The sequence below is a fragment of the Temnothorax nylanderi genome, unplaced genomic scaffold, assembly GCF_030848795.1.
Source record: "Temnothorax nylanderi isolate EJ_2023f unplaced genomic scaffold, tnyl_v1.0 TNYL_tig0103_pilon, whole genome shotgun sequence".
Taxonomy (NCBI): Eukaryota; Metazoa; Arthropoda; class Insecta; order Hymenoptera; family Formicidae; genus Temnothorax; species Temnothorax nylanderi.
The window spans coordinates 441,701-513,789 of record NW_027249165.1 but is presented as its reverse complement, the minus strand read 5'-3'; the positions used below and the strand labels follow the sequence as shown (position 1 = coordinate 513,789).

Genomic DNA, 72,089 nt, shown 5'->3' with positions numbered 1-72,089 from the left:
GCTAACAAACCTCGCGCGAATAAAACGGACGTACTGAAATCGTGCGCCTTAAAGTCGATAACTGCCTATGTCTCACGTAAGCGCGATAATACCGCATTACTCGCAATAACAATCAGTATACATTTTTTAAAGAAAGCCCTTATTTCCTTTCAAAAAAATTACGCGTTATAAATGTTTTATTAAAGAAAGAAGTAAAGGTTATATAGAAAAGTAATTAACGATATACTTGGAATCTAAAAAAAGAAGAGAGAATATACCAAAGTGTTAATTATATTTAATTGTATTGTAATTGCTCATACACTATAGTTGCAATCATAATGCGAACTTTATACCATCCGAATTATTACTCTCGGAATTATCATATTTTAACGCACTTCTTCAGCAATTGGTTTTACAATATTTTCTCTGCCTGCGTATATGTAACGTATTATTTTATCTTGCGACGCGGCGAACAAATCACGGACTCTCCCCGCGTCGAGCAGATGAAGGCAGAGTCTCCGAGAAGCGCGCGGAAGTTCCACGAAGCCGAAGACAAAAGGAGCGCTCGCGTTACGTCGGAGCAAACCGCACGCATGTCAATGCTCCGGCAATTAAACCTTGTTTGGCGCGAACGCCGTGCCGTTTTGTTGCGCTCGTACTTTCCGCTTGCCCTGTCTGTCCGCCAACGTGAAAGTACTCGCAGAAGCGCCGCGCTGATTTATTTCTGCGGCTTCTAAACAACCGCTCGGTTTTTTCGTGAGGATCCGTCGCACGTACCTGCGTACCTATCTGTGATGAGCCGCCAACCCCGTTCGTCGTCGTCGTGTTCTTCGTGATAGTCGCGCCGACCGAGGTCACTCGCGAGCAAACTGGAGCAGCTTTTTTATATACTTCCAGACGAAAGTCCGGAAGACGAGGTCTTTTATGTATACGTCTGACGTGACCGTCGATGATGTAAAGAGTGATGATTTTTTTTTGGCCATGTGTCAACCCGTTGTTGGATTCTGTCGCGATTAAATGGCGATTTATCAGCGACGTATTGCCGACAGTGATCGATGCGCGACGCTCTAAATCAGGTCGTGTCCCGAAATGGTCCGACGCCGAACCTCGACGTCGCGTCGGCCTTTTGATCGACGGCATAGTCGACCAAACAGGATATCAATAAATTTCGTTGATTACGCGTAATTACAGCAAATACGCATTCATTTGCATGGAAAGGTTATATTGGACCGCTGCCGCTGCAGGAATGAGCGACGTGTGCTATATTCCGTCGCGGCGTAATTACCGTGCGATGCCTAATTAGTAATTAGCCGGTATTTCGCTCCTTGAATAATTAATAACAATTTATTAATAACCGTGCAGAGCATTAAACTTGTCATCTTGCGGCGGAGACCGGGAGAGGATCCACGAGGGGATCCCGACACGGTCGCTTATCGATATTGTGAGAGTAAGTATCTGGAAGGCAGACGCGCACGAAATTTCTCGCTGCTGACGGCAGCTGGTAGGTGAGCGACTTTCAGATGCTCGAGAGTACCATTAAATTCCTTCCCGCGGAGACGTGTGGCGTATCGAGCTATGTTGACGATCAGGCCGCAGCGGATCGGGTCCCCGGAACGACAAAAAAACTCGATGAGAAGACGACGGTTTCACGCAGCACACGAATGAAAAATTGACATAGCGCGAGCGCGCGTCGCGCGCGCGTCGCTAAGCGGAGCGGATACCGTGCGTAACGTCGTTGTCGTTCGAGAGCATTGCGTACGGTCTCGGCTATTAGCTGCAATTAACCGTGACGGCCCCGGCATTCCCCGCGGATTTATGTACTAATTACGCTAATTAATTTATCCCGCTGTGCTGATGCCGCTGCGTTCGCATGGGTCCGATTCTTGCACTCTTCGGCATATCGGTCGCGACGCACTAAAGATGCGCGTTCGACGCGGCTCGTGCTTCGCGTTCTTCACATTACATAAGCGCGACGTAGCTTTAATTTCGGCCCATAATTAGAGAAATCTAGTCAATATTCGAGTGTTTTCAATTGTGTGATGAAGAATTAGTATTTCATTTAATACATATACATATAACTCTAATCAATGTACAGCCTGACTTACGTAGCTTTATCATACTCACGAAAGTTTTACAAAAAATAAAAAAATTGTGAATTAAAACTGAGAAAGTATTCCTTGCTTCGTTACTTTCACCAATTTTATAAAGTAAGTATTCATGTATATAATTATATATATATAATTATGGAAATAATTACAAAAAATCATGACATAAATTAATTCGTTATATGACATAAAATTCATAATAATGACATAAAATAATCAACAACTAATTTTATGGGAATAAATTTATACGTATATAGAAATAAATTTATATAAAAAATTGAAAGAAAAGGAGCTTTACGTAGATCAGGGTATGTGCGAAATCATTGACTAATATTATTAGTCCGCGGAACTCTTCTCGTCTCTCATCTTTCCCAGTCTCTGACTAGTCGCGGCTTCGCCCTTGGGCTTTCTCACAATCCTTGAGATCCATGCTGATTCGTTCTAGTCGGCGAACCGGCGCCGAAAGGCGTCCCCTACACGTTGCGTGGCTTATAGGATCATGCTGGCATTATTAGCAATATAGCTCGCGCGAGCAATGTACACGCATGTCACGTGCGTGATTAAAATTTACTCGTTAATTCAGGTTTTTACGTCCGTCGCTGGGTTCAGATCGCGGAAAATCCAATTATACCGCAACACGTGGGCGAAAATGTCCAAAGGTGAAAGCGATCGTCGCTACCATCGTGCTCCGAATTACTTCAGTAATTGAAGATGCTTGTCGGTGTTCGTGGCACAGGAAGACTTACGGATCGTTAAAATTATGCCCCTCTCCCCAATTTTCGATGACCCGAATCGTCCGAATGAAGCAACCTGAGCATCAATAATTCACTGCCATCAGAAAGTGCCGTCTTTCTCATTCCCGATAAGTCTGACTAAAATTCAAGAGAAAGAAATTTATTGAAATTTATTTTTCATCCGTAGTCCAATTTGAAAGCTAATGATTCAACAATTCATTACAAAACTGATATTTCTGCACGTGACATGAAATTGTTTTTAGTAGTCTTCTAAATCATGAAACAACATTGCTAAAATTATTATTTTTATTTATTTCGAGAAATGCCTGGCACTAATAAATTTGATTATAAATGGAAATATTAAATTCAATAACTAAATTATTATCTGATATATTAGATCTTTCTAATTAACATCTTTGAAATTTGAATATCCTTTCTTATTAAACACTATTAGTTTGGCGCAAGATCATGTCGTTTTTATTGTATATGCAAAGTGTTCATTTTAATATAATTCGCATGTTATTTGCAAATCGCTGAAAGAGTTACGAGAAACACCTCATTATCCACTCGGTATAAAGGCCTGCCGCAAAGTAGCGTCTATAGAAGGCGTTGCTGATAGATAGGATGACGTGAGTCATGGTCTCTAATTAATGAATTTGTTACGAGCGTAGCAATTTGTGCGGTATTCGTTGTACGTTACTTTCGTTTAGCATGGTAAGCAATCGACATGCCTATGCGCAAGTGTATATGAAATAAATTCAATGAACGACGTGAGACGATTCAATCGTTCTATAGGTTCTCCAAGATTGAAAAAATTTAAGATCAAGATACGACGACGGTTATGCAAATTTTCCAGAATCGAGGAAAACATTTTTCGAGACATTCGCGTGTCATCCCGACGATGTAGCGCCGTAAAATGTGGGTTATCTTTTCTCTGGACGAATGCGTAAAGAATCTTATTTCCTAGACGAAGTATAAATACCAAATTTACGAGCAGATCGACCGTGTGAACGCTCGATGACGTTCGCTTCTAGGGACTATTATTGTTTAACGGTTTAACGTCGTCGAGCACTCGCCATACGAGGTATCGTGATACACCGCTATTCGGGTCGAAAGCAGATAATTTTGCGGGATCCCTAATTACGTTATATCTCGTAATAAAAGTCATTCGGAGCGAGGATTAAGATTACGGAACAGAGTGTGCAAAAAGATACGACAGCCTGTGCCAAAGCAGCTTTAAACGGCTACATATATTCTCACTGCGGTTAAGCTCAATGTTCGTTTTAATAATAACATATGTTATATAATTCGAAACTTCTCGTGGACTCTCTCGTCGTAATAATGTACTAAAGTGACTTCGATGAAATACGAAAACAGATACCTGCCTCGATCCGGCGGATTAATAAAACATCTTTTAATGCGTTATTAAGTATCTTTCGCCCCGCATACATGGCGCGCATCCTTGGACCCTGGTACCCGTCGAGAGCGCATTATGGCACTTCGCGATCCAATTTTTTGCGCGGTTGAAAGTTTACGAACGATTAACAATGACTGACTAACTAGTAGCTTCCGGGTGCAAAAGTGAGAAACTACCTATGATGAAACTGCGGAGATATTTAATTCGCGATGAAACACATGTGCGTTCCTTCGAAGAGAAATTTTTCTTACCCTTATCCGCGTGATGATCGACTCTCGAGCAATTCACAGAACTGTTAACTGTTTCTCATATCTCTCCGATCACCCACTTATTTCATCTTATATTGTACATTCGATGACTCATCGACCGATCGATACCGGAACTTGGCGAAACGAGATATTCTCGACGACGACGGTTGTTCCCCGGCTTAGAGCCGCGTCCTTGAACCTCGCCTTCGCTAATGCACAATGCACGCGGTCGAGTTATTTGCTGAGTGCAGTCGATCGATCTTCCTCGACAAGATCGATCGGCCTTGCGAGGACCGGTTGCCGCCGCCGCCGTTCGTTAAACAGCCGTTCATCGTATTAAATTAGACGATCATTGATTTTCGCTCGATTTCAGCGAGAAGCGATCTAGCGCGGCGAGTGCAACACTTCTTTCGCACACCGGCCGTGAAACTAAAAGTGGCCGATGGCGATACGATAGCGGCGAAGGGAAAGAGAGAAAAGGCGAAAGAGAGACAGAAGAGGAAGAGGCATTATTGAGTGCAAGAGCCGATGGAGCGGCAGCTCGTAAGCGTCGCGTAACGACTTAAACGCGCCCGTAATCACATTGTTCGCCGGTAATTGTGCATTAATAGATGAGAACTGGGTCTCCTCCGACTGCGGGGCTACGATGATCTCCTAACCCGCCTTCACCTTGCGTAATCGCAGCGCGACCAGTCGAAAATATCGGACGCTCCGCACCGCCATCGCCATGCCATTGCCACTCGTTTGCCACACGTTTGTTCGCGGATTCCACGCTCGTAACCGCTCCGGGCGCCTCAATTCTCCTCCGCTTTATGCTCTAAGAGCCGTATATTATGCGTTTTTTTGCAACCACGTTCACGCGATCCTACGTCGATGCCCGTACAGCCATCCTTAATCCAGGCTACGCGGCACGGTCGCACGTTCGCCGCTTCCGCTTACGAGCTGTCCGACCATTCTAGCAAATTACTCCTCTTGAATTCGCTAATCCTTCTCGATCTCCACATGCCTTATCGTATTGCATCACTTCGCGAATCGCAGGAAAAAAAAGTTTTCGCGCTTACCGTCATTCCATTTAAGCGATTCCATCTGTGCAATCTTTAAAATCGCATAAAATTCAACAAATTTTATTTGTCACTTTACTTCATAATGAGGAAAAGTTTAAGATTAAACAGTTTTTCACGGCGTCAATGTTTTTACATCTATATTTCATCCATGTTATACGCGACAACTCTATGAACATGTCAATCTCCATTTGTCAGCAACATTCATCCATCAATATCGCGAGAGAGTAAAGGACTCCCGGTACAGAACATCGCACGAAGATTATCTGCCGGCGATTAGTCTTCGCGAGATACAATGACGACTGGAGTCAGTTGGCGTAATGCGCCTGCCATGCTTTTACGTATTTGTCGATAACAGAACGCATGGCTTCGGCTGTGAGCGCGATGAATATGTAAAAGCTGGTAGGTAATCATCGTCGCTGCCGTGATGAGTGCCATTCGAGAAGAGCATGATTTTTAACGCGCGTACGGACTCGGGGAACGATTACGCGCGCGGCAACTATCTCCGAGCTCTCACGACGAGTATATTGCGGTGCGCATTGGTATTGGTAATGAGCAATAAACGTCTTATGAACTAATCGATTGAGAATTAGCACAACAAAGATCGCGCATCGCCGCGAGCTACGATTCTGTCTAGTGTCTATGCATAACCGTTTTTTTCCTCTTTTATCTCCCGAAAATATCGGCAGCAAAAAAACATTGACAATGTGACGCGACTGCTGTCGACGAGGTTGTCGAGCAACGTAAATTGATGCAATCTACATATCATTCTTGCCCATCGATCTTTGCATGCCATTTCGGCTCGAGCGCCGAAATCATAAAAAAAAGAGATCGTAAAATCGCAAGAGTGAAATCGCGAGTCGGAACTTGGCGGATGATAATGAAACGATGTCGTCATCCGGCGATGCACATCTGTGTCGTGGTTAGCTAGGCCCGCGTATGTACACGGGACGGCGCAGCGTGTAACGGTCACTGGGATGCGCGCGTTCCCCTGGACCATTCTAATATCAAGGACACCGAGACACTCGGTGATGCGATGGATGCGACTCTTGCGGGGATAGTGATGGCGCGCGGTGGCGGTGGCGGCGAAGCAGGGGGCAAGTGGAGATGGGAGCAAATGCGGACGACCCCCGACCCGGCACGCTGAAATCCCCGGAGGATATCTGACTCACGACGACGCGTGAGCGCGTTCTATCCTACCGGTGCGGTGCAGTGCGACATGGCATGCATATCCGCGAATCCCGCTGTCGTCTTTCGAAATTGTAGAACGAACCTTTTCGACGTGACCTAAGACAACTCCGAGATCTGACTTGATCTTGAAATATAAACGATCAAATGTCAGTCACAAATCGTACTGTCATAATGAAATAATACGCGCAACTGAGATACTCTTGTAATATTTGCGGGGTCAATAAAATGGAGGAAATTGCGCACTTTCAAGTACGTTGAAATATATATCTGCGATAATTTTATACGTTTCGCTATTTTAATAATTTGTCCGACGATTAAGCTAGAAAAGATCATGCTATCGTGGACTCGAGAAAACTCGCGGGGGAAGGGAGCTTCTCGGTCGTGGTAAAGTCGCGACGCTGCAAAAGACGTGGACGGCGCGTACGTGACCGCCGATCGCAATCGTAGACGAATGGTTACGCTGTACGGGATATGATTATTGGCCGACCGGAATAATAATTGTAATCATCGCCAGCAGATAATGACGAGTTGACGTCGAGCCGTCGCGGTAAAGGCGCAGTGCCAGAGGTGACACACGCGAACTCGCGCGACGCACCAGCTCCCACACTACCTACCTCCCGCACAACTAATACCGTCTAACGGGTTGCACAGAAACGAGATTTACTGCGACGGATCGACTGGCGCCAACTGCGCACTATTATAATCTGTTTTTTTTTACAATCAGCATCACACAAGATCATAAAAAGTTATAAGTGATATGCTCCCGGAATATCCTTTCAAATGCACTCTACAAAGAGAAAAAAGCTCGGAAAAAAGCTATATTCCTAGGTAATAAGCTGAACTTTCTGGATTTATATTTGTAACCGATAAAATTTGTGTATTAAATCAATTATTTCTATTATTTATTTTATACCTTAAAGCTTCCCTAATTGTACCAATGATAATTGTTCGTACATGGAAATAAATCCTTCGTATGGTGTAAATGCGTTTTCTTGGATCAGTTAAAAAATTGTCGCGGATAGGCGAATAGATTCGCGCGATCTTGTGTTCGCGCAGATCGTGATGAATTCCCGAGAATACTTAAGAGAAATCGCTAGCAAGGGAGAGCAGCGAATCCGCGAGAGTGGCCCTGAGATTTTGATTCCATCTCGCTTCGATACTCGATCGAAGGCCATCTCGATTGACCGAGTTGGAAAACAATACACTAAGGAAGACGGGAGAGGATTGCAAATTATCCTAGCGGCGTAATTATACACGGCGAAATGATGATCTTTCTCATAGGCGAGTGTCGATGGACGATCGATTTCGAACGGAAAGCATCGCGCGATATATAAAAGAACAAGCTTGTTGTGTGATTAATATCTCGTCGGGATATCATAGAATAAATACACGTCTGTTTGCCTTCGACTTCTTAAGAAATTCTACCCTGTATCCCTGTATGCTTTATTTAAATAAATAGCACTTGCTGGATTCAATAAATTCTCATTGAGAATCGAATGTTCGCTTATCGACACGATGAATAAAGCGATATATAATAGAATAAATAATAAAGAGAAAGAAACTTGAAATAAATAATTTAAAAAATAATTTGTTTTATTATATCAAATGTTTCAAATTCTTTTTAAGTTCCCTTTTAACATTAATTGATATATTTTCGCTCAGTCATTGTCGAATTATAGTTACGCAAACTTGTTACTGAGAAGAAAGTAAAACTAATTATTATTAGTAGTATTTATCATATCACGACATTTCTCTGTCTCCTTTTCCTATTTTTAACCGTTACGCGTATCGCTCTCTTTCATAGTTCATGTCGATACCAAATACATTATCAATCAATGATGATTCGATTCTCATTCCGCGCGCTTCGTGCATCATGGGCATACGTACTTAATCATTTGCAGGAGAATATTCTCTTCAGCGATTGTCTTTAATGGAGGCGCGAGTATGTGAGCGGCGCGGCGGAGTCATTCGCGCACCGCATTCGGACATATACTCGATCGTGTCGGTCATTACGAAATCAATAATTACGAGAATCGCGTTACTTCGTAGCGCGCGCGTCCAGGACACGTCCAGGATTTATTAGCCTCGGCCGAACGCGCGCGCAGAATGTATCACCTGCTAGTAAAAATAAACTCTTCTCCCGGCTGTGTGTAACCTCGAGATCTCGAGCTGGTAAAAGTAACGCAAATCGCATGCACCTTCATTCTCGTCCGCACTACGTACGTTCATGCCGGTTATCTCCGATCGTTCGATAAAGCGACAAGCATTTTTGCTCACCTCTCAAACGTTCATTTTCTATCGTGCTGATGCACACGAAGCGACTTTACCTGTGTTACGAAACCGAAGCGATAAAGAGATGACGCGATAGGAGAGAGGGGGGGGGAGAGAGAGAGAGAGAGAGAGAGAGAGAGAGAGAGAGAGAGAGAGAGAGAGAGAGAGAGAGAGAGAGAGAGAGAGAGAGAGAGAGAGAGAGAGAGAGAGAGAGAGAGAGAGAGAGAGAGAGAGAGAGAGAGAGAGAGAGAGAGAGAGAGAGAGAGTTTATGATACTGGCAGCTGAAGTTCGGAAGCTTTGTTAAATTATTGCAGGTTCTGTCCCGATGATTTAGCTTTTTAATTAAATCTCAGAGCTCCTTCCAGGAAGACCGGCCTCCGCGTGGCCGAAGTTCTGGAACATCATTAAATTATGCCGCGATGGTTTATCTTGCTTTAATTAAGGCTCAACTGCTCCATTCCACCAGGAGGACCAGTATCAAATCTCATTTTCCTACGTATTCAGTAGACCTGTGTGAGTGTACGTCGGTAGCAGGTTTGGGATCGCATCGTTATCGCCGATCTTGATACAAGGGAACAGGAAGCAGACGGAGAGTCGTATAGCGGAAAACCTAGCTGAGAAGCGCTGACAAAGTCAAGGACACGAGTCCTTGGGCAGTTTTAACCGCGCGGAATAGATGCATTAGCCCGTTAATCGATATAATTAGTAACTTGGTTATGCTCGCGCGCTGGCGTATCCTTGAAACACTCCGCATCTTTCACTTTCCCTTCTGCGCGGCATTCTTTCGCTCGAACCGTCCGTGCGTATCGTATAAACATTTTAGTAGAATATTGTATCCTTCGTGCGCTCGATCTCTCACAATCATCACGATGAAGAGAGTCGCGTCATCATCATTACCTTATACACGATCTCTCTTAATTTACACGATTCTCTCGATTTACTTATCGCACGATATCGCGTTTTTGTTCGCATGCTTCTCCGCCGCGGATCACCACAAATCACTATGATTATATCTTTTTTCTCATTCGTTCCTTCATCAACCTCAAAAATTTGCGGTTTACATCAGTCGCGAACGATCGCGATCGCCGACACGCGGCGATGGTCTCTTTGCGCGTCCATCTCCATGCTTTTTCGGACCGGCCTTGAACGAATCACTCCGGTACGTTTCCAAAACAGTCGTGCTGGTCGATATTAAGGCGGGCGCGACGCTAATTCGCCGCTTTAAACGCGAACCGTACGCTCTTATGTACTTGGTGCACGACCGTGATGCATGTACGGAGGCCTTCCCAATGGTGACATTCGACGTGTACCGCCTATTAAAATCACACGATTTATAGACCGCTGTCCGGCAAAGTAATTCACGTTACTCACCCGTTACTGCGTTGTTGTCTACTTGTGGCGAACAAAAGCACGAATTCACTGATTAAAATGCCATAAGTGAAATTATCCTATACCGTGTATGTCATATTCAAATATTATAAAGTCGTTCTTAGTTCTTATACAATAAAGTCACGCTCTATATTCGGTTTTTCATTCGTTTTTTCTTCGTGCGAAAATAAATATATTTGATGGGTAATTGTAACATTGCTGATATATTTTCATGTAAAAATGGAACGTTTGCTTTTTTTAACGTTCTGTATAGTAATATATAGTCCGTTATAGCAATTAAATAGACTGCTAAATTTATGGTGTATTCTAAGAAATGCGGGAATTCTCCAGTTTTCTAAGAACGTAATTTGAATTGTTTCCGTCGGTGCGTGCGGGACACGAGTGCATTCACCAGCGAGATAAACGGCGCGCGGAACGGTGTTATCGTCGCCTGCGCGTATGAAAAGGCAGCATCACGAAGGCGACACATGTGTACCAGCGTGGGTACACCGGCACCGTATGCAAAAGCACGGGGCCGATAAAATCAAATCCCGCGTACGTAGTCCAGTACGTGACTGACAGGTCGGCTTCGTCACCGCGAGACTCGAGAGATAAAAGCTAGAGCGCATAACAAGGTGCCTGCGAGAGCGCAAGGCTCGTGGAGAACCACCGTGGAACCGAGCGTGTGCACGCCGCGACACGTACACGGCTGTTTTACTATATAGACGCGGTACCATTTTCCTACATGCGTTATTTCCTTTATTTTCCGCGTGATTATACGCGTGATCATGTTGCTTCGATCTCTTTTTCTCGCACAGTTACGCAAACAAATACGCTTATTTCAGCTAGATGTCTCGATGGATAGTTCGAATGCTATGAATGTTTTACATCGTGATTTTTGAATGAAAAATATTATATGATGATATTTTTAATACTATTAGATTCGTTTATAATTACAAAGTCATTATATAAATAATTGAAGCTATAATTGAATTGCTATTATTTGAATATCTAATGTTCATTTCTAAATGCAGATTAGCTTTAATTTCGGTTGAACTTGCTTTTATCCTTTTCTAATTCTTAAAACTAGACAAAGATAAAAAGTTAGTTAAATTGAGATTAAAGTTAATCTGGATTGATAGAAATGAACATAACTGAAGCATTTATTGAAAACGAATTTTATCGCAATCTGCGAACAGAGGATGATCAGAAAGAGTCATATGTCGTAGGAAAACGAAACGGGGGGGAAAGGATACGTGTATAATGCGCGCACTTATTTTATACGCGAAATGTGGTATTACTGTGACAGATACTGCGCAATGCAACCTCAGACCTAAAAGCGACATTTATTTTGTTATCTCAGTACTCAAAGATCATTGGGGACATTATTTAGTAACTTCGCTTAACCAGGGCAACGGTAGACATGTGAATGCAAACGACGCGCAAAAATAGCATCGAAAGCGAATTGTGGCGAGTTCAAGAGCGAAGGCCTCCGCGGCTTTATTGAGCGAAAAGACACAATTGGAGAGAGGAAGACAATAGGTCGAATGTAAATGCAAGAACGTGAGACCCATCCTTATTATCTTCGTTTATACGACAATACGAACGGAAAGTGATCTTCCCCGTCCCCCTCATGCCAATTCAACTGCTCTCTCGGCAGTCTTGTATATATACGCGATTCTTTTTAGCAATTATTACTAAGCAGAAAACGATACAAAAAAATCATCTGTCTATCCATTCATTGGTAACAGTCATGGTTAGCCATTTCTTAAATATATGTCGAAGGCTGTACTTAAAAAAAAAATCAGTAGTCATTAATCAAAATAATTTATCAAGGCAAAGCAAGAAGATATTTGATCACGCTTCTCGCTGATGCTTAGCTATGTGATCATTAGTTTCGCACGAAGACACGAGACTGTGTTTTATCTCGTAAGTATCATTATTCTATTATAAATATAACGCGTTGGTACAAGTATAGTTAGTTGAAAATATCGCGGGTGGGATGGAGTATTATTCTTGCGGGTAGCACGTCACGGGAATATATATCCGGTCCATGGGTAATGCCGCGTACACGGTATACATTGCGTATATTCGTGCTCGCGGTATCCATTAGAGCCCTCGTTACGTGTCATCGCCATTGATATCAACCACGTCGGCGGTGTCGTCGCGGACAGCTCGGTGTCCGGTCTGTGTAGACACGAAAAACGGAAGGGTGGCGGAGGTGGAGGAAGAGAGGGAGCGGGTAGCTACGGCTCGCACAATTATGCATACGCAGAAGACAGAACATTAATTTATGGCTGAAATAAGGGCCCGGCGCGGTGTGTGCGCGCGCGTGTCGGCGCGTCTGTTGCCGCGGACGAGCGTGGGCGCCTCGCTTAAAACATTTCTCTGGTTCAGCTCTGGGTGCGTTGCGCCTCCAACGAGCTCAGCTGAGACACGGCCGCGTGTTCGTTATTTGTATCCGCGTATTTATATGCGTATATAACTACGCGTGTATGTACGTAAGGGACGTGCGCGAGCACACACACACACACACACACACCTTACGCACGGAGGGACCAACCTCTTAACCCCTTCACGTCGCGCCCCCGAGCCCCTCTCCCCCGAACCCGGGGCCACGCCGGGCACCACCTCCGGAGCCCGTCCGCGAAGCGGACGATTAATAACCGAGGTGTTTCGAATAAATTAAAGCACTTACTTATCTTGCGCGAGCGCGGGGCCCCGATAGCGCGGCCTTTGTCGTAACACGACAGACATATTCGCTTGGATTCGTTCTCACCTATTCACGCGGCGTGCTCTGGTCGAGGATTGGTTACACTCGGCTACTTGGGTGGTTCTAGACACCGCAACGTAAAAGGAACGAGCTGCGTAGCGTTGACGAACGATGTTTAAAACACTAAGTATCTTTCTTGAGCGTATATAAAGCTCATATTTATAATCGCAGCATTTCTGCTAAAGAACTCATTGTCAGTCGAAAACAGTTTGAGATATAATACGATTTAATAAATGAATCTTGAGCGCCAATTTGATATGATAACATTATACAGTATTTATAAACACGATGCGTTCTGATGAAAAACGTGAGTTTTTTTTTAGCAAACTTCAGGAGGAAAGTTTTAAATAAGGCTTGAAGATCATAACTGCGTTTTGATCGAAATCAACTTTTGATTTGCGAGATGCCAGAAAAATTTTAATTATTTCGAATTCAAATGTTCATAACAGAATAATTGATAAAATTTAAATAATTCCGATCCTGAGAAGATTACTTATACTATTTGTATCGTCGCTACGCGACGATAAAATAATTCTAAAATTTGGAAAACACGTTTCTGATCATAATTATAAATAATTACATAATGGATACCTTAAAAATAAATTGATCTTGAAATGAATAATTGAATTTTATTTCTTGAAATTTAACATTTAATTCTAATAGTCTTTGAATGTCGTAATCAGTTGAGCTAAATTGCAGATCTCGTATTTATATAATTTTGTTATTTTAAATCAGATGAAAAACGAAATGACTCGAGTGAAAGATTTGATTTAAGATTTAAGAATAAATGCTTTAAAGTCAAATTATAATTTGCAACACATTATCTTTTTTTTGGGAAAAAATATTTGAGGAAATTAAATTATTTGTTGCTTTTCAAATTTTTTTTCTACCGAAAAAACTAAAACTTTATAATTTTAATAAATCAAGGAAAAAAGGTAAAATTAAGTCGCTAACATATTTTGCAGCAATTTAATCTAATTTTCTTGATTTATTATACATATGTACAAAATCTAAATTCTTAATTTATTGAAGTCACGTAATTTTAATTTTTTTTCAGTAAAAAATTAAGAAAAATAAAATTAATGAATATATATTTCTATAAATACCTTTCCAATTAAAAAATTATATCTATTTTTTAAACACAAATATATTAAATTTAACAATTTTTTAAAGATAGTAGTTAAAATCAATTCAAGTTAACATTTTCAACTCATTTATATTCAAAATTTTTTAAAAAAATGCGATAATTTGCGAGCAACAAAGCTGACAGAACGTCAGACCGACAGTACATACATGAATTATAATAAAAATGAGAATATATTAAGTTTCCAAAACGCTTTCAATCGAGCGGTATTAATTAACCTTACCTTATGCAACGCCAATGAAATCCGGACTGAACGAAACATTGAACACGTCCGACGGCAGCCCGCTCGAAGAATCAGGAACAGAATATCGATGTAGTTTTCTACTAACGCGGTAAATATTTCATTCGTGCCGAGGCGACTGCGTGTGTTTTTTTCCGCAATGGTATGCGTACTTCGTTGTCGTTCGGGCGACGCGACTCGGCGGGGTGAGGCACGAGCCGCACGAGCCGCTTTGGCGTCGCATTACCCTCTCACTCCTCTCAGACGCGATCGCGACGAGACGCCAAATCCACCAAACGCGATTGCTCCCCGCGAACATTATGGAGCAGGAGCTATCAATCCGTACTATATTCGGTCTTACGATTTCGCGAGAATATCCGACGAGGCAAATGTTCCGCGCGATAGCCCGTTTGAAGAGACCTGAATTGGAGCAATCTGAAGCGAGTGAGGGACCGAGGGAGCGAGCAGCGAGCCTCCTTCACGTACTACTTGCTGCTATGGAGAGCGCGGGCAGGGCGTGCAGTAATACGCGATCGAGTCGCCGGTTCGTGGAAATTAAAGTAATAAAAATTCACGATGCACTGTCGTTTGTTAACGATAATATTTCGCAGAATTTACCCGCACCGCGCGTGCAACGCTACAATTCAGTTACATATTTTCGGAAAATCCGTCGGGTCTTCGTGTAGCGATTAGCATGACTCGTGTGGTATCGCGCGATACGGGGCCAAGGGGGGGGGGGGGTGTGGCTACAGACGCCCACCCGCCACCGCCACCGGAGGCACCGCACCAACGCGACGCGGCGATGCTACATTTGAATATTTCGGTTAGTGACGAACTGTGACGAACTTCGCGGATATGGAGCAAATGATTCCGAATCAAGCGACGTCGCGACGCGTATAATTTGTTCGTGCAGCCGTGATTAGTCTCGTGTGGCTCGATATTCGTCGAGGGCGTAATATGCGAGCACACGATTTACCCGTCGCGGTCGGCGATGCGTGTGGGCACATATGTCGCGAGATTAATTCGCCCGAAATCCATTGCGCCATTAGACGGGCGACGCGCGACGATGCGATGGTCGGCGAGGTTAGTTCGCGGGTGCCGCGCGGATCCCCTAGTATCGTATTATCGTTTATCGTATCTCCTTTGCGTCTTATCACGTCTCATCCCCGTCGCAGTGTAACGATGTAAGTACATGTCGCGTACGATTGACTCCGGATTACCGTATCAAAGTGCCGCGTCAAAGTGCCGCGCGATCATCGTACTTCCGCGATTAGTGCACGTAATTAACCTTATTTTCGCGAGTGAGTGTGTGTGTCTAACTGCCTGTGTGAGTGTCGTGAAGGAGCAGCAATGAACGAGAGAGGAGGAGGCCCGCGGGGAGGCATCCGGCACCGGCGGAGCAACCGTGAGGTGTGTGAATAATTTATTATTTATTATCTGTGTAATTAATTGTTCGTCTTCGCGACTGCACTCCGCGCATCGTGTTTCTTGCAAGCAAAGCCTCCCTTGAATGATCGATAATTGATGTCGGAATTCGGAGTATCGTCCGATTTAGAGCCATTCTGCAATACGTCGCAAACATCCCATCGCGGCGCCACGTCGCCAGTCGCGAAGGATGGCAATTGCTATACTTGAAAAGTGCTATTTTCGATTGCCGATTGCCAGTTGCTGTCGGCAAAAAGTTAAAAGTTCGCCAACTGTCTTTTGACAAATGCAAGTGACAAGCCGGAAATAACACTTTTCAGTTAGCAGTTGCCATCGTTCGCGTCTTCGCGACGTATTGCGGAATGGCCCTTATAATTCTACGTGCCATGTATTACGAGAAACATCAGAAAAGATCGGAGTGCACACATGCGTAAAGTAGCATGTTAAAATATATATGCATAATGTACACACGTCAAAATAGACGGCATATAAAATTATAAGTAGAATTCTACCTTGAAATCTGAATTATATTAGATTGTTTAAAGTGTGCTTAAGGCACATGAAACGCGTTCGATTATTTTATGAGATACTCTTTTTTTTTAAATTGTTTAATAAAATATAAATTAGATATTTCTGAAACGTTTGAAACCCAAGAGTTAATAATTTGCATTATTTATACTCTCATAAGAAAATATACAAGAATTATAGATACTTTTATATATTTAACAAAAGCGTTTTTTAAGATTTTTTTTCCGAATGTTATATTATTAAATATCCATTTGAAATAAGATTAAAACGATTTGATACATGTAATAATTATTTATTAAAATAGATTAATTGTTTTGCTATAATTTAGCTGTATTTGTATTTTACAGATGTCGTCATGTTACAACTCCGCCGCTGCGCATCGCATTGGTGAGTCGAATTGTTTTATTTTAAGATGAACGGATATATGAAAATATTGTGTCATATATGTCTATATGTATATATGTCTATATGTGATCTTTATATGTGATTAATATTATTACTATGAACCGTCTCTGTATTTCATATACTTATACTTTGTTCTGAACATCTTAGAGTGAATGTGAATACGATATGCTTTTGAAATAAAATTCAATATTGTCATTACTGATTGCAAACGATTAAAATAACTTTCGAAACACGCGTATTTAATATCTCTGCTTGTATTCCAGAGAAATTTAGAATTTAAAATATTCTAATATTTCTGTAGCATAAATAATTCTTTGATGCAATTAGTGATTTTATTAACAGTATCGAATATACCTGTATAAATAACGACTTCATTCATTACGCGTTGTTTCGGCGTAATGACAAAAGATAGGATCTATATTTTCGATTTATCATCGACGCACCGCGTGTGAATAATTGATTTTCAACTTCGCGTTGCTGCTGCGAGGATTCGTATCTTTCATCGCTTTATCGAGCTTAAGATTCTCGTCGAAGATCGATGCCTCGTATCGATCGACGCGCGTGCACCCAGTTCGACGGTAATTAACCCATAAAGAGAAAGATACACATATTAGGTGCATGCGCTCGCGGAGACAATAGAGTACGAGGCGTTCTGATCGCTTAACGGTATAGAAATATCCTCGCTGCTCCTCGACCGACAGAGACAATCGCCGGTCGAGCGAGCAACAGGTCGACGACGTCTTATTCTCGTGGCTAAGGTCGTACCCTTATACGACGATCTATATAGCATATATGAGAGGCAGAAAGCGAGGAGGAGGACGAAGAGCATCGGACAAGGCTCTAACCGACATCGTGCAGGAGCCGGCAGGTTCACCAAGGTTTAACCTTGAAGATGATTAGAAAGCAAAAGATCCCACCGTCGTCGTCCTCCGACGGTGGATCACGACTCGTTCTCGCTCCTGCGGCCTCTCTCGCGGGAGTCCCACTGCTCCGCCAGAGATATATCTGGGGCAATATCTTCTGGATCTTGCACGCGAACCGGTTGATCTATAATCATAGGAATAATCGTGCGAAAAGTATGATGATTGTAGCCTTTACGCGAACTGCCTCCCGATTCGAATGGGTAAACGGCTGGAACGAGGCCGCCCTTAAGGGTTGTGGATGATTGCTGTAGGAAAGGAATCTTCTAATTAGTTCGTGTTGTAGTTTGCTATTTTAAAATAACTCGTCACACGCACATATACACGTGCAAAGTTAGACAGATTTAGAATTACTATTTTTAAAAATGTCAAAAATATTGAAAACGCATTTACATTTCATATGATGAAGCTTTCTATAATTTCACTATCATAATTTTCCTGGTAATATATAAGAATATATTTAACAATGCGCATCGTAAATTATCTTCACTCAAGACGCTCGAACTCATTTTGAGTATAATAAAATATATTTAGAAAATAGTTCGTCTAAATCTAAATAGCTAAACGTCGGCGGATCATAATCGCTCCGTTCTCCACTTCTTATAATCGGTATCCAATTTCTTAGTTTAGATTGAGCAGTAGGGTTTGGCGGAGATTACTAGACGCGCGAGTATCATCCGGTATAATTGAAGGTTCGCGCGCGGACCGACCGAATTATAAGGACTACCTATATGGTGGCCTTTCCCGGGCCCATATTCACAGATCATACGAAGCATTGCGCCTCTAATTTTCGTAGCTCCTCCGAAGGTCGTTCTCACGGCGAACAAAGCGTGGAAAACGGTATCTATTGCGTGGCTCGCGGTATGATCGATTGGTCGCATGTGGTCCTAGATCAAACCTACCATTATCCTGTACGACGTGGTCATAAAGATCACTTAAAATTACTCGCGATGGTAATTACGGCTCAGTGATGGTTATTATACATATACGCAGCGTACGAGTCGCGTTCGACTCCTCATCGAGAATCGGTTTTAGGCGCGCGATTAGCAGATTAATTGATTTCACATCGATAGCTTCCTCCTATTAAATACGAATTACGACCAATTCTTCGCGATAGACGGAGAACCGTTAAAAATCGCCTTTAATGTACTTCGCATGTTTCGTTAGGGAAAGACAGAACAATTATTGACTCACTCGCACGTTCATTCTATCGGCGCGTTTGATCTACGAGTCTATCAATGAAAGGACATTAAATTAATACATTCGACACGGCAACCTCAAAGCTATACGCTTTGGTACGAATCGGAAGGAAACGAAAGCACAAAATTCACTACGCGAACGTATCTATACGTATATACTATACATTACAGCGTCGTTGCCTTTCCTTACGATACGACGAAACGTATACTTATCTTTCGCTGTTTAGCTATTAAACGAAGCACAGGTATCGGTGATACCGTTCAAAGCCTAATATTCTCCGCGCAGCTTGTTAATCACATCAGCCGTCGTATCGAGTTCGCGTTGATCGATCATAGTTACAAGCGAGAACGAGCAAAGCGCGCGTGACATTCGTGACGTCTCCGTGTGAGTTTTTAAGTTGCCCTATCGTGGCCCCATCGCAGCCGCTCCTGTGTAAACAGCCGTTTCTGTGTTCGGTGCGGTGGAGACGAATCCACCTGTTGACAGGTCGGCGCCCTTATCACTCCGACGGATCGCCCGCTTTGATTTAATAAGACCCCCGCATGATGACGGACGCGATCTTGACGGACGTCATCGGCTGGAGCGGAGCGGCTCGACGAACGACGAGACGTCGCCCGCGCTTCCACGAGCTCGCTCGCTCGCGCGAGCTCGTGACTCGTCGCCGTGCCCGTTCGCTCGTCGGAATGCACGCCAACCGGCATCGGACGACTCGCGGGATTCGTGGCGTCTCATTTGAATTCCGCGCGGGTATCGTTCGCTCCATCGAAGGACCCGCTCTCCCGGTATGCAAGCCCTTCGAGATCGCCTTTTAGGTTTACGAGCTGTACAAGTCGTTCTTCGCCCACGATCTTCCATCGATGTCGGTGGATTCGCGAGTTAACTCGAATCACGTGGAAACTACGATATGGACACTTATGTTTAGATATTGCCCTACAACGTTGCATATTCCTCCTTTCGTCCCGCTAAAAAGTGATTTCATTTAATATTTGCTTGCATCTTTCATTGAATTATTTCGAAATCTACGTACGTCTTTTATGAGCTGCGTATAATTTTATTGGTTGATAAAATGTTCTTTTTTAAATAACAATATAAGTTTCATAACATTTGTCGGACACCAATGACACTTCGATTTTTCACACAAACATTTATCTAAGCAAAATTATTATCCTATATGTAAATGCATATAAACGCATATGAGAGTTTTATTTGGAATATGCATTATCTCTTCTCGAAATTGGCAACTCACGTTATCTTATTCTAAAATTCCATATACGCTACCTTGAATATAGTTATCTATATCGTTAACGATCTCGCTAATCGGTCGATCGATCTTGCACTTGAAGTATCTTATAGAGCTTCGAAATTAGCTGTTCGCACCGTATCGTTGTGACGAAGATGGGGAAACCGTAAAAATGTAGACAGTAGATTGTAGAATGTAGTAGAAGTAGAGGAAAGAGAAAATCTAGATAAAAATGAAGAAAAGAGAGACGAGATCATGAAGAACGGCGAACGCAGAGCGAATGGAAGATGTGGATGGCTGTAGAACGTTGGACCGCGTTTGAACATTCCGTGGTGAGATCCCACGGCGCGTCCCGGCGAGATTATAGGGTCAGTAATTAATATATTGAGAGGTAATTAATATATTGGTCGGGCCACGGCGGCAACGTATTATTACGTGGACCGTGCAAGGTGGGGCGGCGACGGGGGAGAGTCGAGCGGGGCCCCCCCCGACGTCCCCTTTCGCGACGACAGATTCAGGCACGTCATACTCGTGTCGACAAAACGAGCGAGCGAAGTGACTAACATTCCGCCGGCGGACGAATGAAACCTTTCGAATTTTGCTCTTCCCTTCTTACTTTACGACGGATAATTTTCCACGGCGAATAAACGTTCATAGAACTATTAGAAACGGAATAAGCGATGGTTAGATCGTTAACTGCTGCGACATCGGTGATCGGCAATTGGCAACGCGCATCGCCCTTCTTGAGCCGCCTTCTCCTTCGTACCTCGCTGTAATTTATCGATCGACCGCCTCCGATAATTCGTCCTCTCCCTCTTTCTCGCTCGCGAAAGGAAACGTGTACACGCAGAAAATAACGCGTGATATAATTTCGTAATTGATGGTGGAAGCTGATGGAAATAATTAGCAAAATTGTATGTTTCCCGGAGCAACTGCACTGATTTATAATGAGATTTTAACCGTATTAATATTAATAGATTTTAATTCGCGTGCTGCACGGACAGTGCATAAAGCCGAGCGATTGAGAAAACATCGCTGATCCCGTTACTCTCCAACTATAGGAGCGGAGTAGGTCGTATGTGGAGGGAGCCGCACGCGTCTGACATCATTATCGGGTCGTCGATGACGACGCTCCGATGGATGTACCATCCGCGGGATCATTAATATGTATCTTGAGAACGTATATCTCTCTCCGCGCGAGAAAATAGCTAGGAAAATCTCCGCGTGGCACGTCTATTAGTCGAGTTAAAGATCCACATCCATGTGTGGAATTTATTAACGTGATGATCAGGAACATCTTTCGCCGATCGCTATGCATTTTCTTTTCGTCTCGCTTCCATCCTTCTCATTCCCATTCTTCATTTCGGGAATTTCTCGTACGCGATACTCCGCTTTCTCTAATTTCGTGTCTCTTATTATCGCTTTAATTATCGGATCTTTAGTTATTAACGCGTATCTGTATCATTATCTCTCGAGCGAACAGCCATGAGGAGCAGAATGTCTCTTTCACATTTCATCTCGCGACATCGCGCGATCGTGTCTTATAGATACTCTCTCTAGATATAGATCTCTTGATTCCGGAGGTCTTTCTTTATCTCTGTTACACAACTACGAAAAAAAGGGACGAGCGTGGCACTCCCGCGCGAGCGTTGTGGTGAAATCGCGGAAACCGAGCCGATGCGAAAGGTCAGGACGGCGACATTTCGTGCGATTTGCGTCGGCCGTGGATCGCGCGCGAAATTAATTCGTGGCCTGACCCCGTCGCTGTTTTAATTCAATTTTTATTGCCCAGTGCGCCTTTGTTCGTTGGCTTTTTGTGTCGAGGCCCGAAGCCTGCGATCCTCGATGCGCGCGATCTATGGATCACAAATCGGCCGGTGGTCGCGGCACGCCAGTGAGATCGAGATGGTAAAGCCATTGCGTGCAAGCTCCGTCGCGATCGCGGAGGAATCGTCTCGTCGCGTCGATCCGGAGGTGCCGAGTGATGAAATCTCTCCGTTCCTCGAAGACTCGTCTATCAACGGAATGACGTGGAATTATAGTAGTTCGGAATGGGATGATAATTAGGAATTTGAATTTCAACCGAACGCGATCGATGCGTCGATTCTGAAGGAGAATTAGCGACGGTGAAAGGCGATGGGAACTGAATAATTCTTTTCTTGATTTTCTTATTTGATTTCTGTTCAAATCTTTTATCTCTTTATAATTCTCACCATGAATGGCACGTGTATTGTTTACATAAGTAAGTAAAATTGTTGCTTGCAAAAGTGGGCACTCCTTCAAATTAATTACTCTTAATATTTATCTCTCACTTGGTCTTTTACATCTGAGATGGAATTGAGGGCCATTATTATTATTAATTATGTATTTGAAAAATACCTTTTGCTTTTTTTTATGGAGCTTCTTGTACAAGTTATTATTTATTGCTATAGAAAATCTGCAAAATTTTTTTTTATTAATGACATTAATATCATAAATTACAAATTAAAAAGTTGTACAGTACTGTTGTTAAGTACGCTTCTTTAAATGCTTCAAGCACTCCATTAAACTACTATTAAAGGCACTCCATTCAGACGTATCGAAGTCGTTTTCCACCGACAATCGGCATCGAGGTTTTCAATACTGGGACGTTTAATACTGTTTAGTCAGTAGATCGCAGCAATATTTTAACCGAACGCGGACGTGAAACGCAATGCCGGAGACTCGGTCTCGCGGATCCCCCATCGGGAAAGCCCCTTTAAGAAGCCGGCAACTCTTCTGGCGTAAGCGCAGACTCTTGGTTTCTCGTCGCTCCTCGTTGAGTGATATAAAACCGGCATCCACGAATAAATACTCCATTGCGGGAGTACGGGATCCTAAATATTCATGGGGCGACTCGCTCTCTTTAGTCCGTCTCGTTCTTTCTATGTTCTTCTCTTTCTCTCTCTCCGTTTCTTGTCTCCCGATCGCTCGGTGATCCTCCTAAGCTCGGCTATGGTCGTCGCGAGGACGTTCGCATCTCTTACTACTGCAAGTACATTCTTATTGGACATCGGTGGACGCTTTGTGCCATCCTGATCCGCTCGATTCGATATTACGAGACATACTTCTTATCAACGATGAATCGCGACAACCGTTAAGGCGCACTGATTACGGTACGCGAATTCCCGCATGCGAGAATTTCCAATTTGCTAAGAAAGTCCTTGAGTGCGTAAAGTTTGAAAAAAAAAGTTAAATAGAATATTTTTTTCAACTCAATATACGCAATCAAGTAAGCATGCATTCGATAGTATTTCGATAGCATCGCTGTCGACCATGTGGTTACGGTGGAAATCGTGGCATCCATACTTTTAGAGATCTGGCATAAATGCATTCACTAGATTCTGCTTCGCTAATTGTCCGCAAAGAGAAACGACTTCTCGATAAATATTTAACTATCGTCGGTGACTTTCTACAAAGTAGCTATTATGCACATTGCGACGTGTCGAGCTACCGGTCGCTCGGTTTGAACTCTCGGGCGGAAGCGAAACGCGATCTCAAGATCGATAACGCGCGACGATCGGCATTTAGTGTCGTGATAATTCGCGATTACGATTCAACCGTCAGATCTTCGCGTTAATAGCCAATAGTATTACCCGATTTCGCGAGCGCACGAGGTACAGTCTCGCCGTTAATTAATTATATCTGACGAGTCGCTAAGGGCGAATAGCGCGGCGCGATCCTTGCTCGCTCGCTCGCTCGCTCGCTCTCAGTTCGGCGACTCGACGTAATTAAGTTTGCCGGTTTGAATTACGCTCGAATGGCAAAGTGCAATGCGTCACGTCTCAATGCGGATTAGGTGCCTCTCATCGTCTACCTCCCCGGTACGTATGTTCATCGTCTAGCCAGCGCCTCGCCTAACGCGTTAATCTCCTTCGACGCATCGTCCACGGGGCTTATGCGTGAAGATGCCCAGCGACTTCATCGAGGGACCATCGATCTTTACGACCGGCTCGCTCGCCGTCCGGTTGGTGCTGGTTGCGCGCAATTATCTTTATACTGTACGACAATTGAGTTTCGCTTACGAGAAAACAGCATACCTTGCATACCTCTCTAAGTATATCTGGCGTCCTTATCCACTCGTTCCGAGCATATTCCTACATTTTTGCAATCGCGTCAAGACCTCCGGAGATGTCGTTTTCTAATTCGTCGAGGCATTACGTATTGCGGATAACTGACGATTGTGCCGCGAACAGACAAGCAAAATTGACTTCCGCATAACTTCCTAACGAATATAGTTCGATTATTGAAAGTAATGAATGATCGGGACGAAATACAAATAAGAAAATGATTATTTTGATCGAGTCTTTCTTTATATTTATAAACGCTCTGAAAACAATTATATTAATGACACTTGGCAGCTATAACAAAAACAAATTTTTATATAAATATTAATTGATATATGTTCAAACCTGTATAAAAAAAAGAAAAAGAGATTACATGAATCGTGAAATTGCGGTCTTTAAAATCAAGTAAGTGGAAGATTCGCCAAATGCGTTGGCGCAGCTCTTTGATCGTGATGAAACGATTCGTATTAATGTGAAACAAGAAATTGGAAATGTTGGCGGATTCTATGAAGAAGCGGTGCGATTTAAGATCGGGCACGCGTGATCGACCACCATTACGGTTCCATGGTCGGGTTTAATGCCGCGAGAGGTTGCCCGTGATCGTTAGCGGCGCGTACGGATCGCCTTCTTCTTCGGGGATATATCGCGCAACGTTATATTCCGGTACGACCGAATCGAATTAAGAAAGCAAAAATCGTACAAGTTCAGAGCGCGCCGCGCGCGCAAAGTGGAACGATAGGCGATTTAACGGACAGCACGCGTGATCGGTCGCAATCACGCGCCTGCTTTAGAGGTTAATGCCGGGACGCCAGAAAAATGCTAAAATTAATGCGTCGCGTGTGCTACCGGTTGCGTGCTGAATGACCATTGCTGGCGACGAGTCCGGGGAAAAAAATTGCCGCGCTCCTCGAAGAAAAAGTAACAACAAGCGTCTAATGATTCCTGACTCCGCCTCGAAACTATCGCGAGGCGCGTGCTCGCGAGACTCTCGGTGAGCATTTATACGGCTTGTTTTCGCTAATAGGTACCTGTACTAATTTTAATAGTGCCGCATCATATAAAAAAAATAAGTTTTATTAATCTGAAAAATAAGTCTTCTAAATAGAACCAATCATAAACTAATATACTTTTTTAAATTTCTTTCTCTCTCTGTCTCTTTCTTCAAGAGTACATGAATATATAACAATGTATTTATATATTATATTAGATTGTATACATTTCTATACATGTATATACACGTAGAGATAAACGTAGTGATATTATGTTCGATGAAGTTCATTTTCTCGAAGTAACTTCGCATTCTAAGGCGCGAAGGAATTCAATAATTAATTACTGTAATTAATTACTATCGGCGTAGAACCTCCTCCTTCGCTGAAATTAAACGTATATCGCCCACGCCACGTGGCCTGATCCTTCCGTCCAGGGTACCACTTTCCGTGCGTTCCCAGCGCGCGGCGAGGAAAAACGCTCGGTTCCGCAATGATAATATCGTGGCCCCGCACGCGCGCACGCGGTCTATCGCGCGGAATATCAGCCGATAGCATCGGGACAAGTGCTCGCACACCCCCATGAACGTGAAGGCGCACACCTTGCGCGTCTGCCCGGACGATACACGAGGAGGATTTACCCTCAGTCCCCCCTTCCCCCCTCCGTCTTCGCACGAATATTCGCACGAACACGTACGTGTGTGCATGTGCATGCGAACCACCGCGACCGGTGCATCTCGAGCGCTTCTTATGGGCCGTGCTGGCATTGCACCATAATATTATTAGATAAACGGCGCGCCGCTAGATAGTGCGCGCTTCTATATGGTTTACATAAGCGACTGTGACCCCTCGCCTCGCGAGGGCCACTTCTTCTTCCTCTTCTTCTTCTTCTTCGTCTTCGTCTTCTTCTTCTCTTTCTTCTTTTTCTTCTTCATGCTTTTCCACCTTCTCCTACTCCGCCTCCCTTCTGTTTCACGGTGAAACATCGTGCCGCACCGCGTTGCATAGAGGAGACCCGATATTCTCGCAACGTGCAACACTGGCGTGGCAAGCGACAAGTGCGATCCACCGCGTCCTCCTCCCGCACGATTCTCCTTATCCTCCTCTGAAATCCTCGCGCCGCCTCCTTCCACTTCCCCGTCGTTCATCTACAAAGGGTTAATGGGGTTTCACGGAAATTGCTTCGCGCCTAGCGACGGATAGAAACCGCACGCGAAATCCGCCGCGCGAAACGAGGTTCTCATCAGGAACAATGTGATGAGTTGCGGGAAGAGAGTTTAAGGAAAGGAGGAGCCGTTATAATACTGAAACGTGAAGTTCGTCAATCTAAATTTTTCCTTTCATATATTAATAGCATCGATTAGGAGTACAGTAAGCTATACTTGTGCGTATCTATCTTACAATTCTTTATTCTTATTTTTAATTCCCATCAACAACCTTTATACATATAGAATTGCATTTGATTCTTTTTTTATGGGAAAGTTTTCCATATTGTATGTACACGAGTTTGCGACCATTCCATATACGTGTAGGTATGAAGACACGTAACAGACCTAGTCGAGAAAGGAACGCACGGAGTATGTACACGAGCGGAATTGGATAATAGCAAACGTTTGAACTGGAACCACGCGCGTGCACTTCATACAATCCTGGGAATCGTTGAAATTCTACTTTTCATGACCCCGCTTGTACTTATGTCCTTGAGATGAATTGCCCAATGACAATCAGTCATTATTACATCATACAAATGCTTCTATTTGAGTAACTCGCACGTTAGGATATCAATCTAATTTTTAAAATTATTTAATAATATAAATACTTTCGTGACTTTTTATTCTTTTTATGTAATGTATTTTCATGATCTCATAAGTCTCTTTTGATGAATAAGAAAATGATACTTCAACAGTACGCTTTTAGAAAAGAATCCTATATTTTTAAGTACAATATATCGTAATTTTTATAATTGAAAAATAAATGAAAAGATTGATCCTTTTAAATATTTAGTTAAAGAATTAATACAGTTTATGAAAAGATCTGTTCTTGAGATCTTGGAGGCATAGAAAGTTACCGTCGACTTCGATCGAAGTGCGAGACCGGCGAGGAAGAAAGCTATCGACGGCGCTGTACAGATTTCCGCCAGATCGAACGTGATCGAAAAGCTAATATCGATACACTTGTTCGGCCACGAGGGAGAAACGAGTTCGATCCGCCTAATGAACCGATCACTGCATCGATTAACGCTGGTTAAGACCGATTGGTTGCGTGTCTCGTCTCAAATTTGTCAACGGGTGTGAACCGGCCACCGACATAACGATGTTACACTCAAGTAGTTATTTTACGAAACTCTGTACTTGCAGTATCGAGAATATGAAGATAGGAAAGAAAGATTGAAAAAAAGATACACCGGAGGAAGCTAAAAAAGATTGTAAAGTGGTGATTACTGTTATAAATTATTATGTTAGTAATATAAGCGAAAGGTTGATATGAATAAAAAATGCTTGATAAAAAGTGCGGTTGAATGGTAACGCAGCTTTAATGATTATGTTGTGTCTGCAGTCAAACAATTTTCGCGCTGAAAAAAGACATAATAAGTGGCGCTTTGTTATCGGAATCAGCTAATTTGCTCACACACTTTGATCCTGTCTTTTTTATTTTTATATATTCTGATAAACAATGATTCTGAATCATTGTTTATCAGAATCTAACGACTAGTTCATAATCTTCTATTTTTTTTATTTGTGAAACGTTTGTTGTGAGATTTAGTCGGGGATTTAGTATAATAACGCTTTTATATAATTAATTAGATAAATTATGATAAAGATTAGATAAACTCACCGCGAATGATAAAATTAATATAATAAACTATTAAACAAATCAGGAACACGCATCAGGTACGGGAAATGGAATTCAGGGAGTCACGTTTTCCTTATCGTGCTCTACTTGTCTACTCCTACGTACGTACATATGTATGTCCATCAATTCCGGCCGCAGGATTTCAGTATCGCTTTGACGTGCATGCTGGCCGATCAGCAATTTACGATCATCGAAGGGCGCTAAAAGCATCCAGGCTGAGTCTCTTAAATGCGAGCCGCTACAGCGTTGCTTCTCGGGACGTCTCTCTTGCTCTTTCACTCTCTCTCTCTCTCTCTCTCTCTCTCTCTCTCTCTCTCTCTCTCTCTCTCTCTCTCTCTCCTCTTCCCTGTTCATTCTCTTGTACTTGTCGTTCGTACGTGCATTGCACATACACACCTATAAATCGCGCAAGTGCACGCGTACATGTGCGTACACGAGGCGTCTTAATACATACGAAAGACTCACGAGGATCGAGCGCTCGACGCGGCCCAATTACTTTAAATTGAGTTATAACCGGATCAAATTGCCGATAATTGGCGATTGCATAGCTTAATCGGGTGCCAGCCCTCCTCTCGTCTTTCCCTTCCTCGATTTCACCGAGCCAGCACCGTCAACGAATGCGCCGTGCAGCCCTTACCTCTCATCCCCTCGTCCCGACGTCGCTCGCCTTGTGTGTATGAAGTTATTTTACAAAGTGGCTTTAAAAGAAAGGGTGGGCGTGCAGAAGAGAACAATGAACGAGAAAGACAGAACAAGTGCGCAGGGAGAGGGTAGGATAGAGAGAGTCTTCTTTTCGTGAGCGAACAAGCGCGCGCGCGCCCTTATCCTTCGACAATACAAATTGCTGATTATGCGCCCGGCTTTTATGTGCCTTCTAATTGGGCCGCCTCGGCTCTTGGGAAAGATCGACCGATCGCACGATCGGCCCTCGTTAACCCCTAACGCTCTCCGTGCACGCCAGGGATCCATATAAGCCGTATACTTCACGGCGAGGTTTATCGGTACTGACGATAGCCCTCGCGCGTTGCACTCAACAACGCGATCTCTCCTCGATTTGTCTACGACTGATTCATCGTGAATTAAATCACGCCAGTAATTCGCGATCTTAAACTAATAATTACTTTTTCATCACTTTCTTATTACATTTGTACTTTTTGGTTTGATTATTGTATTTAGATATTACACTGTTTAATAACGATGATAGAAATATGAAACATGAAAAAAGATGATAGAAAATTTGTTTATTTTAATTAAATTCTTTCTGGATTTATCAGAAAAAAATGCTGAAAAATTAGTAAATTCGAAGGTTTTATGAAACATTGCATATGAAATATATTTATGCATTCATATGATCGATGCATGCTGCCGCGTTTGTTTTGAAAGTAGTCGAGCACAGTTTATTATTATATAGTTGCGAATAATTTATCCATTATTTTTTTGTAGCCATGATAAAACATATCTCGATGATCTCATAGCTAATTAAAATCAAAACGTATGTAAAATAAATACATATATTATTGTTACGCTAAGCATCATATATTATTATACTATAATAAAAATATCGTGAAAAAAGGTTGATGAAATGCATTGACGTTAGCGGCAGGATTACATAATTTGATGATTCTACATGAGATCTATTTTTTACCACGCGCACGATGCAATGGCAGCGCGACCGGCCCGTCCGTCGATTGTAACACGGTTTTTACAAACAAAATAAATAGTCCTACTTTGTAAAACCGTCAACGGCTCTAGGAATTAATAATTACGCGGATACACGGCTCATTACTCACGGTTGCGCCGCCAGCAGTGGTTTTACGCGAACGCCGCATTTCACGCAATTAATTAGGCGTCATTACGATTGGCTCTTTGAATTATCAATTTGCTTGATCAGGAGGAAAATAGACAAGCGAAGAAAGAATGAGAAAACGAATAGCGCTCGGAATAGCGCAGCTAAACCGCACATAGATTGTAAAAAAAAAACACAATGGTTTTTTACCTGCGCGGTTTGAAACGTAAAGGAGTAGCCAGCGCTCGAGCCGACTCTCGCATTTATTGTCGATAACTTGTCAATCGTATCCCAAGAGAGCCGTTGACATGCTGCGTATTATGCTCTGATAGTCTGCACATTGTACGTTCCTCTCTTGTTGTCGCCGCTTCGGCTGAACGCATCTTCTGCAAGTAACTTCGAAGAGAAAGCGACTAACGTTTCCATTAAAGTCCAAATAAACCACTGCGGTCCGTTTCCAGGTCCGATATAATAAATCTTTTTATTGACAGTTATACGATCTGTTTGTTCATGAGAATAATTTATCCTATTAATGATTCTAAATTATGTGATGGTATTATATATATTTTTAAAGATAGTTGGCACCAGCTGTATGTCCACTGTTGTATGATTGAGCGTGATGCAATTATTAATAATTAGTTGCATGGCTGTTGAAATTTGAATTTTATAGAATCGGGACAGAATCTTGATAAATAGCTCAGGGACGTTTTTTGTACATTTCATTTATTACAATATGATAAGTCTGATGACAGAGAAATTCGTAGTGAAATTGCCTATTTATCGGTAGGTTCGTATATTTAAAGAAATAAACAAGCAAAACGTTGTTATTGGTAAAATCTAATTTCTAATATTTTAAACTAATTTTGACAAAATTTTCTTTTTGATGAAACGTCGTGATAATTTTTCTCGATTACGTTTTAAGCCATATTTTAAAGGATATGAAGATGAAAGGATTAAGATTGATATTACATTAAAGAGCTAATTTAGAAACTAACTTGAATTCTATATAATATCACATCCAAAATGATTAAATATAATGAATTATATTTACATTGAACTAAATAAATATTTTCTATTCATTGTATGAATAACAATCACGTTGAACGAATTTCCGTGTTACAAACAGAACAAAAGCAGCGGCAATAGTCAATCACTTTTTAACGTTTATATATTCCATTTCTAGAGACGCTTGTATATAAAGTCCATCCGGGACCGATCATTGCTGTTCTCGTGGAAATTCGCTTTTGCGCGTTGTAACGCCAGACGAGCGATCGTGTCGCAGACTCGTAAACCGGCTCGTCTATCGATATTTCACTCGTGCCGAACGGGAGTCGCGCTCACGGTTAAAATTGTCCTGTTGCCGCAGCAGTGTTGCCCAACTCTCATGCATAGAGTCATGATGGGTTTAAGCGATTGCTTATTGCTTGGCTGTTATAACCAGTCGTCATAGACTGACGCACTGCTTCTCGCTCGTTTGTTATCTGCATTAATACGTGCGTACATACACACGCGCGACTGTATACGCATGTATACACGCTATTATAGGAACTAGGAACTGTGTGTCTTGATTCGTGTACTGGAGTATCATGGACTCTGATACCGTAGTATACATCGGTCTCGATCATCGGTATTGAATTTTAACTATCTGTCCCATGACAGATATACCAAACTCGGCTTGGTTGATTTTTTTCGAGCTTATATTATACCTGACAGATTATTTGAGATTTTTCGCTGTAAGATTGATCGCGAACCGTCTCCGATTTTTTCGGAAACCCCAGCTTTTTTACGTTTTCTTATGAATAAATCAATATAGCATGCTTCTTTTTCCAAATTACTACATTATATTAGAAGGCTAATATAGTTGTAAAGCGAACATACGTGATCATTCAATGCCCTATTTATATACTGAGAAAAAAAATTTCTTAATTCCAAAAAATATTTAGTCCGATACGAGCAACTAAATATTTTAAGTAGTTTAACTAAACATTAGTTAAATTAATTAATTCTTAATTAAAAAATTTTAAAGGTCGACATGAATGCATTATACCTTTTTTAGTGCAACTTAATAATTGTTGAAACAACTAATGTTTAGTTAACTAACTAACATGTTTAGTTGCTCGTATCGGACTAAATATTTTTTGGGATTAACAAATTTTTTTTCTCCGTGTATCATTTACGAAAGGGTCAAAAACATTTTGAGAGTCATACATTCAATGCAATTCTTTTCAAATATCTGCAGTTATAATAACGTAACGTCATAATCAATAAAGAAATTATTAATATATTAAGAACTACATTAATGTATAGTTCTATAAATTTTCGAATGGCCTGCAGGGTAATATTAAAGAAAATATTAAATATCAATCCGGATATAAAAACAATGATTGATCTGCCAAGGTTATTTGCGTGAGCTGGTATTCATAATTTGATGATTTTGCAACGCTCATATTTTTTTTGCAATTGATTAATGTAAATTGAATAATGCAATGCACTTGTAGAGTCGACATGCTGTATTATATAATATACAAAATAAAAAAATATATAATTTAGCTATGATTATAAACCGGTTGTCGATTATTCAAGCTTACACATCCGTAACATCGAATATATGTGTATATCGAATAACATCGAAAATACTCGCAATTCGTAACACGAGCATTTAGGCAAGTCGAATGGGCATAGGCCTGAGGCAAATTTGAAGAGTACATTTTCGAAGTGAATGTCGATATGCTCGCTTTCGCATTAAGAAATGAGATTGATCCATTATGTTATTAAATACTACTTAAACTTTCCCTGTCGTAATCCGTCCTAGTTGACAAAATATTTGGTTTATTGTAATAAAAGTCCATACTGATCTTCCCTTGGTTCGGTTTTTAAAAATAAAAATTTATTTATACAACTTGTTTTTTTCTAAATTTAGATACAAATTTACATATTTGAAATATCTTTAACAAAGAATTATACAACTAATATACTATCATCATTGTGCTAATTAATGTCGTAGACATTAAGAATGATAAATAGTAATCACAAAATTGAAATATTCCAGACTAGTAAAAAAAGAGAAACAAAAGAATTAAGTATAGTTAGAGTTGTGAAAACTGCAGAATCGGCCTTTCGTACGATATTTTGAGTATATCTAAAAAAATAGAAACAACTCATGCCACTTCTCTGTTTCTTCTTGAATGTGTGAGTTCTCTTAAAGACTTTTTCTAAAAGATCTTTTTAAAAAAGATAAACCCAGGAAAAAATTCAATTTTGCAATATGTAAATCTATATGTGATATTTATTTTACAAAATATAAATTAGTAAATCAAAGAAACTTAATGTTTTTCTTTTGTTAAGGCCGATTCACGAAATGTAGCATCGTATTATTCTATGGGTTTTGAATAGAGAAGTTAACATTATCTATAATAATAATTCCGGGCAAAAATATTAAACAGAGACAACAGCTGCAGGAGATTTGCTTATTATGTCACAATGTACAACGGAATTGTACAAACGGTATAATATTGCGAGAATGTTCAAATATGAAAACTTAGACATATCATATGCAATCTCTGAATAATTTCTCTTGCTCCGAGCAAGAAAATTAGTTATTTTTACGTTCGTTTATAAATGCAATATACATGTATACATGTATACATGTATATATCACATAGAGATTATCCATTTTATATACATTTATTTTTGTATGCATTATTGCTATTGCTTTTTAAAGGATTTTTTCCCGGAACATTTGATAAATAATGCTTAATAACAATAATAATGATATTTTTTAATAATGATAATAACGATAATTATCGTGTAATAACAATAATACTAATGGTAATTAATAATTGTATTAATATCTTTTTACACGTCTTCCCGTACCATCAATAGTAATGAAAATATTTCAAATCATATTAGGTGAAATATGTACATATACTTCTGGGTATGTGTGCGTGTTTGTGTGTGTATCTGTATGTGTTGACTGTATGATATATTGATATAAATATACTAAAGCTTTTAATTACTGGCCAATATATCTCACTCTGACTTACTACATGTAAAATATAATCTTTATTTTTATCTTGTCAACAGAAATGTAGCGTTCCTTATTAATTTCTCAGTTATTTGTACTAACAATGAAACTAAATATAAGTATTTGTCTATTTGTTTGAAACGACATCGATTGAGAATGACTGAATCTGCTTACAATTTTTGAATGGATATCTTTTTGTAGCTACACCAGTGATAATATTTTCGAAATGTTAATTAATTAATTAATTTGATTTCTTCTGTATTAAAAGAACGACATCTATTGAAAACGGCCGTCCAATGTATGTACATACATACCTGTATGTACATATATTGTATATATCAGTTAGTCTAAAATAAATTAAACCAATATAAATTGCGTCCATTTAATCCGAGTACTATTACATATATGTACAAAATGAACACATTTCCATGATGGTACTACCTATGACCGGTGGTCAAAATGACCAGCATTTTCTTCCTCTTCATCATCATCACTGTTGTATTTCCATCGCGAAAAGAGTTCTATATACATCACGTCTACGGTACGTTATTCGTTTCTATTCACTTTATCAGTGGAATTGTAACTATTATGAATATATTGTCCTCTAGAAACCACGCAGAGCATTTTCGCGTGTTTCTTTAGAGACAAAATTCCGAAAATTGAAATTGGTCCAATCGAGTCATGAGCCTCAAAAACAATTCGCCGTCAAGGAGGTACCCGCGGGAAGCGTCAAATCGAGCGGATATGCCGTGTTTTCTTCCTTGGGTGATCTGTCGTTCTTTTCGTCCTGTTCTTCCTCTTTCTCTTCTTTTTCCGGCGATTCTCTGGATCGCGACGGACTGCTACTTGCTCGCATGCTGAGGTCGATTGGTTCATCGCCGGCAGGATTACTACGATTAGAATCAACCAGAAGTAGATTGTTGTAGTTCCATGGAGATGACAACGAGTGTGCTCCCGACGCGAACATCCCTGTTACTCCCCCTGGGAGTAACAGAGAATTTTGCCCTGTGAGCATGAGCATGCCATTGATCGATACTCTGGGTTTGGACGATTCTTGCTCGTTTGTTCTCGTGGGAGTGAATGGCGATCGACTTGAACTGCTCCTGGACTGTACATCGCGACGATGGTCATCGTCATTGGACTCGCTTTCGGATCCATCGACATTTCTTGTGTTTCTCGATATTGATTCCGCCGGCATAGGTGATCGGTAAGAATCCGACGAGTAAAGCGATGTCCCCTGAGTGAATATCGTGGGAGTTTCCGCGGATGGGCTCTGTTGCCGTGGTGAACGATTGTCGACCGGCGATGATGAGACTTCCCTCGATGTGGGCGGGGGTGTTGTCATGGATGATAATTGTGGCTGGTGTTCCCTCATATACAAATTCTGCAGATAGAGTTGTTGGTATAAAGACACCTCGTCCGGATGAGGCGATCCATTCGATCTCACCATCATTGCGGGCGGAGGTCCAGTATGGAACGGATACTGGATCATCGGATTTTCCTGACTGGTCGACGCGCCATTGTCTGTCTCGTTGCTGCCGTCACTTTGCGGTGGATAACTTAAACGGAAGGACGTAGCGATATTGGAAGGACGGAACGACGCTATCTCGTTCGTATTTTGATTACATCGCCTCATCTGCTCCGAAAAATACGTGATCTTGAACCAATTCGAACGCCGCCCGTAGCGTGAGCACGACTTGGACATACCGACGTCTAGGCACTTCTTTAATCGGCAAGCTTTGCAAGCCGTCCGATTCCTCTTGTTAATTATGCAATTGCCGCCGTTCTTACACGCTGTCACGTTAGTGGGGTTGTTATACGTGCGACCGAAGAATGACTGTAACAGAAGATTATAGTAATCCTATTAATATTATTCGCATTATAACATATTTAGATAATATCAGAGCTGCGTTTCTATTTTAAAAATTCGAAACTAATATCCCGAAAAATTTTGCGCAAAAAGAAATTACAAATTTAGTACTTCAATAGCGTTATTATCGACTTCATAACCATTCAAGGCGCTTTGGCACTTGATACTTCCAGATTTACGCCACTTAAAATCACATGGTGCGAGATTAAGGAACAGAACATTTCGCTGACGCATTGGTAGAAATTAATGCGTGTTGCTCGTTAAATTGATCTACAAATGGAGGGGTAAAAGTCATAGTGGTGTAAGTCAAATTTTTTTAAATTTTTTCTCGTGTGCATAGATGCAATCTATACAATATATAAATTGCATCTATGCACACAAAAAAATATTTTTTAAAATTTGACTTACACCACTGTGGTTTTTACCCCTCCAAATGTACTTATCGCCGCACCGGATACTTAACAACTTTGCGGTTACGGTCGTTGGACGATCATGAATTTTCGCGCGATGGCTTTCGACCCAACCTTTCGACCCTCGACATGTCCAGAGAATGGCGGAGAACCGCGGTGCGGCGCGCGGCTCATCTATATAAATTAATCGGATTATCGAGACAAACGAAGCATTATCGCGATAGAAGCCCGCGCCGTACTTTCGTACCGGATATTACCAGATACGTCCACGAGAGAGAAACCTCCATACGACCGAACCATATAAAGGGTCGATGGTCGGTGCCCGTGTGTAAGCCACGCGCGTTTCTACCGGATTAAACGTCAGGGTTTAATGTTACGCGCGTCACGTGAATTAGCATGCCTGTACCTAGAAGAGAGGCGCGCGCGAGAAAGAAAGAGAAGGGCAGAGTGACGAAGAGCACGCAAGAGAACGAGCAAAGGGTGAAGGGAGCGGAAGGAGATGGAGAAAGAAAGCGAAAAGACGAGGAGGAGAAGGAGGAGGAGGAGGAGAGATAGAGTATATACGTGGCGGGGCCGCTCGTAAAGTTAAACGCCTGTCGGCCGACGATAAAACTGCCTCAAGAAGACCCGTTGCTTCGAAAGGTGCGCGCGGTCTCGCTCGCACGGTCATCGAGTACTAATTTACGACGCAGCTTTGCAGTCTTTCGCCGCTCGCACCCTCCGGAAATTTCGAGAGATGCCACAATGCGAGCGCGCAACGTCCGCGGTCGATACGTCGGTTGTATATCGTTCGATTAGGCTTCCGTATTCAGGGGAATTTTCTGATCGATCTAAGAATACCGTTCTCAAGATATACTTTGTTTCTAAAAAAAAAAAGAGAAAGCAAATAAAACGATGAATTACATTAATTAATTTAGTAAAGATTTGCGTTTACGAAATGAGTCGTATTGCAAATTAAGTTAATATCAATATTAAATTCGAAAAAATACATTTACCTGCCCAATTTACTTGATCGAAATAATTATATATATTTATAATATATTTTACCAAAGTCAATGACGTCCCAACATATATAAATAGATTAAGTTTTTAGCCATTAGTATCAAACTGATTCTTCTTTAAGATTGAGCACGATCGTGCCTTGTTAAAGTGTAGTTATCGCATATGTTACGAGATCACAGGAGGCAATCTCGCGTATCTATCCGCGTTCCCACGCTTCTCCCGTTATTACGATATTGCGTCACGATCGATTTAGCGCATAACGCACGCGTGTTACGGAACAAGATGCGGAAGGTAAAATGTAAAAAAATTTCGTGTCGTATCGTCGTAGAGGCTGCCGAAGGACACGGATTCTGCGCTCCACCTGACCGAAGAGCCACGTGGGCGGGCTGGTAACGGGCCGAAATCTTGAAAGTTCGCGCGTAGCGGTACACATCTCGTTCGGGAGTAACGAATCGTTCGCTAAAGTGGTCACAGTGGCCAAATTCACGGCCCACGACTCGGTCGAGTTCGGTAGTACTTGATGACTCGCTGGACTTCCGGATGATCATCGCAACGATGTCATCGTTGTGAGTCATCCAGAGTAACATGACGATTACTCGAGTGCAGAAACTTGTAGAGAAACTTGTTCATTATATATACGAAGTATCAATAATTCCAAGGATTAATGGATCACACGTTTTTTCGCTCGGTTACGCTCAGAAATCACCATATAAATGTCATAATTATCGGCATCGTGTAAATCAATGAGTCCAAGCCCGTGATTGCGATCATTCTTTCAGGAAGCCGTATTTACCGATTTCGAATTTTAAATCAAATTACATTGTTTTCCAGAATAACTATAGCAATTACATAGTGAAATCCATTGATTATGCTACATTAGGGAAAGATCGTGATTTGATGGATAGAAATCGTAGATCGACAAGCGACAGGTGACGGCTCAAAATCCCCGCGAAACGCGCATACGTCCGAAATGCGCATTGAACGAGGCGTTAAACGATAATGCAATCTTCTATCGGCAATCTTGAATTGTGACGATCCGAATGTGTTGGAAATAGCACTCCACGTACACCAGATGATCTTTAGTCGTCGCCACGACTGCGTGAAAGAGATTACGATGCCGTTCTGTGCGCAGAACTCCAATATATGTGTATGTGCGCCATCAGTACCGACGCCAAATGGCGCTTCCGTTTCTCAGACGATTTATCGGTCATACAGGAACATATCCTTCGCATATATTTAATTCTTTCCGGCCATTAGAATCGCGCAATGTGCCGGGTGCAAATTTAAACACCCCAAAAATAGATCAACCTTCTGCGTATGTTTCTTTTCCATTTATGATAATGGATGAGCAAAATACATCATCCTCATATATATTATTTATTGCAGTAAGATTTGTCGCATTCGCGACTGAATAGATTTGAGAATTTTTAATTCCAAGGCATATTATAGTTCCTTAAAAAAAAGTTCACACTCGATCGGGCCTAAACGTGATAAAAATCGCGCGCGAGAGACGTGTACGTTTCGCAACGTGACGGTATTCGGTATGATTTACGTATCGATTTACGTGTATCACGGACATTGCATGTTCGATCGAATCGCTCAAAGTCGTCCATGCGATGTAATTGATCCGGTGTCGCGCTTCTGCCATATCGGGTTACGGATTGCCTCTGGACTGGGAAAAGTGGCGACGTTCTTAAAGCGCCGCGGATGACTTTGTCTTTCGCGGATAGCGATTGCGTCGCCGGATCCTGGTCCAGTCGTCCATGTGTTCACTCGGTCAGCTGCGTACGGAGAGTCGGACAATTCTCGATGAAGGGGGACAACGGGATATTCGCAGGATTGCGTAACGCCGTGCATGCGAGCGCGTGTTCACTCGGTTTTTCAAGTTTTTGCACAATTCTTCGCCCGGTCATTGGACGTGCACGCATACGGGGCCCGACACCAGGAACAGCGGGCGACGACGAGCCGTAATACGACGGCAACAGCAACAACGGCGGCAGCGGTAAAACCAGCTCTCGTCCGCGTGTAGAACGCATAGCGGCTGAAACACGCGCCATTTACGGGCGCGTGCGACAAATCCGTCAAGAGAAGCTAGGATTATCTCAAATCAGCCGGTATGCCCGGAATCTCGGATCGATTTGTAACGCCATAAAGCGACGTGGAGAAATCAGCATCGTCCGTGATCGTGAAAAGAAATGTAAAATGGCTTGTAGAAAGCAAACGCATCTTTGAATCCAAATCGACCCGATCGATATTTTAGTAGTAAATTATTTTTGTAAATAGTTGTTTATATAAAAGTAACAAGTACGCGATGCCAAAAATTACATTGTAATAAATATTAGAAACAGTTAAGAGCAATCTTGTTAGCGTTCGTAAAACGAAGAGAATTGAAATGCGTAAAGCACAGGGAGGCAGAAATGTTGTTTTCTCGGCGCAGTGATAAAAATGTCATCGGTATGACATTCGGCAAGTCGATCAGCGGCGTGATGTTAATTTATCTCAAGGGAGAACCGCGATAGTTTCTCGTGCGTGAGGAGAATCGATCGAAACTTGGCATGTTTTGTTACCAAATGGGGAACGTGAATGGCCCGAATCGGCGCGATTTGAACGGATCGACGTTCCAGAGATTCGGTTTCCCACAAAATCGACAGAAAGTCTTGCGGGTCTTCATCGCGATTCTATCATCTTGACAATTCTGCAAATGACTTACGTGCGTGTTTAGCACAACCATTATTCACTGCACGACATCATGGATTTCTTCGCGACGAGCTAAGTAAGACGTCAAATATATAATTTTCGCTTTAACAACGCGACGAGTTGTAGATCGATACATTGTCGCAATTGACAACGAGGAAATATACTTACTCCAAGCTGCAATAATTTTCATTGAACTATTCGCGACCTACTAAGATATTTATTTGCTGTCGTATCTAAAGAGCTTTAACAGTTTTATTTTTATGTTTGCTTGAGTTATATATCGTACAATTCGGTTACAATTAAAATTATTAATTATAATTTTACTTACATTATCGTAATTTCGAAGAAAGCAATAGAATATCGCTATTTTATGATTTTATGAAAACATCAAGATTTCACATTATTAAAGTTTCATATTCGTACATGGTATGTAGAGCATCAATATTCTGTGTTTATGTCGAATATCGTGTATGTCAGCCTTCAGCAAGACATTGAATATCTCTGATGAATATCGTTAGATTAAGGATTTTATGACTTCAATAACATTTGAGCAATTTCAGTTTTACTATGGCAATTTTATAAAATGTGTATTAGTTTCTCTTGTCATATAAAATATCGTCAAACAAACATTTAGTCCCACGCTATGCTACGCGAAAACGTAACGTGACGCCAAGCGCGGCAATAGTCACGCTATTTCCTAAAGGGACGATTATTCTCCTATGAACGTGAACGACCCGCGGGAGAAAAAGACGAAAATTACTTTTGGAGAAAGAAATGAAGGCTTATGGCGTTATTGAATTTCTCATAAACGTTTTACGAGAAAGTCCGTGGCACATATCGCACGGGTTTCGGCGTGCAGCATCCGTCGTGCACGAATCTGAGGTCACAGCACGAACGCGCGATATGGGGAGGGAGGGGGGGGGGAGGGGAAGGTTAGATGCGTGGTTATATGCGCGGCGATGGGGGACAGAGAGGGAGGATGTGCGGAGAGGAATCAGAGAGTCGAGACAGTCGACACGGCCACACCGCGACTCCAATAGCATCGCTGGCATAGCTGGACAGGCCATTTCACATTCCCACGTCCTTAATATAGATTGTTGATAGGCGCGAGCGAACAAGCGAGACGGGACGAGCGGGAATATACATAATGGCACCGGGGGGGAGACGACGACGGCGACGGCGGCGGCGGCGGCGGCGGCGGAGGTGACGGGCGAGGGAGAAGGACAGGCGCACGTTCGCAGGGTCACTGCGCGGAGCGCGGCGAGAAGCGTGGCCGGGAAGAAATGGACCGAAAGAGACTTAGATGCGCCGCGTCGGAGCGACGAGGATAAGACGTTGCGTTACGTTGCCGCTGGTGCGACGGAGAAAGGCGCGGTGGTGGAGTGCCTCACGGCACAGGTGCTTCACCGTGTGCCGTGTGCCGGAGCGGGTCGCGCCGATACGGACGAGGAAGTGAGACGGAGCAGGAGGAGAGAGAAAAGTTCGCGAAGTCGTGGTAGACTAGGGACACGGCTGCCAGCCTCGGCGGTGGTCGCGTCGTGCGATTACGCTAGCTGCGAGCCAACTGTGCGCGCGGCGTACAGTTACACTGTAATCGCGAGTGTCGCCGGCTACTCCGGCGATCGATGGGGCGAATCAGCCGAGACGCGATCGACAGATCCTCGACGGAGTCGATCGTTCCGTCTTGACAAATTGGAGTATTCATTGTCACATAGTCATATGTATTAATATTATTATATTTTATCAAATAGTTAGAGCGCTGTGGGCCTATTCTGTAACTCTTAACGACAGTTTCGTTATCGTTATACTTGTGTTGCGCAGATATTATGTACAGTAAAAAAAACTGCCCAACGACAATATAACGATAACGAAACTGTCGTCAAGAGTTACAGAATATAGGCCCACTGGTCTCAACAGCATCGTTAATGTAACGAAATAATATCCAATTTCGATTAATTAATTCAAATATATGTATGAATTCGATATGCGAAACTTAAATCCTGCGATATTAATGAATTCCAACAGTTTTTCTCTCAAAATTTGAGAATTATGCAAGCAGCAATCACGAAAGAAAATGCATAATCAATCGCCAATGTACGAACAGTCATCGTCAATTTCGCCGCGGTGACTCGAAATAACTCGTTAACATCTCGAATGAACACGATATTAACACATGAATGTGCGTATCGGCGAGTGACCCTGATACACGCTGGCGCGATGCCTGTGTCGCGGACGAGCGCGCAAACCGTATTCGCGCGCGTCATCCTCCTTCTTCGCATCCGGTCATCCTTTGCCCGCGTTTCTTCGCTCGCGCTGGCTTTCTCAGATGAGGATGACGTGGTGCCGTAATCCGCAACGATCTGGATTTCGCGTCCTGGCACTACGTGGCACTACGCACCAACTGGCCGCGCTAATAATAATCGATTACATAGTCACGACGGTGTTTCCGCTGTGACGTGCTATAATGGGACTCTAATGATTTTTCTCCTATTCCTAGATTATTCTGCAATTTGTTTCGCCACGGATTCCGGATAGAGCTCGTGTGAGTCGAGGAAAGAGCGTTGGCGGTTACGCGTTCCGCGTAAAATAAAAACGTAACTGGATCCGTCTAGCTATTTTTAATCGTTCGTTGTTCGTGGCAGATCCGCATTCATTACGGAGTAATTGTGTATTCTCGCGATTATGTCGAGGCGCACCGCGTCAAACATGTACGTAAATCACGATTCGCTTCATTAAACATCGCGGAATCCCATCCGATGCTTTTGAGATAAGTCCAATTTGCTCGTATCCGCTAATGAAATGCACCTGCAAAGCGTAACGCAACGTAAGGAAATTCAAACACTTCATAATATGACGTTTGTTTTACCTGGAACACTGTAATAATCGGGAATAACCATTTTTCTTACCGGATTAAAACTCGAAAACAGATATCGCCTAGAGGCATCGTTACTCATTTCTCAAGTCGTTGAAGTGCACGTTTATTTAAATTTAAATATTTTGTTAAATAGCAATAAATATAATTAATAAAGGCGGTAGCGAAAACAATTATCATTCTTTCTGTATTTCCCGTAGTATATAGAAATATGATAAATCAAATGCATTTATATGAATTTCTGCGATTGCTATGAAGTTCGAAAACGGCGGTCATTCGGTGTTCTTTGGCGCGACACCAAGAAATCTGACGAAACGAGATCGTGGAAACGAATAAGACGAAGATGGACGGAGACAGACTGACGTCACTCGGTGGCATGGACCTTGAGCCTCGTGTGCTCCGCATACTTATTCCAAGCGTAGAGCACTCTCGTTTTCGTTTCGAGTGATTTCTAATCGAGAGACCAGTCTTAGCGTGCGTCGCTATTGATAAATGGCCGATGGTTGGTTTAATGAGGCACTGATATTTCCGCGAATCAAAATCAACGATGCAAATGCGCATTGATGAGTATCCTGTCTTTGGTCGATTGAAAAACATGATTCGCGCGATCATTGGCGTCTTGACACAGGAATGTTAAGGTGAAAGATATCTTGGTCAATTAGTAACGTCAAAGCTTCTATTTTCTGCGTCATCCGATTTAAACATCCGCGTCATTTTTATTCGTATAACGTGTATAATGTACGATACGCGTGATATGTTGAAATATATGAAAAAAATAGACAGTTAAGAAACTGCCCAGTTAAAATTGTAGCAAATTATTACCGACGCGTTATTCCAGCGGTTGTGTTTCGTAATCGCGATTATCTTAGAAATCACGTTTCGGACGTATTACACATTCTCGGGGCAGTTCAGTTTATCACGTGCGACACAGAACGCTTCCACGTCCTACGGTATTGCACCGATTGAATTGCAGATAGGTACGCAACGACAGTTCCTAACTACAGAAACAATGGGCGCCGGTTATTGTATGCTGATTTTCTCTCGCGGATTTTGAAAGTCTGTTTCTCCGAAGAGTAAGCACGCGCCGCGATAAAATTTAATAAACCGGTACTCTCTCGGGAGACCGAAAGTATTCCGTAGCACTGCACGTTTCACCGCTGACGCGCAGCGCTAGCGGTACATTTCGTTGCGTTTGACATATCTAATAATTTATATGATATTTGGTGGATATTTTGTTACCAAACTTACTCTCAAACGATATATACTATAGGTATATGTTTCTTTCTTTGTTATAAAATTCAGTCTCTCTTGTTAGCCCTACGAAACAGAACAGCTCGCGAAGAAATGGAATTTCATGGAACGTATAAAAATAGAAGAACAAAATTATTTTAGTTTATAGTAACGACAAATAAAGCAAGTTGAAATAAAGCTTTGAACGTCGTAAAATAATACTCCGGAACAATCAAAATGTTTAAAAACTGACTCATGGTACGATGTTAGCCCAGAGAGAATTGTGTGTCCACGGCGCGGCGGGTCGTTCTGTATTCGCTTTACCTACGCTTTACGGTCAGTGTTGAGAACGGCAAGATCGTATGTTAGAAATTTTTACGGCCTGCCGATATGGTCGCGGGGATTTGTCCTCGGAAGCTATTTGCTTACATTAGAATCCGCCTCAATTCAAGAGAAGAGGAAGCGCTCGAGCACACTCGGTCTCTACTCGGGATAGACGAGTACGGATTGATGCACGAGGACGATTCGCGTTTGCCTTCGGGAGAGAAAAAAGAACGACGCGAGATGCGTGCGCGGCTATACTCGACCAGATCCGCTTCCCAGGAGAAGAGATAAGACTTCTCTCGGGGAGAGAAGAACGCGCGAGAAGAGGTACGACTCGCGGAGACAGCTGGAAACTCTGCGAAATGGATCGCCGCAAACTCGAGAATTATTTCTTCGGTCTATTATGCTTCTCAGGCGAAGATATCCTACCATAGTTACTAATGTAATTCTATTCCTTTCGGATTATCTTGCGAATTAAAGCACGCTATCACTCATTTAAACGGCGTTCTACTTCAATGTTGGTGCCAATTTTCTTTCTATTAATATTAATAGAATTAATTCAAGTACGAAAACAATTAGTTTAATTGTGTGTGTATTAAAAAATTTTTTACGAACATATTTTGGACATGTTTATTGAAAGAATATAGTGAGCCGGGATCTTGCTAGATGATGCAGGTGTCTGACATTCCATTTTAGCGAATAAAAAAACTGGAGAGAGCTAGAATAATAACGTACATAATCATATTTTCAATCCCGCTCCATTAATATACTTTCGTTATTGGAATCGCAATTCGCGTCTGCTCTAGCATAAAACGCGATCATGTTTAATATCAGCAATACCTAAAGGCGATACTACGTGGCAATAGATGGAAACGGTAGTCTTCTAACGTGAAAGTAATAGAATATGTACTGTTAAGTTTCGAGCAAACGATGCTATAATAGTTTCCGTTTGCGATGAAGTACAGTGACAGGCGCTTTTAGTGAACGATAAGAAAATGTTCTTATTTACTACCATCCCGAATATCTCGCATATGTATTAATAATATGCAAAGAACGGCAAGTATTAAACAAGCTCGATTAATGACAGCGATAAAAATCAGCGACAAGTAAAAAAAACAGAAACGTTCGATTAAGTTTACTATGTTTCTATATGATTCCGTGACAGCTAAGAGACGAAACATCTGCGGAACGTCCGACACTTGCGATGGGCTCTCGTTAATCCTCATTGACCCGCGCGGTAACGGTAGCCGGCTGCAACCCTTTCGTCCGCGTTTCTAATTACATATGTATTCATCTATATAGGACAACACGTGCGTCCTCTCGCACGTCGCACTTGGCTGCGTTTCCTCTGCTCATCGCGGTTAGTCAGTCGCAACGGGTAACTCTCTTCTCTTCGACGAATTCGTGAGGATTGCATCAATCGGTCTCTTTCCGTTTGCGTAACGCGATCGTTCTGAAAAGATCGACCGCGTTCGTAGACATGAGGTCGGCGTCGCGGTTGGACATCGGTTGCGCAGGACCGACGACAACGACGACCGCGAAGACGACTCACGAAGTCGCGCGTCCGCTGAATGCTAACTATCGCTCCCAAGGGCGCGCCGTCTGTGTAGTAACAGCGCGATGCGATCGCTCGGGCGTGAACTGGGCCACATGCGAGAACGGTTGGCTGCTTGTGCCGCTCATGGGACTTCGCTATTTAGTTCACGCGATCGTATCAACCCTTTGCACGATGCCGATACCGTCCTTACGTTGTCGCAGCATTACCATTCGAATCTTAAACGTTTCAATTACCGCTCTCGAGCATCTTGCATCTCAATACGATATTTTGTTTAAAAATTTGCAGCTTGTTTGAAACAAAGAGACAGATAAGTAACAAAAGTGTACCAATTTTATTATAGTTTAAAAGACATTAGCTAATGCTCCATATTTTCTTTATTTTGCAGTAGCAAAAAAATTACTACTTCTTACGAGCAAAGATTTAATTTACAGCGGACAAGGATGACATTCTGGAAATCGCGAATTTAGCAATAATTCGAAGCGCCGGTTGTCGACAAAGCGGCGGCGTAGAACGTTGTCGGATCGACAGATCCTTTCATAGATCGCGATTTATTGGCTCGTAAACCGGGCGTAAAGCCCGACGGTCGCCGCGCGGTTTGGCCCACATACATACGCAGTTCTTCCCTTCTATCGTGCCTGCCCATACCGATCGTAAATCGCCGCTTTATACGATCGGCCGATCGCCGCGGTGTGCTGAAGCGCGGTTCGCGGTTTCCTTCCTGAACCATGTTTCAGCGTTGCGTCGACCAGCGCCGGATGGGTGCCACGTTGACGCAAGAAAAATAAGTCGCGGTTTTTTTTCGCAGATATGACTGATCCGTCATTTGGACTTAGCAAACCCACGAACCCGAACTTAATACATTCAGTCATTTGCACATCATACACACTCGTTACAAATACAAACATTTTTGTGAGTGATAGCGCAATGAATATTTAAGGAAAGCAAGATACAACTTAATTTATAAGAATAATGAAAAGAATAAGAATAAGATCTATATACGTATTTGATAAGTGGAGCAACACAGTCAAAATTAAAGCTTATTTTTTAATTTATATTAATTTAAAAAAAAAATCGTGGTTTTTCAGTGGATATTCGATTGCGAAATGATCGTCCAATTGGTTCGATGATTTTTTTATAATCTCGTTTCAATCACGTGGCCAAAGTAATTCAATGCGACACATTAATATGCGATCTGGAATATAGGATTTATAGATCAGGCTTTTAGTATCACGGCTAAAATTCTCTAAATCGCTTGTCAGTGCAATCTGCCGCGTCTATAATTGTTGAGTGTTACGATTGCGCTCGAGTGCCGTCGTCGATTCACAGGCCGGCGCTAAGCTCCTCGAATCTCGCGCTCTTTACTCGCGGTCTCCCGGTATCGTGGTATCTGTTTCGCAGCGGTACTTAAATGGCCGGCAATTAGAAGATGTAATAGCCGCAGTTAAAAAGCGCTTCCACGAAGTCGGCGACTGATCCGCCTCGCGCGTACACGTATGACGACGCGCGGCGAGTTAGGAAGGCAGGCGCGAGGGGAAACTGCGAACTACTCGCGGATTCTTGCCGTATGTTAACACGCGCCACCTTATGCCCATCTTAATGTCGCTTTACGAGAGAGCTAATTGTACCAGGAGAGATATCGCCAAGAGATTGGGTCCATAATCGGCTTTACGGCACTCTTAATACGAATGTATATTCCCTGAATGCGTTCCTCTCTGCCGTTCTTATCACGGTGCCTATTCTTTCATTCTGCTTCACTCTTTCCTTTCACTTTCTCTCTTTTTTCTCTCTTTTCGTATTATATGTTTTATTTCTTTATACTTAATTGCCTAGTAATAATAGCCATAATAACAAGAATGTAGGTATAAGACTCAGTTCTTTTCTAATTTTGCGCGATTCACGAGGCGAATCTATTGCGACAACAGCAGAACGGATCGCTGTTCTCGACAGTGACACACGAGACGCAGACCTACCTGGTGGCGGTGTCTAAAGGGCGTCGCGAGCAGATATATATCGTCGCACGAGAGGCGGACAGGTATACTCGGAGCTAGCACGAAAAAGGGAAAATCTAAACTGGTCGCTTAATCTGTCGTTCGTGACAGGACTCCGACAATCTACCGCGGCCGAGAAATCGCCGCGGCGCTCGAGGAAATCGAACGGCCGGACAATTTTTACCGTGCTATTCTCAGAGTGTTATCTCCTTCGCCGGACTGCCACTTTCGTTCCGCTCGCCGTCGTCAAAGACGTGCTCCTTGATTTTCCTTAAGTGTGCGCTTAATCGCTGGCCATCTGTTCACGGTTTAATCTTTTGGTGACTGCACCGGCAATATCTTTTTTACATTCGCTCAATCTCTCAAGCATTTTATATTATCTTTACGTGTGTTATTTTATCTCATCAAATCGTTTCACTGATTTAGCAGAAGCTGAAGTATAATCGTTAGATATCAACACGATTCGTTGTGATACGCAGTATATAGTTAAACATTCGAAGGACAATTTTTATGCACTGTACGTGCATCGTTGACTCTTTGAAGCGTTTCATCCTCTTCCGCCGTCCGATCGTGTACCGCTCGCCGGAAATCATTGTTACTCGCTTAAGTGTCTTTTCGAATTCTCGTCGTCACCGGAAGCTCGGCGGATTCCCGGCCGAGATCGTAAAAAATCGAAGTTTAATGTGGTGACTCTGGTCGCATGGAAAGTAGTCCAGACTATTTCGGTCAGGAATGACGCTTTTGTGCCGGCTGTGTCCTCAATCGTCGTTGTCGTGGTTTCGACTTTTCGGGCGAGTCCTCATTGTCGAGCGATGAATAAACCCGTCCCCTGAATCACGCGCCATTTTCTCGATCGAGGAGAGGGAGAGGAGCAAGGCGAGAAACGTTGACAAATTTTGCGATGTCGGTCGTGCATAATACGCAGACGGTTGAGGCCCCGAAAAACAATGGCATTTGCATCATAAATAAGTGCGACGTCTGACTTGAATCTCGGTCGCCTTCCGGCGCACGATTCTCTTAATAAGCGAGCGAGATTTTGCAAATTAGTGCATTGGGGCTATCCGAACAACGAAGCCGAATGGGAGGAAGAAAAGAGGGAGGAAGAGACTGAGTCAGGTCGCTCGCATTCATATGCGACGCGTCACAAAGAATTGCTGTCTTTCGGCGATCCTGCCCGCGGCTCTGTTTCACGCTCGGCCTTCAAGCGACCTGGCTCTCCTTTATTTGAACGCGTTCAGGACGACGAATGTGGAATTTCGACGACACCCGAGAAACCAAAGGCATGAAACAGGGACGCACATTATGGTGCAATTAGCCGCGGTATACTCTCTTAGAAGAAGTAAAGACTTTCTACGCTGATATTTGAATTTCATTTATTATATATTGATTGTAGAATTTCATTTCCTTCATATTTATTTCGCACAAATAAATCGACGAAAGGATTTTTTATTCTTACGATTGCAAGCGATATTGAACATCATCGCGCGATAATCGATCCGCTCCTGAATACGTGTAACATCATATTTCCAATCTTTTGTAAGTTCGCAAAACATGCGCGCAAACATCCTCGCGGTACCAAAAATGGAAGAAAGCCGTTGGGAAAGATCCGGAGCAAAAGGGGCCACAGTTATCGTCGTCGTTGTCCTCGCTGTCGTCGTCGTGTGCGAAGAAAACAGGAGGGAGCAGGAGAGATCGCCCTCTTCTCAATGTTACGCAGAGAATTCGAGGCAGTCGTTAGTATGCTAATGAGTGTCCCTCGTTCTTCGTCCGTGACCGCGGTGCGCAACCGCTAAATTATTTCAAATATTTCCAAATGTTTGTCGCGCGTGGAGACTAGATCGACTTCGAGTTAGGAGTTGGAGATCGTAGAGCTTAGTGTGCACCTGCGTGGTGCTTGGTACGTGTTAATGTGCATATACGTATAATTCCCGCCGCTATACTTTTGTATCCCTCTTCCTTCTCATCCTTCGTCTGTCCTCTCAGGACCAATGGCGCCGTTATATTTCTCGCGATAACATCGAAACTGTGAGAGCATCCACGTAGCGTCCTTTCCCGCTGGTATATAATTATACAATCAAAATGACGTACGCGATATTAATTTCCCGAACGGTATCGCATTTCCTTATACGATCATATCGGATGATTCGCGATCGTTAATTAAACACACGAGGCACAATTAATTTCACTTATACATGAGTGATAATAACTATATCACGAATCGATGACCAACGGTCGTAAATATATAACGGAAAGAAGGCAGAACTGCTTTCCGAAGGGTCATGATTAATTCTGTGTAATAAAACCTTTCTTAAACCTTCATGATAAAAATCGAGATTAATTTCGATACCGTTATTTAAAAATGCTGCAAGAAAACCCACTATAGATTTTTGACAAATTCGATTAAGAGATACGCAACCGCCCTTTTTATTCCAGAATATATCACCTGACGCGTAACGATATATTCTCCTTTCTAAAGGGAATCTCCCGGATCATTTTCGTTCACGAGAGGGGAGTCTAATTGACCTGAAAGGCGTTATCTGCTACTTCGTCTCCGGGAAACCGAACGCGCGAGTAAGGGTAACCATTATCTGTTGTTGCCTTAATGAGATCCAATTACTATCGGATGGGTCACTTAGTATGCGGTACCGATATTCTACGGTGTATAGCACACATTAGTGGGACAAGAGGACAAGAGCCAAGGGTCAACACCCTTTCAAGATCTAAGCACGGCCTAACGAGACTCGATCGTCGTCGTCGTCGTCGTTTGTCGGGACGATATGCGTGTTTGCGCACTATACGCGTACGCATTCCGGTGCACGTGCGCAACCCGGAATCCACCTGTTGAATATTACTCCCTACTGTGTCGACCCTCGCGTCCGACACGCGGAAGCGAACCGCTATCGAGACAAGATCCTTCCTTTCGTAGCTTTCCGTTCCTGCGCATATCCCATATTTGTCCCGAGGAAACAGACATATCTGTTCCTTCGAGACGATTTTCCGGAGAATTTGTTTCGCAGCGTTGTCGCAAAATCTTCGAACTACAAATTGTCACTTTGGAGTAACGAGACATCAGAATAAAGGGCTAAGAAGAAATCAAATCCTTTACTGTACAATTATTGTGGTGGAAGTAATAGCGCGCACACGTTTCGAGACATCTTATACGTTATTATTTCGAGAACACTCATCGCGATTCACCGCAACGCAAAGCTTCGTCGAACGGGGACGATCCAAGATAATCGATTAGTCGCACTCGAGTCTCTCGTCCACTTACGGATTCGAACCGGGCAGAAGATTTTTTTCTCAGTTACTTCTCGCACGCTCGCCTTTTCCGCATATCGGACTTTCTCACCTCTTTTCGTTGGCCGTGATTACTACGCGAATCCCTACCATTGCAATCTTTTCGTTTTCGCATCCGTCACGGCTTATTAAGTTGTCGCTTCTTTAAACTAGAGTGCGAAACGCATCACATACGTCAACTCATCGCCGGCGTATCGACTTTTACGACTTTACGAAGTCCTCGCAGCAGGTTAATACCGCGTAGAAACTACTTCCGTCCGCTTTTTGCCGACGATTGTCTTTCCGAAGAGACGAATCGATAATAAATCACTGCTGCACTTTGTTATATTTCCTCACAAAATTGCACGTTTTAGAAATCTATATTTCTTCCTTGCTGAATTTTGTGTAATGTGTTACTTTTTTTCGTTAATAATAGAAATTAAATACTGCCGAGAAAAACGAAATAATGCATTAATTTGTTTCAATCTTTAATTTATAGTTTAAAGCATTCAAATTTCATATAAAGCGTCATATACACGCGATAAGTATATAGTTTATTAGGTTTATTATGTAAAACCTAATAGTTTTTTAAGTTACAGAATTGTTATCGTCTTGTTTTTTCGTACATTTTTCTTTCTGTTTGGTTAGACTTTTATTGCATTTATTTATCTGCATTTCAGTTATTATTATCACGCACAAATGATTGGAAGAATATTGGTTAGGCCTAAATAACTTAATATTTTTGGAGTAATAGTTTAGAAAGTGGGAAAGCCTTGTCTAATATTTTTTAGAACCTTTTATATATCTAAATATTGTATTTTTGACATATTTTTTTATCTTTTTATTCACTCATTTAACCTTGTACCAATTTTCTCTCAACCATGCATTGCGAAGTTCAAGTTATAATTTTGCGAAATGTGTAGATAGAATTACTTACTTATTACTTGAAAATACAGCGGAACTGCCACGCTCGACTTCGTAATTACGCTTGCGTTACTCTTTAAAGTGTGTAGAATTTGCATCACAAATGTTACATAACGTGCGACTCGACAATGAACGGCGTGTACGACGAGACGTCGCCGTGTGAATTCTCGGCGTCACATCACAAAGTCCGCATACGCGAAATGTAACCCGGATTTATCCGGCAGTCTCATTACTTACAAAACTTGGTTGTCATCTGATTCTTCTTACCTTGCAACCCTCGCACGTGAACGCCCCGAAATGAAACCCCGCTGCGGGTTCGTCGCATACCCTGCACTGTTGGTTCATCTGCAATTATAGAAATTATAGAAGTTATTCGAAGGAGATACGTCAGAGTCAGTTACTTCGGCTCATCCTTGGAAGAATAAAGTGCGGTGTTACAGCATGGTGGGGCAGCGAACCGGTTTTCTACGTTTGCTTCGATTTTTATTCCTCCCACGATATCTTACGGATGTTCGAACAGGATTTGGAGTACGAGAAAAGTATAAATTGGAAATATGTTGGAGCTTCGATTAAGCTAATGATAATAGTATAGAGAAATTATTCCGAGTGTCACATCCGTCAATCTTGATTGTTTTTTTTGTTGTTGATAAAGTCGCCTATGTATTAACAGATTACACTATATAACGCGTTACGTAAATTCGCAGTGATATATCACGTTCGTACGAGAGTATTTTGTGTGTATCTTTCGGTGGAGATTCGGTATTTTTTTAGTCGATTATATCTTCGCCCATGGGCATGAAATGGATATCTGAAGAATCATTAGGTTCCCTTCTTTCCTGAATCTACGTTTCCCCACCCTGTTGTAACACTCGAATCGAAACCCGTTTTAACCCACTGGCATGTCATAAATCAGCGCTATCTCGGCAAACGGTGCCATCTGCCTTGACTGTGTGTCGGAGCGAGGAACCTATTTTTCGAATAAACTGGAATAAAATTAGACCATTGATGATCCGATAAGGATGTTACGGTCGGCGTTCCTCATCGTGCGAGTATTTCGATCATCGCGGTATAAAAATCCCCGATCCTAAATGATAGAAACCAGGAGGTACCAGCTCTCAAAGTTTACGAATCGTACCTTTATAAAGTTGTATTCTTTATTCCGTTGCCTTTGTGGCGTAGTTATAATAAAAAGATCGAGTTATAGTTCAAGTTGCAATGCGTCTCTTTCTTTCGCAATGCAAAACACACGTATGAGAGAAAAAAAGAGAGGTGAAGAGATCTTGTCCAAAGTAGCCACCGTGAAATGCATAATACGTTTCTTCATTCGTATCTGTCGCAAATGATGCTATATTGTGACAAGCTGCGCACGTCGAATGATACGTTAAGAGTGCGTGCAAAAAAATTAACTACGTTCAACCGTCGCGAATACTCGCGAGCCGTTTCGGGACGGGGACCACCTGCGGATTCGTTGATTTAAAAATATAACCACGACCGGTAGTCGTACGGGTTGACGTACTCAGCCTGAGAGACGAAGTTCCTCGAAGGGACGCTTTTTTTTTATGCAAGATGAGAAGAAGAGCACTTTAACGAGAATTTAGAGTGACGGTAATTAGAGCTCCGATACGACACAATCTCGCGCGCGCTGCGTCTAGTCAAGTCTTTGTAATTGCACCTCCGAAGAAAATGGGCTGCCGCTCGTGTTTGTCGACGAAGACGGACGGTAAAACGAAAAGAAAACAAACTAGAGAGAAAGAGTCGGTCCACAGGTTCGTTAAGGTTTCAAGTTTTTTCGCGGCGCGGTTGCTTAACACCCGCTAACCCTCCTCCTTCACTCGCTGCACATTCGTTGATGAAGCGAAAAACTCTTCCTTTCTCTCCTATGCGATCTGCTTGACCGGATCAAATGTTTATTCGATCGAATTTCACGATTTTCGTTCATGATAATCATTAGGACGATCAATTATAATCAGCTAATGATTATAATTTGCGTTATAGTCTTGCGTGTCTGTACCAATTTCGATGCTAATCGCAATGCCATTTCTCAAAGGATTTCAGAAGAACACGCGTTTTGACTCGTGTTCTCTGCGAATATTATATAGATTTAAATTATAAAAAACTTGTAACAGAATTATATTAATGTAAATAACGGTTGTCATTTACATTAACCGTTATTTACATTAATATAATTCTGTTACAAGTTTTTTATAATTTGAAGAGACTCTAAAGTATATTGTTTATTTAAATTATGGGATTTGAATAATATATAATGCGCTCTCGCATATATACATTTCTTGCTCTCATTTAATTAAAATTTATTCTATGTATTTTCTAACGTTGCATTATAAAGTGTTATCTTTGTAATATGTCTTTAAAATATTCGTGCTCGAAACACTCAGCGTCAATATGGATCTCGGTCGACTATTTCCTGACATTTCTAACGCATTTAAATTAGAGACTCGGCCTAAGTGGGCTTAAAAGTTCGAGCAACGAAACCTAATACAAAACTAAATAAAGCAGAGTATACGTATAACGGAGCCACCGGAATCGTGCGTGCTCTCGGACTAACAGATGCTGGAACGGCGCGGAATGTACATCGGGGAATACGAATACGAAGAAAACAATAAGCGCGAAAGGTCGAGACGCGAGAGGTAAAGGCCGAGATGCGAGCGTCGGAGGTGGAGCAATCGCGAGCGTGGCGTAAAAAAATTCCATCGCCCTAATAATCAAAGGAGAACAGAACGCCTTCGAGGAGCGGTGTATGCGCCGTGATTTGCAATAAATCACAGAGATCGCATAAGTCAGGCCTTCGCGGTGGACGGTGCGTCGCGTCGTAATCGGTAAACCGTACACTATTTACGCGGCTGATTCTGTTGATTTTTACAAAAGATCACGCTAGAATTGTTATATCGACGGCAGTCCAATGGAGATCAATGTGGGCCAAGGTTAATCTATATCGTCGCGACAGATCGATCTCTTTGTACGCGGAGTTGTGTCGACTTCGAAATATCTGCTCGACCCTGCCGATTCGTTTCGCATACAAATTCGTATAGAATATCGGAGAACACTTTAATCAATGCGTGCATCGATGCGACGGTCGCGTAAAAAGAAAAAAAAATATACACGTGACTTCTTTCAATTTGGTCACCGATGTCGTTGACTTCGGTGGATCGTAGTTCGTGGTGCAGTGCACGCGGAACAGGTGAAACGGGAGAAGAGTCAAGAAGAAAAGGGGGTCACGGGGGAGCCAACAGTGTAAACACGCGGTACCTCGTACCCCAGTTTCTGTAGATAGAGTCAATATTTGCCCGACATCGGTGCGTTAATGAAGTCGATCGACTTGCCGTACCTGCTCCAAATATCAACTTACGGGCCACGACGTTAACGACGAAGATGACGACGAGACCAGAATGGTCACGTGTGATTCTTTTGCTAGCTTCCCGCGTACGTGCTCACACGCGTCTATGCGGTCCGTATATACCTGCAGATGGGGGCACTTCGTAGTTTACGCGCCATTAAACACGAGTCCCGTGTGACGTTTATCCCTTTATGAGGCGTTTTTTGACCTGAGCTTCGGGAGCGCTTTCTTTGTCGTTCTTACCCCTCGCTACCGTTACAACCCTTTCTCCGTGCCGACTTTGCGTGTCGCTTGATCATCATCTTTGTAATCATTTCGGTAATCAACGACCGAATTCTTTCTTTGTATTTTCTACGATGGAAATGAACGAAAACGTTCACGCACATTCATCGGAAAAAAAAGTAAGAAATATATTACGTTACAGTTTAGACTTTTCTCTCCGCTGAAAGCGCCAAGTCACTATCTCCCTGAGGACAATATGTAAATGAAGCTAATTACGTAATGTGTTTTCTATATTGTAACAAATAATTTTCTTGAACCTCGAACTAGTTCACGTCAGTTCGAAGTTCTCGTATCAGAGTGAATAATGACTAATAATAAAAAGCGCACGTGATTCATGTGGGTCACGAGTGTGAGGCACAAGCTGCATAAAAAGAAGTGAAAAGATTACGAAAACATCTCGATTGCTTGCGACAGTTGCCGGAGAAAGAAAACGTGTCGTTCGTTGAAGAGACACATCAGACACATAGAATTAGATAAAATTAGTGACTTCAGCATGTTTGTATAGCATCGTCGTCGAAACAACAGTCTATATAATATTTCTCCGTATTCGACTCTTTTAATGTTTATAGTTTAAAGAAGGTGGACGACACTCTTGGGACACTCTACCACACATATTCGTCTATGAAGATAGATAAACGGTGATCGCTTGCGTTTGAAGGTGCTAATTCTAAATACTCGATATTACGTGAGGGTCATCCGTTACGAGGAATCTTGTTTTACGAGACACTTGGCGCAAACAGGGTATAATCATTTTTCTGTGACGTTCGCAAGCTCGTCCGCCGTTATAATTCTTCGCGGCAACGAGAGTACACATTAGAAGCGCAGTTTGCGCGATATAATTAATCGGCGGTATATTAATTCACATATTTATTACACACCGCGTTAAGAATGAGCACTTGATTACTGTCCAGGCCGTGATATACGGCCGGTGATTTTTCTCAGTGCGTTAATGAGTCAATGAATCTACTCGAAAGAAGGAGTCGATATATCACCCGGGATACGCGTTCGAGTACGCTCGCGCGCACGTTTGCGCACGAAAGTTCCTCGTCTCGATGTTATCGGCGCTTAATTATGCGCGGAAGGATTACGCTCAAATAAATGCATACGCCGTATATAATCGACTATTACCGGATTACATAAAATAAACAGGATCTTGCGCGTACACACACGAGTGTGAAGAGCTTCGGCAAAGCGGGAGGCGAACGACGGAAAAAGACTTCGGGAAACTGGTTCTCTCACCGAGCATGAACGATAACATTAGTTGAGGACAGAAAGTTTTTAACGATCTTTTAGGTAGTCTAGACGAAACTTCGTAAATAGTCTGTGATCAATAAAATACTCTTTTTTTTTGTATAAATAATCATAATGTCAATTTACATTAAAGCACAATAAAATTTCTGGTTTTTAATGACTAACTTGGAAAAAGATAATCTTGGAAAAACGTTTCAGTGATTTTAAATAAATCTCTTTTTTAAGTAAATTAACGTGCACGCGTTGATTTTATATTGAATTCAATTTCATGTGTAATATCACATAAATATAATCGATTATCATTATTTATGGTAAATAAAAAAATTGTATCACTCTTTTTACAAGTAAAATGTGTCACCTATGTTACTCATACTCATACTCATCGTATTATGTGTATATGATCAAAACGAGAGAATGCAGTTTGCCGTATTGTAAAATCTAAATCGAAAATCCTGAAAAACCCCAGAAAAGCAGAACGCAACACGCGGCCGGTACAATTTGTATTGGCGTCGATGCGTTTTTAACGATTCCTTTGATGGATGATAGCTGCTCATTCACAGACGCGTCGATCGAATCCCTGAAAAATGATCTTGCACATCGGCTCGCACATTCTCAACGGGACTATATAGATGTAACGATACGCCACTATATAGGGTGTATAAAAAGCGGTTCACTTTTACAGAAATATAATTATGCAAAATTAGAAGAATGGTAAATGTCGTAATGTGACAGTATGAGAACATATAATTTCAAATTAGGAATAAATTAAATTAAAAATGGAAAACATTTTTAGCTAATTAAAGTTTACAGACAGCAAATGAAAACTTAATAACAATTCTAGTAAGCTTTATTTGCAAAAGATTTAAATCGCGCCATATTAACTTTGATGCCAAAATGCCGAATTTCGTTGAAAAGGCGAAAAAAGAAAATATGCAACGAAATCTTTTGCTGATAAGTCGATTTCAAATTTTCCAAATTTTCTTCCGTTGACAGTGGGTGATTTTTCATCACACCCTATATACATACACTCGCTCATCCGCGAGCATATGGCAAGGTAGGCAGCGGAGTTCGTTTTCGGTTAATATGTTTTCGCGATCCACAATACGCTCGGTCGGGAGCCAAAGACAATTAATAACCTTCCGGAGTATCATTTATCGCGACAGTTTAGCCTCATGTTAGAGCGAACTCGTCCCGTCGAGGAGCGCGAAGCGCATAAACGCCGTGGCGCAGGTAGCCACGTCGTAGATGACATTGTCTGCCTCCTCGAGCCGTGACCGATCCGATTTTTAACAGCGATTTTGCGTCCGCCACTCGAGAGTCAATCGAGAACGGTCGCCGTGCACGACCCTCTCGCACTTGTGGGAATCGCGATGGGTGCTCCTCTCGGAAGTACCATGATTCGTTATGCCCGCGTTATGCCCCCGTACATGTGACTGCACATGTGCCACGTCGCGCCGGAGTTCTAGCCAAGAGCAGCTGCTTTCAGAGAAGATACGACGCGTTTCGCGAGTGGCACGTTCCGAAGCGCCAAATGAATACATAACGTTGCGAGCTGTCGAGCAACTCGGAGGGAAAAAAATCCGTAGCCGATTTCAGCAGGAAAACCAATCGTCGCGTCACCGTATTTCGAATTGCACGCCGTACGCGTGAGGGAAATGATGTAGAAATTAATGCGGAAGAATTTAGCGATAAATATATATTTTCGTGATATATACAAAAGAAGTTAACGCTTAAACGCGCGGATCCAAATTCTACACGCGTATTTTATGTATATTCAGAGGAGCATATTGCACGCGACTTGTGACTAAGCATAGTGATTTACATCCGCATTGCGTTTTGCCAGACAATCTTGCGTGATTGACGAGATCGTGCATGGTCATCTAGATCGTGATACTACATGTGATAATTTACTTATTCAGGACATTTTTAGAACCTAAAAACAGGCTACATTAAGTAGCCGAGTATCTAGGCGAAAGAAGCGTATCACGATATTAAATAAGTCATTTGAACGAAAACGTACAGCGAAACAGATGTTTCCTTCCTTATAAGAATCTTTCGTAACAAATGTTTCATTGCACGTTAAATATCCGAATAAATATATAATTTCTCTTGAAATAAGAATGAACAATCGCGGAGTCGGAACTTGTTAAATAATCGCGTATTATAATGGAGGGTCTCTTCGAATATAAAGCTCCGGGTTTTATATCTGTCTTCTGCTTACTCCAAGACGCACGAGACCGGTATGCCTCGCCGGCGCAATTTAATCTCCCTTTATTTGGCGATTAAGCGCGCCACCATTGATTTATAATCTCATAAAAGGCCGAAGGCACGGTCCTGTAACGACGCCGGCAATATCGCAAACCGAAAGAGCATCGAGAAGGTTTAGCACACGTGTATATGTGTGTGTGTGTGTGTGTGTGTGTGTGTGTGTGTGTGTGTGTGTACTCACGTAGCCGCGCGTAAGCCGCGATACAAGTGCGATTTCCACGAAAGCGACATTTAAAATTTTATACGCGATCTCGTTGACGAAACCTTCGAAGTTCTCGATATTAACTTAATAGAAATGCACAATTTAAACGATAACGCTCAGAGTAATCCGTTTAGATTTCATTGTCAAAATTTTACAGAATGGAACTTTTATTAAGAATTATGTAAACATTAATTACTTTGTTATTAAAACAATCATATTGCTAAATATCAACAAATAACAAATATCGACGTTATATTATCGTAACTTTTTATTTAACATCTGCGGAAATAACTATTCGCGAAACGATGTTCTCACTGTAAGTCTGACGAATCCGGGCAACTGCTTCGCCAGTTCAAGACGTAAGCATAGTACTCGGGAATATGTACTCGCGATTATCTTTTGCTCTCGTCCCGCAACGAGTTTCACGGTGTACGCGATAAGGCGATCGGATCATCCACTCAACGCGGTCGCCTTCCGTAGGCACGTTGTCATTCTAACGGAAGCGGGACCAAGTGTAGATCAGTGTAATTCGCGAGTTATCGCCAAGTGAACAAAGAGCATCGATTTAGATTAGAAAAGTAACGGGTAATTTGCGTGCGCGCCGTTAAACGCGCCTTTTAAACGATCTAGATAAGATAAAGAGAGAGACATTTCCACGTATTCGCACGTTTCACTTAACTCCTGCTCGACCGCAGTGTTTCACCATGTCTGTTCTAAGAAAATATTCCAGCATATTCTGTTCCAAGACTCGGTTATTTTTGTCTTTACCTAAGATCTAATTTATTTAGAAAACAATAATATTTTCTAAAAATTGCTAAGTCGCAAAGATAATAATCCAGTTTCGCACTAAGAAAATTTAGTACGCAGGTGTTTTCTTATAGATCAATACGACGTGACTGTCATGTGAGAGAGTTGGATTTAAGAATGCAGAATCCTTAATCGAATTTTTCATTTACACTTTGCCGCCATGGTTAGGTCAGGGTCTTAGGCTCCATTCGGAATCGAACAAAAAAAGATAATACGCGTATTTGTCACGACTCTCGGTACTTCCCGCATGACTTGTAAAGGGTGGCAGTGTAGTGGCGGCAAAAAGGCGTTAAGTCAGATCACGACCCTGTGACGACGACGAGCCACGCCGGAAGGGGTTAATATGCAAATGAGGCGCGACACGACGCTTAGGTCGGTATGCATAAAAGATTTGCCAGTTGCACTCATGCAAATCTAATTTTTGCGTATCACTAGATCAGAGATGACACAATGGGATATTATAGCAATAATGCATATTTGTTATGTCACCACAAAAAATACAAATAAGTCAACATAAAAGGAAATAATATGTAAATACAGGTAACCCTCGAATAACACGATTAATTGGTTCCGTGTTACTGAAAACCGTGTTATTCGAGACAGGATTCATACAATTTTGAAGATCGCGTTCCGTGCAATTAAAAACATCCAGATCCATATAAAATTGGTTCTAAAGGATTTTTTAAAAATATTTTTAAAGTTGTCACAATTTTTTACCGTGTTATTTGAAACTTCATGCAATTCAAGTAACGTGTTATTCGAAGGTCACTTATATATATTTTTCTTATGTTTTAAGAAATTTGTCAGTTTTGTGTTCAATTGAGCTTTATATTCTACATGAAGATGAAAGATTTTGTTAACGTTATTAAAAATAAAAACGTTAAAATTACTAAAAGTTTAGTTCTTGCTTAAAAATTTATGGCCAAAAATTGTCGTTAAATTTTAAACAATAATTAACATTTTTTAGTTCGATGGTGGAATAGAAGTTTTGTGGTAAATAAGGTGATTGAACTATGGATTGAAAAATCTGTAGTTCAACTTATGTTAAATATCCTATTGTGAATCCGTTTACGCTATTATCTTACTTCATGCGAGAACATCTCAATGTCCTCTTTAACTCTCGTATTTAACTTACCGAAATAAAGATGCGTCCCTGAGCATCACGCAACTCGTCGCGCCAGTGTACGCGTGCACGTGCATGAGCGATGAATCGGAGCGGGAGAAAGATTGGAGACGACGGAGAGAGAGAGGAAGAAGAAAGAGAAAGAGAAGATGCGCGATTCTCTTCTCGGACCTCTTTCGAGCATAGAGCTCGCTCCGGATATACAAGTGGGTAATAACCGTATGAAAGGGTAACAAAGGTGGCTGACACACCGCGGTCGACGTAAAGAGCAGGGGGCAAGGGTATGGGCGCGGGCAAGGGAATAGCAATAAATATATTTTGACATGGGAGAGCCTCGCCGACGGTCTTATGCATAATAATTGTAACGGCCATCTCTCTCTCGCGCTTGCACGGCACGACACGTACGCACAACGTACGCACGCGGGCAAGACGTCGTCGCTCTTAGGCCCCTTTTGTGTTGCCGAATTACGGTACTGGCTAGCAGTAGGCAAATATTATAGCAACAGGCGGAGACGAGGGGTAACGATAATGTTTTCATTTGATGACGACTAACCTCGACTAACCGCACGTGAGATCGCATGTTGGGGAGAGGGTCCCCCCCTATCTGCCCCCTCCTCGGGCGATCGCGAAAGCGCGTAAGCCATAGGAGCTTCCCCGGAATTTACGAATGCGCATTTTAAATAGGCTAGTATTATATACGTGAATAATCAATTACCATAAATTTAAGAATTTATATATAAGAAATAGAGCAAAAACACAGTGTGAATTCTAAGTATTTGTAATACTTTGGAGAATTATTTCTTTCGCAATAGAATAACGATTTGATATAACCCAATTCTATCATGGAAATAATAAATAAATGATGTATTGAAGAAGAAAAGAAAATTATCAAGAGGTCTGTTGTAACGCTATTTCCGCGCGATTTCATAATGAATACCTACAGAATCAGGAGCCGGAGACTTTAATGCTCGACGCGATGTACACTGACAGAGATTTAAATGTAAGCTCATCGGTACTGTCCGTGTCGCGTATTGTGCGTAACGAGGTTTATCGATATCTTTGTTATCTTATCTTGTAAAAGACATTGCGTAAATAACTAAAATGGCATCATAACCGGTCGTGACAATAATATTGATCAGTAGTGATAGAATATCATTAATACACATCATTAATTATAAATACATTAAAACATTATTAATACAATCTCTGTAGACTATCGAAATGTAAAATGTAAAATGTAAAATAAGATGACTCACCTCACTCAAATAAATTGGAAATCCACGCAAATGTCAGTCCCGTTTTTCGGATCACTAAGTTAACAAATAAGTATAGTGTTCTCGCCGAAGCAACTGTTCCGATTCGCTTATATGTTACACATCTCTCGTTCCCAGAAAACGTTCTGTTTGCTCTTATTATGCCGATTATGCCTCTCTTCGATCACATTGCTCCAATTATTTGACGCTTGAATTCGAAGAAAGTTGTTTCTTCCGTGTAATAGCCGGTGATTTTCTTGAAAGCTTCGCTGTACCCAATCAATTTTGTTCTGCATAGACTGCCACCGGCGTTGTCATGCCGGTCGTTTCGATTCCACCGACTGAACTATACAATTTCGATCGATCGTAATTCACGCACTTCCTCGTCCGATATTTATTCTATTCCTTTACTCTCTCTCTCTCTCTTTCCTCTCCTTCTTTTCTACTTCCCCCGCTGTTTTCTCGCGATTTTTTCCTTCACCTCTTTTCCTCCTCGGTCGCTGCTCGTGGTCGTCTTTGTATACTCTCGATCTCTTTCTCTCTCTCTCTCTCTTTTTCTCTCCCCCCTCTCCTTCTGTCTCTCTTGTGTGTGCACGTGTGACGGTGCGACTACGACGATGGACGAGAAAGGACTGGTGCTGTACGATCGCTCAGACCTGTTTGACTGCATCGGAGCGCCTGAGGAGAACCGTGCCGTACCGAAGGAACGATTTTCCTCCGTATAAGAGCCATCTGGGGAGCTGTTCTTATCCATCGGTTCACGCCTGTACCTGGGCCCGCCAACGGCTCCGGTCCGGGCCCGATCGGTCGACCAATCGGTGTGCGCCGGTTCCCGGTACCTAGGCTGTCTAAGTGCCACCCATTCGTCCCCACTTGTAACCGGCTCCACCACTCTTGAAAGATCCCAACTACCGGCCCTCACCAACCGCAAATACCGCCACTCTGCTAACTCGTTCGTTGACTACGAGTTGAATTTTATATATGTTTAATATATTATGTATATATAATACAATATGTGAGCAAAGAGGAGGAAGAGAGAAAAAGAGGCATAATAAGTTGTTATTTTGCACTTCCTGTACTATCTTTCTGTTTTCCTCTTTTCCTTTTATTGTTGTTAAATACATCAGGATTAAAAATTATTTTAATCATGCATTAATTAAAGTAAAGCGTTTAAATTTAAATGTTTTTTTAATTTATTCGTGGATAAAATTACAAAATCTATCACACATCATGTTATTAATAAATAATAAAAGCAATTAATAGTAAACATTTTATTCTAATTATCTGAATAGTTCAATATGCAGAAATTGTTATAACTTTTATAAAGATATATATAATATTTATAATGATATATCTTTCTTTATTTTACCTTTTTTTCTTATAAGTAAATAAGTATAATTTTTCTGTTATTATTACGTCACGGACATCCAAACAATCACGCCAATGGATTTTCCACGTAATACGTTTTTTCCTGGTTGAAGTCATAGGTATTTTCAGTTTTCTCCAGTGTGGCGAATATTATGGCGGTTTCTCAAGCGCAGACGTTTCCTCGTAATTATTCGGAAAAAAAATGCTCTTACGGCGCTCCAGAATCTGGCTGCGGGAAGACGAGTCTTTTTGCGACGCTCGCGGTTTGAGCAAAGGCCCCTTACGTCGCCGATACGGGCTTTATTTGCGTATGCTAAATGGTGCACGCACGTGGTTTCCACATTCTCCCGACGGCTAATCACACCGCAAATAATCGTGAGCACGCGGCGTGAATCCTTTAGTTTCCAGACGTACTTTACGACATGGCTTTGCCATTCGGAGCGGCTATATTTTTCTTCTATCGTACCATGCAGTAGTTTGTAAAGACAGTTTAGACAAAGGCTTTTTCGTAGAATTCACAAACTCTTAGTTGGGACCTTGTCTCCTAGGCATGATTTGAAATTAAACGCAGCACTTTGACAGTGATTGTTGCTACATTGATTTAGGCGATCGGCTTTTTATAATCCTTTATTTATGTTATTTTCACATTGTCCTTATATTGTGTTGCCTATCACAAAATCTTAATCCGGTATATATTATTAAAGCGGGACCCTAAATATTATAAGTTGTTATTTTTTATGTTATTTTTACAACTGCTCTGTGTTTGTTATTGTAATAAAAAGTTTCAAAATAATTGAAATTTTGACAACTTTATCGCGATGAGTAAATAAGTCAAAACTGCCTGCGACCGAGCGTCGAAGCGATCGTCATTAGGGAGATACATTCTCTTTCTTTCGAAACGTCGGGATCTCTCGACGATGCGACGCGACCGTATTAAAGATCCAGCGGGTCACAAAGCGGATGGTCGATCCAATAAAATGTCATGAGACGCACGAGGGCGAGGTCGGGCCGCAGTAGTGTGAGACAGGGTATACCGGCGCGGCGCTATAAATTAAGAAGATGTGTCCACTCGTGGAAATTAAACCATAGAAACTGGTTTTGAATGTAAAACACATCTCCTCTTTTACTGCACGTAACTCTCTTTTTCTCCATTTCATCTTCTTTCTGTTTTATCTCTTCCCTTTTCTCATCTCGCTATCGTTTTCTCTCCTTTCTTACCTATTCATTCATATATCCTTTTACCTACGCCCTTTTTTATAATCATTTTGTGTATTTTTCTCGTTTTCTATTCACGCGTGATCTTCATTCTTCTTTCACATTCATACTCATCGATATATGAGTCCTGTATTATTCATTTCGCTTCGATTAACAACTGATTTCGTTTGCCAGAGAAGATAATAAACGAACATCTATAAAATCTCATTGTAAAGATGAATACGATGCAAACAAACAGCGAATGTAAATTTCTGTTATTAAAATTAGGGGAGCGCCGTAACGAATGAGAATTTACAATATTTACATCAATGTTCAATTCGCGTTTAGATTGATTTGTTCGTTAGGCGATACATCAAATAAAATTAATGTATAATATTTAAGAAACATATTTTTACATACACAGTTAATAATTTAATTATTTTACCTTGTGCAATAACAGAAAAAATAGGAGAATCCAATGAAGTCTTTTTGCAAATATGGGCGTACCGGACGGCCATTAGTATTCTCAATTGTGCAAGTGACGAATGTAAAAAAAGTATTAGAAGATTATAATTACGTAAAGCTTGACGATTATTGCACGGTAGACTTGAAAAATAAATTTTTTGCAGAAGATCGTATTCTTATTTCATTATTGATCGTGATGCGTTGATGATAGTACAGTGATATTTCTTATAAAAAAAAACTGTTGTAAATCCGCCGATGTATGGCAACAAGAGAGGCACTGCAGACAACGTCAGATTCGTGATCAATTGGCCGCATATAATCCGGATGTATCTACGCGTTCGACCGTCCGTTCTCCTTTTTGTCTGTCGCAGTCTCGTCCTAGTATGAATGCTCGCTCATGCAGAAGCCTTTCTGGAGAAGGCAGATGGGACTAATATAGACTCCATTCTGCCCCGAAGATATGAACTCATTCTTTCGATGGTGTCGGAGCTGCCCATCGACACGGAAACAAATAAGATTTATCGTTCCGTGTATGTCTCTGATCGCCCCTTGCCGCTGGAAAACGGTTGTGATAGTTTTCGTCTCGTATGGTTGTACGGAGATACTCACGCGTAAAAAACGAGGAAAAATAACGAGGAAAACGTTGCGTTAGTCTATACGGTAGGCGTTAGATTTCGAGTATCGATTTGTAATTAAAATACGAAATGATGAAATATTGAGATTATCTATTTAATTTAATTGTTTATACAGATAAATTTAATTAGAAAATAGGGACAAAAATGTGTACATTTGTCTGCGATAAAATATTTTTTATTTTTTTTATATTTTGTTTATTTTTTTATTTTTTATGACATTTAAATACAAGCTAAATCTGTAAAGAGGGAATTTTGATCAGTCTAAAATATTTATATTTATTTTTATTATAATTTGTATGTACTTATTATATAAAAGTACGAGTGGTGAAATTCTCTAAGAATGTTATTCATATTCTTTAAGTATTCTCTATCGTATTTTTCTAAGAATGTTATTCATATTATTAATATTATCCACTGCCATAGTAAAAAATAAAGTTGTATGTTTAAAAAAGATAAACTTTGTAGATTTAAAACCAAAGAATTGGCTATCCAGAGAAGTGTTCCACGCCTTAGGTATATCTTTCTTTTTAGTTACTCTTTAATCTTTACTCTTCTTCTTAAATAGATCTTTTGTTTTCTCAACCGATAATTTGTAAACTTTTTAGGATTAGGAGCTCAGAATACCTACACATCGATTTTCAACCGATTTGAATAAATTATCTTCTCACAGAGTAGATTGTGGTCATATAGATGAAAAAAGAAACGGAAAAGGATTAAATATTTGAACGTATTCAATTTTGAGAAAAAATGTCAAATGTAACGGATCTTTTTTGAAATCATCGGTATAAAACAAAGTTTTAGTTACTGGATTAATAAACTAGAAATGTTATATGTGTTAAAATAAATTGTAGAAATTAGAAAACCAAGGTATGGAAATCGAAGAGACTTTGAAAATACTTGAAATCAAGAGTAACTTTTTAGCATGTGATCAACAATATAATAGCGATTTAGAGTTAAATAATAGCTCATGTTTTTGCAAGATATATAACAGTATATGCTTATTCTAAATTTTAAAAAAATGGTGAGGCTAAGAGATATTTAAAATAAAATGAAAATTAGTGAGACAGATTACAACATTTAGATCTATATTACCATTACTATTACATACAAATATACATATATTCTACATATATTCTCAGTTTTATATAGTTTTTCAAGATCGCGAGAATAACGCGGCGGCTTAAAGAATGATTCGCTACTTCATTCGCGCTCTAAAATGCGGGCCCATTATTTCTGGAGCTACGTACATGCATTGCAGCTCATAAATCGCGGAGTGGTATATGCACTCGTAAACATAAAGTGCAAACGTATGTTTTTCACGATCGAGAGCCCACTAAAATCCCGGTGACAGTGATATCGGCTATCGCAGGACTCGGACAACGGGAACACTCGTAAACCTTTCTGCGCGCGGCGCACGAAATTCGCGTCACGATCGTATTTCCTGACTGGAATCGGCCGCCGTGTAAAAATACGATCCGCGATCAGACGTAAACGCGAATACCTGGAAATAAATTAGAGTAGAGAACTTACGGTCGCAATCCCGCAATAATTCTCGCGCAACGACCTAATTAAAAGAAAGAGAACAGTGTTCAGATCGTTTCACGTAAATTCCAGATTTCGCAAATTCTTATACATTGGCAATCTCTTGTTCGAAATTAATCGCGTTTTATTCGATCGGAATTAGTGTCGTTAAGCATAGCGTAATCATTCAAATATGCTAATTTTTTTTTAGTTCGATTTTTTGCTTTTTGCTTTTAATAGACTTTTTATACTCAGTCCGGTTATTTTTTACATCCACGAGTTAATCTGACTAATGTCGTTAATAAGAGATTACATATGTAAATTCTGACGATATCTTTATTTATTTTATTTTATTTTATTTTTTTAAACGGAGAAGTATTACCGCCAAATAAGGTATATAGGTTCACGGAGAAGGATGAAGTTAACGGTTTTACGAAAGCGCGATCGTACAACGCAGAATTTCTCGAGATAAGATGTATGATCGCTTCTAGCGGAGAGAGGCGCAACACAGGCTCTAATGTCCTTTCGTATTTGAGTCTAGATCCTAGGATGATGCACTCAAGGAGACGCAGAGAGTGCTACGAAAGTCACGCTGCCTGAGAAATTGAGCTATGACATCGCTTGGCATGCGGCGCGGCGAAAAAATGGCGCGGCATTCGCGAGATTTCAGGAACGCGACGGCGATGCGGCGTGCTGAAAAGCGCCGTTTGCTATAGCACGCTTGGTCTCATTAATCGAAAACACGCGGAATGTCGTAAGAGCGAGCGAGCGAGCGGGCGAGCCAGGCCGTTTCTACGTCGCAGTCGGCCGAGCAAACGGGCGAGCGACGCGACGGCGTGCGAATCGTCGTCGTTGCTATAATCGATTACCGCGAGATTATTAAACGTATAGTTGGCCTCGTCGAGCGAAGAAATCTCATCTTACGGCGCGAGGTCAAAGGGACACAGCCGAGACGACCGTGCGCCCCGTGAAAACTTGCAAAGCTGCATCTCCGAGTAGAAGAAATACACCGTCGAGGAACAAATAGCGAAATAGAGACCATAAGTCCTATAATATATTTCAGAGATTCTTAAAATTTCTCAGTCCTTTTAATATATGTATATGATCTTTGTGTAATTAATTTAGTAATCCCACTCAATCGGCTTGACAAATTCTACATTCTATTTGTTTCGTCTAAATGTATTAATCGAAAATTCAAGATTTTTATCAGAATTCTATTTTTAGGATTTTAAACCGGAAATAGCCTCATTGTGAATTTTACTAATTAACTATATTATACTATTTCTCTACTTCTATTTAATTATTTATCTTAACTTTTTTGGCAACATTATAAGATCTCTTTGTCACACACGTATATACATATTCATAAAAAAAAATATCTTGGTTTCTCAACTGCGGTGCTATATATTTCTTTGCACCTGGCAATTTCATGCACGGTAAATTACACCGATAATCCATAATTAGAAAAATCATGTTCTCATAACGATGGAATGATCACAGTTGGTAATACTCACAGAATAATTTCAACAATAGCGTAAAGACAACCGAGTTAGTCACGATTCATTTCGCACTGTGAGATCAATAATGTAAGATTGCAGAGTAATAGTGTTTCGCGGAAATTCTGAAGATATAGCGAGCGATTAGATTAACGATTGACGGCTAGCTTATACTTGAATGATTATTAATTTTTATGAGACTTTATAGAAGTGTGGAATAACGACATGCATGAAGATTAGCATTTTGATATAAGTATCTAGTTAATAAACTATACATATCTATGCATCACAGATCAAGATATCACTAACAAAAATCTCGCTATTTTATCCTCCACCTGCCATTTGATAATAATCACGACTATATATAGGTACTATAATATTGGTGTATCTATATAGTATATAAAATATATTGATATACTAACAATAAGATATGCTAACAATATTATTAAATATAATATCGTTCAAAACGTATTTATTGCATTCTCGCTCAATGTCTGAAATTAATTTTTAAAATTCAAAAAGCCATTATTGAAAATATTTCATCTACCCTTTCGAAGTAGATAACACTAAAAAAAAAGCAACCGTCAGATTGCGCACGGTGGCATATCGATTTCGCGAGGGTCGAGGTCGAGGGATTATTTCGAGCGGGAGAGCCGCGAGAGAGGAAACAGGATCTCGCGTACGCGCGTCCTTCGGCGAGGATTCTTCCGCGGGAAGGGCGTAGGCGAATCTTCGATCTCGAGAGCCGTTGGAAGTCAACCTCTCTCGGCATACGGAGCTCACGGGAACTGGGAGCATGACCGCGTATCTCGAATCTACTTTGTGTCCTTTCACAAAGCGAGGAAAGGTACAGGTACAGATACGCCCGCCTATCCGGAGGATGTACTTCTCAGTGATCTACAGTGCAACCGAGTCGAGAGAGAATCGCGATCTTTGGCAAATTCATGCGAGATTTTGCGGGCTCGCAAAACGTGTCTCACGGTATCGTTCACGAGATTTTACTGGCCAAAACTCTAGCGAAAAAGTCCTACGATAAAGAAAAAATATTGTTTTTAATCACGTGATTGTTTTTACTGTTATTATGAGACATTTTCATGAAGGAATGAAAATTTAAAAAATAGTAAAAAATATAAATATTGAAGTTTATTAAATGTAGATTTTTAAAGTAAGAGGTATACATTTTTCAAAAATTCAGAAGATTCAGAACATCTCTTTATACCATAATTTTTCATAACGCAAACACAATAAAGATTCGTATAGATCCTATATGCTCCCCACTGTTACTTACAAGCCTCAACTAACGAGTGCATATCGATCGGGTCTGAAGGAAAAAAAAAATCGTCAGGGTAGTCTCGGATATCGACGGGTGACGACCGGATGACGAATCAACAATCCGATCAGAGTCAGCCGATTAATGTCCGCCGAGTGTCTGAAGTGCCGGTGTTACAAGGTACCATGGGTACCTAACTAGACTTCGACATCTGCCCGATTTGTCACGGGACGCTTTCCCTTGCGATATTTCAAGCAAGCCCAAGGACAGCAGCGGCAGCCACGGACTCGGGCGCGCTGTGAATAATTTCTGAATACCGCTAACGAGAGTCTAGTGGTGGATTCGGTCGAAGCCGCACTCTCGGAGACCGCGTCCAATCGCGCTGCCGCATCACGTCGCGACGATGGAAAACACTTCCGCGACGGTGAAAATCAAGCGGCTGCGGTACCCGCCGCGAATGTATCTCCCGCACCGTTTCGTGACAAACCTGGGAACGGTTTATTTTGCGTCTCCTCGAGGATCTCTATACGTCTCCGACCGAGAATTTTTATACGTCTTTTTATTCGATTCTCAGATAATTCACCGACAGCGGTTTACGCGGCGCGCATTTTCCTTCGCTCAGGAATCAGCTGAGTGAAAGTCCGGTCGTACTCCTCGCAAGAGATTTCTGCGATCGTTCTACTCGACGTTCGAAGTCTCGATAAAAAAGTCGATCAAGGTATGACGACGCGTTACTCTGAATACCTTCCAATACTCTTTCCGACTTTCCAACACGGGGAAACTTCGGCTCCGCGAATTTTTTAAACGTGTTCTAGCGATTGATCTTGCTACAATATCGAAAGTCAAAGTTTATCCCGAACAAGAACAAGATTTCTTGTAGATGTGGCATCGGGCTTGAAACGTAATATATTAGTACCTAGTGACTACCAGGTTCCTCCTATTATCTGAAATTTAATATTGTTTCTCTCATGGTTTTCGCGACTGCTCATCGCCTATCACCCACTCGCAAACCCGGCCATATTTAATTACAGAAAATCATTCGACCTTTGAGCGAACCTTTTCACGCATTTGAGGACTTTACCCTCGCGAGTGTAAAATAGAATAAAAATTTCCTTATACGAGCAAGAACGCCAAATGAATATCGAATGACGATAATAGTCGCCGACTTCTTGCCGATTTAATGTCGACGACAAGAAGCAACGATCCATCTCGTCGGTGACGTGGTACCCCGCTGTCTAAATACGCTTAATGGATGACAACTATAAACTACCGCAGCAGCACATAACACGGAACCACGGAACGAATATCGTTCCGCACGATTAAACGCGCCCCTTTCCCCTCGCACGACGCTCGATCTCTCGCTGGAGCACTAGAACCCTCGTTGGTCGTTATCGTCACGTCCGGTATCTGGATGTACCTACTCCGTAGATTCATCCTGCGTGATCGCTGATGGCGAGAGCTTGCGCTTGCATAAGTGATTGAAG

General features: G+C 41.6%; 1 protein-coding gene across 2 annotated transcripts; it reads right to left on the bottom strand.

Moving 5' to 3' along the window:
• Nucleotides 1-32,805: 32,805 nt before the first annotated feature.
• LOC139775713 (uncharacterized) lies at nucleotides 32,806-63,369 on the bottom strand. Of its 2 annotated transcripts, none has more exons than XM_071711950.1 (3): nucleotides 62,660-63,369; nucleotides 52,383-52,460; nucleotides 32,806-35,801 (listed from the first exon to the last, which is right to left on the bottom strand). In XM_071711950.1, exons 2-3 carry the CDS (start codon nucleotides 52,458-52,460, stop codon nucleotides 34,653-34,655), a joined length of 1,227 nt encoding a protein of 408 aa, XP_071568051.1. In that variant the 5' UTR covers nucleotides 62,660-63,369; the 3' UTR covers nucleotides 32,806-34,652. The 2 variants fall into 2 exon arrangements, with proteins under 2 accessions (XP_071568051.1, XP_071568053.1); XM_071711952.1 differs by having other exon boundaries at nucleotides 52,353-52,460; nucleotides 62,660-63,368.
• Nucleotides 63,370-72,089: the final 8,720 nt, after the last annotated feature.

Excerpts from the sequence above, each read along its gene's own strand:
- LOC139775713 (XM_071711950.1), bottom strand. The coding sequence starts at position 52,460 with ATGAACCAACAGTGCAGGGTATGCGACGAACCCGCAGCGGGGTTTCAT. Across the intron at positions 35,802-52,382 it reads TCACGTGCGAGGGTTGCAAG|TCATTCTTCGGTCGCACGTA; the intron begins GTAAGAAGAATC and ends CTTCTGTTACAG.